The sequence below is a fragment of the Larimichthys crocea genome, chromosome XVIII, assembly GCF_000972845.2.
Source record: "Larimichthys crocea isolate SSNF chromosome XVIII, L_crocea_2.0, whole genome shotgun sequence".
NCBI lineage: Eukaryota > Metazoa > Chordata > Actinopteri > Sciaenidae > Larimichthys > Larimichthys crocea.
In genome coordinates, this window is record NC_040028.1 from 2,401,573 (window position 1) to 2,473,661 (window position 72,089).

Consider the following 72,089-nt stretch of genomic DNA (forward strand, 5'->3'; position numbering starts at 1 on the left):
CCCGACAGAGATGGTCCTGAAGTGAAATAAAGGAGGCTTTCAGAGCCACCATGGAGGATTTTGAAGCCGACTGGGTCTTAAGTCCTTTTTTCACAGTTGCCATGGAAAAAAGGCATATGTGGCATGCTTGTATGTTTTTCTATTGCACCCTCGCAGCAGGAGTAGCCACCATGACCTGAAATATTATGGCCTGCTGTGACCGTCTCTGCCCTCTACTGAGCTCTGCTGCTGAAAACTAATTGACTCAGTATGTGTGGTCATGCAGTCAACACGTTTTTGAAGGGCTCGCCATTTTTAGATTTCAGCACTTCCAGTGTAACACACAGTGTTTCACTACTTTTATGTATGATATATATGCATGTACATATAATATACATTTTGTTGTACTAATTTTTGTTGTGCCACTGAATGAATGCCTTCAAAGATAAACTGTCAAACATTTTTATTATTCAAGACTGGAAAGTCATAAAATCTCTCCCTACCTCAAAACCCACTGGGCACATCTCTGTCATGTTGCGGGTGCAACGCTGTTTTGGTCTGTCCTGCACGTGACTTCAAACCCCACCGGGAGCGATTCAGAAGTGTTATGTCCGCCAGACTTTGTTTACTTGCTCAGATTTAGTCATTTCCTGGTTCTTCTAAACATGCTTCTACATGTGTAAATATGCTACGTAGTTAAATAGTTTTGCTTTTGTCTGTTTCTACAACCTGCAATTTGCACAGGGTATTTTATTTTGAAAATCCACCAGATTCCCTATGCATTTTCTGTCTGGCCTCCTATCAGCTCAACGTGCTCTGTATAAATTGACACGGGCAGCTCAAAAATGTGTCAAAAATAGAACAGCTGCATATTTCACGAGGAGCCGAGCGCAGGCCTGCTTCTGGGATGCTTCTGAACTGGACTATGGCAGAGCTGGTGGGGTTTGAAACACTGACTACAGTGGCTGCGTATCACTGAGGTGACCCCTGCGCCCTGCGGAATTTGGGGGTCAGGGAGCGATCAGGACGGTAATGAGAGGAACCAATTAGGGCGATTGCCACCAACAGTAAAAGGATGTCAACTAGCAGCTAAACCCAGAGGACCACTAAGAGCCACAAGAGTTCGGATTTGTTTTAAACTGCCATAAAGTCCTCATGGCTGATCAATAGTTCAGTCTTTCAGCAAGAGATGCCTGAAATCTCAAACTTCTGTATTAGTTGGTGTCTAAATGTTGCTCATTATGTTGTCTAATGATGTCTCTGCTATGATCAAACATTACAGAGCAAATCAGACCTTTAAATGGTAATATCCTCTGAATGGAGCATTAACTGTTAAGTGAACTTAATAAGTCTACCTAAGGACTGTGCTAATGGACGACTCTTTAAGGACAGAGAGAGTGAGGAGAAGATGGACTGAGAGATCAGAGAAATTAAAGAGAGAGATGAAGAAGGCGGAGCCCGAGAATGGAAAGAGGGTTGACGATAACGATCGTTAAGTTTTTATACCATTAGATGGTGGTGGGCCATTTGGACCATACACAAGCTCTTATTGCAGCCACCCGATTAGCTGCTATAGACACAATTAAGGCCTAAAGTTAAAGAGACTATTAGATGGAGAGGACTGTTTAAGTTAAAGCTGGGAGCATTTAGCTGATAAGAGTTAATGGTGTGTTGAAGTTTAGGACAATGCTGACTGCATCCGCTGGGAAAGGCCTGGACAGTATTAATGAACCTTTTCTCTGTCTGTCACTGGTCGATTGTGTGTGTCTCATGTGAAGGATTTACTGACTTATTAGTTTTACATCAATGAAATGATCTGAATTTATTCTCACTGTTTAAATTTGTTTTTCTTCTTTAAAACATGTAAATATAAACAGTTATACACAATCTGTGCAACCCTAACCCTCATAAATGTGCATAGATAGATAGATAGATAGATAGATAGATAGATAGATAGATAGATAGATAGATAGATAGATAGATAGATAGATAGATAGATAGATAGATAGTCCTCAGTGTCTCATGGAGAGCCGTCTATATCTGTCATTGGTTCTTTTATTCTCTTTATTCTAGTTTGCATGAGCAGTTGAATCAGATCAAATGCTTTCTAGCATAGACGCTAAATGGCTCCCATAAAATGCTTTCAGGTGGGAGTGGTGACAGCAGCGTGAAAGACAAGGGTTTGGAGAAGAAATGTGAATTTAAGAGGGGGATACAGATGAGAGGTTTAAATGGCTCTTCTGCCTGTCTGGAGCCAGACGTAGGGCTGGTAAAACTCTGCCTCTGAAGCTGTCACTTTTAAATGAACAGTCTGATATTTGGGGAAATATGTTTATTCGCTTTCTTTCTCTGAGACTGACACGAGCAGACTGATGTCTGACTGATGTCTGTACAGGGCAGGTGTCAGAGTGTGGTTAACCTAGATTAGCACAAAGACTGTAAGCTGGGTAAACATCTAGCTTAAACAGTAGCCCATAATAAAGTAATTATTAATAAACTATAATCTTATTTAAAGGTAGAATTCTAATCAGTGTCTGTTAGTATGACAGAAATGAGAAACCAACCAGTGCAATATTGAATCATTAACAATAAATGGAATGTTGCCTTTGAGGACTTCAATTCAGAGTTAAATAGAAAATAGAATAGAATAGAAAATTAATATCAGTGTGATGTGTTAGCACAGCCAAAGAGTGGAAGGTCTGCTCTGTTCTTGGTTTCCACAGCTAGCTATTTCTTTGATAGCAGGAGTTAGGTACTGGAACTATTTATTTTTCACAAACAGTTATACTTCTGCCAGTGAGGATTGTTTAGTTCCAGAACCCAAACCTTCCTCAAAATCCACATAATTGGAGTTTGGAATGAAGAAAAGAAAAAGAAAAACACTATTGACACTCCTCATTCACATTCACTGTATATGTCTCTCTATCATCAACCCATCAGACACAGATCAAATGACACTTCTTGTCTCTCTTTCACAGCATAGACTGCGAGCCAGACCCAGATGATATTCTCCCTGTCATGTTCTGGCTGGGTACAGGACATAACAGGTAGAGTATCAGAGTGTAGTCCATGAGTCCACCTGGAGCGTGCAGAGTTTCATATTTCAGACGGTGGAGCATTTTGAACGTTCTTGGATTGTCCTTGTTTTCACCCCTCCATCTCTTCCTTCTTTTGTATTGTTTCTTTTATCTCCCCCTCTCCTCCCTTTTCTCTCTCTCTGTTCTCTCACTCATCTAGTCTTTCCCGTCATCCACTATCTCTCCCACTACACCTCCTTTACCCATCTCTCCATCTCTACTTCTCTCCCCATCTCTTTTCACCACTCCATTTCTTGCCTCCTCATCTTCCATCCTTCCACTCCTCCTTTTACCCTCTTTACCACACAGTTCCTCTCTCCTAACATCTTTTGTAATCCTCCCTTCCTCCCTCCTATCCCACCTCACCTCCTTTCTCCTCTGTCCCTCCTTCCCTCCTTTCCACCCCTCTCAACTTTTCTCTTTTTGACTCCCTCCTCTCACTCCACACCCATTTTTCCATCCCCTCTCCCTCCCTCACTCCATTCCTTACCTCTTTCTTCCCTCACCCTCCATCTTTCCTCCTCTCTCTTCATTCCTCCATCTCTCTGTGTCCCCCATTCTTCCTTTCTTTTTCTCTTTCACACCCTTCTCACCTTCTTTACCCACCACCTCCCTCTCTTTCTCTTTCTCCATCCCCTTGTTCGCCTCTCCCACCTTGACCCGTCTCTTCCTCTCTGCTTTTGTGCATCCCTCCCTCCCACTTTATCCGTCTCTCCCTCCTCTCTCCCCCATCTTCCATACTTCCCCATTCCCTCAGCCCCACATCTCCTCCCATCACCTCTTCACGTCCCTTCCCTCTTACCTCTTTTCTCCCCTCCTTTCCCCACTCACTGTCCCCTCTATCTCTCCCTCCCTCCCTCTCTCCTCCCCCCTCTCCCTCCCTCTGTCCTAATAGCGCGGTGACAGCAGCAGTGTTTCTAATCAGAGGTGAGGAGAGCGAATGAGCAGCCGTCCGATCCTCTCTGCTCTCTCATCAATCGGCTCTAACTGAATGGGAGCAAATCTCAGCCGGGACAAAATTAATATGTAGCAGATCTGCGGCGCGCTCGCCTAGCCTGGAATTGGAAATGGCTTCTGTGCTGCCTGACCCGTATCCGTCCGCATGTGTGCGTGTGTGTGTGTGTGTGAGTGTGTGTGTCAGGGGGTTGTGACGGCAGATTATTGGAGAGACAATTGGCTGTACGGCAGTAATCAGGAGAACACTGAGGTGTGTCTATCTTATGACTGCTTGCTGACAACCCCTTACAGACACACACACACCTATGAACACACACACATGCACCAGGACACTTTTTCCCCCCTATCCAATTCAATCAGACAGTCCATCCGCCCTGCAGAGCAATGTGGCACTGCCCCCGTGCATGACAGTATCAATTCAATTACCCAGGAAATGGATCCATATTCAACCCATATAAACTCATACATAGAGCCAGGAGGGGCTGCTGCTGCCAAGACAAAGAAATGCGCATTTACCCTGTAATAACTTTCATTTGGACTGGCTTTGAAAACCATTCTCAGCCAGGAATTTGTCGCTGTCACATCGCGTTATCCACAAATCAGGTTTACAAAATATCAATTCAATTTCTGGCGTAGCGCGAAACGCTACGAGAGAGGGAGAGAGAGAGAGAGAGAGAGAGAGAGAGAGAGAGAGAGAGGGGCTGCTGAGGGGCCCCTTGTGGCTCGGGCAGATTTCCAGTCAGAACTAATCAAAAGCAGAGCAGACCATGCTAATCTCTTCAATTTCATCCTTTAGACTGCTGTCTTTTCCACGAGTCGTAAGCTTACACACACACACACACACACACACACACACACACACACACACATGTTTGTTTACGCAGGCACACACACAGCAGGTCAGATAAAAACATGGACGCTCAGGCAGAAACATACATAACACAGACATAGCCTCCTCAGGGCAGCAGGGTGGTGTAAAAGAGAGGTAGGAGTCAGCTTCGAAACGCTCCCTCTGCTGAAGTGTCTCTGAGCCAGACACCAACCACAGAGCATGGGTCTGAAATGGATCTGCATTTGCTCATTCCTGAGAATCCTCACGGTCAGCCTGGTGACATCACATCACATCACACACACATGTTCATGTTTCGTAATTTTTCTAATCTTTTAACCATCATCAGTTATTCATTACTGCTGATCAGCATGAGTCCTGCTCAGACATTGAAACCAGCTGTTATTAAGACAGGTCCAACAAGATGATTTCAGAACATCACCTGGGCCTCTCAGCTCGCTCTTGGATCATATGCATGGTTAATTAAACGTCAGTGTTAGGAACAACCATCCTTATCTAAACATATGAAGTGAACCACATGAATGAATGTATGAGTGTATGGATGATTCTGCCCTGATGTAGATGTGTGATGATCAAATCTGTAACAGTGTGTCTCTGGAAAATCTTAGGAAAATCTCTGTAAATTTACAGTTTTTGACATTTATCTGAATTATGATATTTGACTTTAATGTCACGGTTTTTGCTTGGCAGTTGTTTTTCACAGTCACGTCGGCTCTTGAATTGTGGGAAATGTAGGATCCAGTGTTTTTTGAGCATTATACCAGGAAGTAAACGTTAGGATATCTCTGCTTCTGCTACTTTGAGTCTCCATACATTTAGGAAAGTAAAACACTGAAATGCCTTTTTGCACCTGTTTAAAACAAAATGTGTCAAACGCTAGCTTTGCTCCTGTGACTGAACAGCACACAGATCAGTTCAGAGTGTCCCTAAAACACACAAACATGAAACAAAAATGAAACATATGAGCAGAATAAGATGCTGCTATATAAAGAGTGGTGTGATATGAATTTATTCTCTTCTTTGTCAAGATATAGATTCAGCTCAATGCTGATATTTGAACATGCATCACAGTTAAAGTTCTGTTAAAGAAGTCCAAAAGTAACAAGTAAAATAATATAATAAAGTCTTCAATATGCAGACGTGTGTATGAACATCACACTTCAGGAAAATAAATGTAATTAAAAAATACATGGCTGGCATAAATGTAATTTTTTTTGTAGCTGATTTACAACACACTCATCATAAATAGATGTTCACACTGATTGAAGTAATCTGATTTACACTGAACTAATTGTACACAGCTGAGAGGACAACGTGTGAGTGAAGAGATCAGAGAGGAAATGAAGACATGATGAGAAAGTGCAGGAAAAGAGGAGAGTGAGGAGGTGTCATGGATGGATGGACAAAGTCCTTCACACTGATGAAATCCAGCACCGGGCAGAAGAACTGATTACAGCATCCTGCTTTCACTTTCCCCTCCTTTCTCTGCTCCTCCTCCTCCTCCTCCTCCTCCACTCTAACACCTCCTGCTGGCTCCTTTCAAAATCATTTCTGAAAGCTAAGAACACTTCCTGTTTTTGCTCATTTAGTTTTTCTTTTAGATGTGACAATGTAGAAGACATTTGTTCAGGTTTGACAAAAATGGAACAAGTGTACACTTCACTCACCATTTTTTAGGTAAAGTAACACATTTTATTTTCACAGTAAAAAATGATGAAAATCTCACTTTGTTTGGTTTGTGGAGCATGGTGGTCAGTTCAGACAACTTGAGCTGGATCTGAGAGGGATCTCAAACATCGATGCAGCATCTTAAATTCCTAAAGGAAACATATTAAAACATAACTTGAACCAGTTGAGCCCCCTGGATGAGGCAGGCAGGAAACTGGAGGCGTGGCTGGGAGGTAGAGAGGCAGTGACCACACACGACACACAGCTACAAACCATTCCAGAGAGAGAGAGAGAGAGAGACTTATTTTATAATACTTGCAGATGCTTTTATTGACTCTTTATTTCCTTCGTCCATGCTGAGAATAGCATTTGTGTTTGTGTTGCAGGACGGCATGGTGTACTTATTTTTTCCACAGTGAAGGTGGCAACCTTCAGCCATATGATAAAAAGGATTTTTTTAAACTGTGAATCATGCAAAGCTACTCTGAAAGGCTGCAAGCATGTAATATTAGTTATTTCAATGTTGAAATTCAAGTTTAACAACACAAATCACAGCTCCTTGCTGCCTCGCTGCTTTTAATATTGTGTGTTATAGGAAAATAATCCAATTCTCTTTTTATTTGTTTGGTTATTTGAAGTGTTCCTTTAGATAAAGGCTTCATTCATGTGTCTTTTCTCAGCTACAGCCTTCCATGTGACTCATTATTATCTCTTTATCTGCTGTTTTGTTTGATACACACACAGTATGTCTGCCCCCATGCCATCCTGTCATATTGTGGTAATTTAATACAGCTGGATTTCTCCAAGTGGAATATCTTGTCATCAGTAGTCCAGATCTGAGATCAGTTGTGATATCAGTGTGTCTTGTGGTTGATCTGAGAATCATTGTTCTGATTTGTTTCTTTGCGTGAACCCCTCACCTCTGAAAACATCTGTTTCTACTCACTCATCCTGATTTTTGTTTTCGTTTTCATGAATGTGTAGATGAATGAACAATGTGGCAGTGTGGAGTGACAGGAGTATGAGGCCGTTTAAAGGAGGACCTGGAGGTGAGCTGATGAATCTTCCAAAAGCAGACTGATAAAACATCAGAGCAGATTTTCAACAGAACACACACAAAATCAGTTTTTTGCTAAATCTATCCCTGCATGCTCTTTTTTGACTTGCAAATTAAATTTGTTTAGCTCTTGTTCAACAGATTAGTCATGAATAAACCTCCGCTCTCTGCTCGGTCGATCTGAAGAGGAGCGAAGAAGGACGAGGAGACGAGTGGAGAGGAGCAAGGAGGTGCTGCTGGCTGCCGTAATGTGTCTGCTGTTGTGAAGTAAATTCCTAATGAAACGCTCTCTTCTTCAATAATCAGACACATGGAGCTTCCTTCATCTGGAAACTGTTAGCAACACAAACGCACAGCGCTTCATGAAATTATCCACAGACACACTCTGATGCAGACACACACACACACACACACACACACACACACACACACACACACACACACACACGCGCATACACACAGATACAGCGTCAGCTCTCACAGTAATTACACAGTTGCAGAGAGCGCCGGGGCTCAAAACGCTGTTTAACAAATCAATCTGAGAATGCTTACCTTGTAAAGCTGTATCTATTTGTGTGTGTGTGTGTGTGTGTGTGCGGACACTTCCCTGAGCTGATCCATTAAGGCTTTAACAAAGAGCTGTGCTCGGCCGCGCTGCTGGAAATGTGTAATTGGAAGGATAGCTAAGGGCCGACACACACAAATACACTTTATTGATCCACAGCATCTCCCATATAGTGCCTCCGGCTAACACACACACAACTCAGCAAGGGGTTATACTGACTTTACTCCCATTCTGTTGCCATCAGTGGCAGTTTATCAAGCAATCAATAGTCTTTTATTTTCTCATATCTTTAAATGGACGAATATCCTGAATATGATTTTTACAACAGCAGGGAGGAATGTGATGGAAAAGAAGGGAGGGGAGGGGAGGGGAGAGGAGAGGAGGAAGAGGTGGCGGAAAGGGGAAGATGGAGAGGGATGAGGGAGAAAGGAGGCAAGGCGAGGAGGCGGACGGGGCGAGAAGGGAAAGAAAACAGGTAACAAAGGAGAGAGAGGAGGAGAAAGAGGAGGTGAAAAAGAGAGTTATGCTGTAGATGTTGGACCACCGCCAGCGGGCAGGAAGCCGCTGGTTGACCTGAGCACCATTTGCATGTTAAGTGGTGTCAATCTGCATTGATTCCCACCCAAATGAAATGCAGTGGGCTTCAATAGAGCCTGTGCTTTACAAGGGCCTCCTAGCTGCTACATCCAGCCTATTGGATTCAGATTAACAGGCTCAGTACGGCCTTGCACTGAGCAACTTATCTTTAATTAAAATCACTTCCTTCACAGAATCCACTGGACTGGACTGGAATGGGCTGGGTTGGACTGGACAGGATCCCCTGGAACTGGACTGGACTGGAACCCAATTGCGCCCCATTTTGGAGAGACATAATACAATCCCAATAGACTGAATTGCTCTGGAGTGAAGTGGCTGAGTCTAGTCTGGGACTTGAATTGACCTTTTTTCATAGGAGCCACTGTGACATGAAATAGTCAACACAGGTGTTTCCAATGATACTAACAAAGGTTCACCAAAAGAGAGAGTAAGTGGAGCTTTGGTCTTGAAACTTACCTGCAATATACTTCATTAATCCTTATCTAAGGGAAATTCATTGTGTTAGCAGGAGGCAGTCACTGTCCAACACCCAAGTGAAAACCTGTGGCTGTGAAATGAATCCAACATGGAAGTGGCAAAAACTGCAGTTCCTCAACATCTACTTGAGGCTGGCTCCAGAAGTGAGTCAGTCTCCATAAGTCCCCATGTTCAAATGTCCAACTTCACAGCAGAAATAAACATGTTTACAGTCTGGTACTTTTGGTCTCTATAGCTAATTTCCCCGTTCATGACAACTGTACTGAGGGTGTATTTCTATAAACTCACCTGTTCACATTATATTAAAGCTTAAAGTTATGCAGAATTAACAGCTTTAATTGACAGGTGGGTTCTGTCAGAGGAGACTTGTTTGAGCAACCAGGACTGGCAAGACGGCAACAACCCGAGCCACCATTATGAAATTAAAGAACAAAACAAGACATTTTACTAAAGTTGGAGAGGAGGTTGTGACACACAGGACTGTCTGTCTGTGTTATGACTACTTTAACCACATTTCATTTGATTTTTGATGCAAATTTAAACACACAGTAGTTGTGTTGGTTCACCTTATTGTATTTGCCCATTTCAAGCAATGCATGGGCTGGACAGATGTACAAAACTTCAGATAGCATGAGAAGATTTTTAAGGTCCAACGCTCAATTCAGTGCAATGAAGTCAACCACAGTAAATTTAGTTAGGCTAGACTTCTTTGCAAAAACGTGCGTTAGTTTTAGTGGACTACCTAATTTTTTATTAACTGGCTCCCCATCAACACTTAACTTCAGTAGACTGCATTGCAGGTGTCTCATTGTCAAACCATGTCTTGCCACCTTGATAATCCCAGGTTAAGTCCTCCTGTTTGGACATGTCACGTCAGCATCACTGTGACTGACAGTGATCCATCAGATGAGTCAGAGGAAATCTCACAGCTCTGAAGGAACTGAAGCCATGATACTGTAAAAAAAAGAAAAAAGAAGAAGAAGAAGAAGACCTTAAGCCCCTGTTTGAATCAAGTCTGAAGTTTCATTCTTTTAGACTTTGTCAAGATTTTCAACCATTTTTCCCCATCAGGAGGTGAAGTCCCATCCAACTGTATTTTAATGACATTCCAAACTGTCAAGTCCATGAGGTAAACACTTAAATGTATAAAATAAAACACAATCAAATGTGTGAATATTGATAAAATATTATTATTATTAATTAATAACCATAGATTGAAAAGAAACCAGATTTAAGCAGGCATCTGAGGACGGACTTGAGGTAAGACAGGCTTTGATCAGACTGCAAAAGCCTTGTTTCTTCAAGAACTGGGCTGGGATTTAGGAACTGCCACAAGGCCCAGGCTGCCAGAAGGTTAAAGACTGTTCATGCTCATCATTAATGTTTTAATGATGAGGATGTTAAAGTTAATTCTGAACATTATTGGTAACCATGGTAATAAGGCTCAGATTTATGTGATGTTGTTTGAAGTTTTCTTCTCACTGATGCATCTGTAACTCGATGGAAGGAAGGAGGTGGAAGAACAGTTTTCTTTGTTTGTGTCGTTACATTTTATTTGGGGGTGTAGAACTCGGTATCGTCTGCATAACGGTTGAACTTTATTAGTTGTGATTAATACTGTATGACTGGAGAGTGAGTATGTAGGCTATTTGAAAAAAAGAACTGGCCCAGAGGGACCCCAAAGAACAATGCTATAACAGAGAAGTTGAAGTAAAAGACTAAGAAACAACACCACACTCATGTCATCGCATTACGTGTGCCGCTGCAGTCAGGACATTGTTAGCCTAAAATACCATAAAGGCTGGAGAGCAGCTAGCCTGGGTCAGCCCAAAGTATAAAAATACAAACTATTCTTTTAAAGAGTTTAAAGTTTAAGTGCTTCACAAAGACAAAGAAAGTGGCCCACTCACACCGGAGCTGATCGCTGCCAGTCTAGTCAATGAGAGCACTCACACAGGGCGCGCCGTGGAGCGTCTCAGAAGCGTCCTAGCAGCGTCTCTCCGCGCCACGGCGCGAGCATTCCGTAGCATTTCTATTTTTGATGCGAGCCGCTGCTAAACCTCGTAAATTTCAACAGAGCAGATCGCACCAGACAGGAAATCCGACACAGAATCAACGTAATAAACTTCCGCCCCCTTTCAAAATAAAACACAATATGCAGTTCATGTAGTTTATCACAACTTCACATCAACGTTACGTCACGACCGGTGGCACCAGGTGATCAAAGATCGATCAAAGGGTCTCAACATGAACGATGAGAGACTAATCGTTGAAGTGGAACAACACACAATCATTTATGACACAACAGATGTTTTTTATAATCTCCTCCACGTCGGAGAAGCAAAGTCAGCTGTTTGTTGTTGTTGTTTTCTTTATACACACTTTATCGCGGGGTCTCGCGTACGTCCAGGATTCTCACGTGATCCTGTGATCACGCGTGAATACGGCCGGCTCACTACGCTGCCATTACGCTGTGAGTCCCGTGTTAGAGAACCTGCGGTGGTTCAACTCTGTGGAAAAGGACCTGCTCACTCTTAAGACATTTGAGTTCATTCTAAGGTAACAAAATCACAACCATTCTTATTTGAGATGACTATACAGTAATGTAAACATAATGAACATTATATTCTGTAAATACATCCTCTTAAATCGGACACACTTGACTTTTTGTACTCTCCTATTATAGTGTGATACGGAGACGCTTTCTGAAACACTTTCCCATTGGTGGAAGTGGTGTGTGCTGTGTTATGGTGCACACTAATTCCTGTTGATGTGGTTAATGTGTGGTGCATTATGGAGAAGACTAATTCCTGGCAGGTAATTGAAGGAGTCTGTCTAATTAGAGCGTTCCTGTGATCAGGACAAGATAATTAATTATGAGAGATCTGCAGTCTCAATCACAGCATGCTGTGTTTGTGTGTGTGTGTGTGTTGTACACTGTTAGCTGGTGCAGGGGCAAAACTCTGTGATCCTAGCTTACACACGCACACATGCAGAGACATGAACGTACATGAATCTCTAGTGTCCAGTCATGCGTTGAGAGGACGTAATGAGCAGCATCTGATTACTGCCACTAATTAACCATACACACACAGTAATAACACACAGTATCTCTCTCATCATCATTCTGTCATCGTTGTAGCTCTGGCTGCATGATCTGAAAGGTTAATGGTTCCACTAAAAACTAAAGTTCCCTTTAGGGAGCATCTCAGCTTACCCACACACACACACACACACACACATAGCCTTAATTAACCACACACACTCACACCTACACACGCACAGTGTAAATGACTTGGAAAGCAGCAGTCAGTTTATGACAAATAATGGACCTGATCCACGATCAGTGTTCAGTGTTGGGTGTTACAAAGTAACACGTTAGAGTACTCTAATTACTTTTTTTGTGTAACGTGTAACGTAATGCGTTTCGTGCGTTAAGCAATCAGTATCTTTGTTTTTGTTTTTTTCAAGTAATCTGTTACTTTAAAAATTTCTCCGGATAAGGAAAGAAAAATTCCAACTGCTTTTTGTCAGTTGAGTTGCAGCATGTGTGAGGAGCTGCAAATGGCTTTTCATTTTTGCATGACTACTCTAATGCGTTACTTTTATTTATAAGTGACGCTGTAATGTAACAGATTACTTTTAATTGATGGTAAAGTTGTAACCTAACTAACTACTTTCCAAAGTAACTATACCCAACACTGTCCACAATCCTGCATACAGCACACGTCGACCTGCTGAGCAGCGAAGATGTTAGTGTTAAAGGATCAAATAAACAAAACACACTCACTTCCAATACACATTATGCTTCAATGCACACTTTAAGTCAAAATAAGTTAATCACAAGTCCAACAAAATGGATTCTGCCTGCAAGGTTCACTTCAATGAAGTTTCTACTTACGACGTGAACCTGAATGTTTGTAGAAACTGAAATGCCACAGCATTACTTCCTTATATTTTTATATTTTACTTGATATAACACCTAGAAAGAAATACCTACTTGACTTGTTTCTGATCCAGACATCAGTCATCTTCTTTTTCTGAATTTCTAAAGTCACACAGTTCAGACAGCTGCTGTAGAACAGGGTTTTAAACTTGACACTGCGGCCCTCCTCCAGACATCTAAACATGTTTTTGTTGCCATTAAAAGTAAGCCAGTTAGCCATTAGCAGGTCCTGTTTGCAGTGTACCCATGGATGTACTGAGTTACATGCACTTCTTCTCTTCTCTTCTTTTTTTTCTCTGATCTCTGAGTGTATTTATGGACATTTATTTCTTAAGGACGTTTGATGGGCAGACATAATGATATTATTGGGAAGTCACACTAAGTCTAAAATGTTTGCATGTTTAAATTGAACAGTTATACTGACTCTAACATGGAGTATTTTGACTCAGACTGTGAGCAAACCAGTGCACAAACTACAATAACTGGCTTCCTGTTGTTTTGTCTCCTTCACTTCTTTGTCTCCTTCACAGCCCTCACACCTCACTGTTTGGAAACCTCTTCTGTGGTGCTACTGGAAAAATGATTTACACAATTTAATCTGCATCATTCAGTTACATGATATTAAGAGGTAGTGTCTCATTGGTTCTTTTAATTTGAATGTATTAGAGAATTTAATTCTGTGCACAGAAATCCATCAAACAAATGAGACCATATCACATTCAATTCTTTTTTTCATGAGATTGACTGAACTTTATTTTGTTTTTTTAATTAAAATAATCACACAGAACATAACACTTGTCAGGAATTGTACATTTATATTCACATATACTGTACACATATTCATACATGCATATGGGCATATATTCACAAATGATATACACTTAATGGCTTTATCAATACAGCATATCAAAAAACAGATTTCATAAGTACAAAGAGCATCATGGGATATCAATCATTATTTTATATTTTTTTATTACATTATTTTTTTTAATTTTCTGAATTCCTGTAAAGATTTAAATCATCCTTTTTTCATTGTTTAATATTAGTATTGATTTGTCCTGAACTGACATTTATGTTTGAGACATACTGCACATATTGCTTCTATTTCAAGGAAAATTCAGACCTCCATATGAAATCATATTCTTAATTAACAATAGTAATTAATGCCAATATGTAAATATAATCAAATGAATCCACTTTCACTTTTCCTGGATTATATACTTGCTTTAAAAATAAATGTAGTTAATAAAATGATAGAGCATTGTTTGAATAAATTTCTTCCATTACCTGTAGCATTTAAAGGACAGCTTCATTCATTATTTCATCTTTAATGTCATGTTCAGTGACTTCCAGTTATTTTGTGAGTTAGCCCACCTTCAGCTGTGGACAGAAAGAAATAACACAACTGGAAGGCAAGGCAAGTTTATTTGTATAGCACAATTCCTACACAAGGCAATTCATAGTGCTTTACAGAGGCAAGGAAAAACATTGGACATTAAGACAAGCAATAGAATGAAAAAATAAAAAAGAGAAGAAAATCTAAAACAGCAAATTTGAAAACAATTTAAAACATTAAACGAATCACTGGATTATGATTAAAAATTCTTTAAAAGTTCTTTAAAAGAGCTCAGCCATAAGCACGTGAAAATAGAAAAGTTTTTAACCTGGATTTAAAAGTGCTAAGAGTTGGGGCTGATTTCAGTCCTGCTGGTAGTTTGTTCCAGTTGTGAGCAGCATAACTGCTAAATGCTGCTTTACCGTGTCTGGTTTGAACTCTGTGTTCCACTATCTGACCTGAGTCAGTAGATCTCAGAGCCCTACTGGGTCTATATTCTACTAAAGAAAGAAATGTTTCTACAGCAAAGTAAATAAAACTATTGATCACCCTGCTTCTTTTACTTCTATTCAGCTTTGACAAACATGTTTAGAACAAATATAAAACTTAAACTCATAATATCATTAGAATCGATATAAAATCGGTGATCATGATAAACAAACTTGATCAGAATTAGAAAACCACACCAGGATTTATTTTCAGTTTGAGTTACTTTTCAGTTTTTAATATGTGGTCTGTTACCTCCATCAGGACCTCCATCAGCCCTGGTCACACTGCCTAGACAATTATGAGACACCAAAAAGAAAATGTGTCGGCTTGTTGAGAAACATTTCATATTTCATCAGGTCAAACCTTTTCAGGCACATAAACAACTTGTCCTGTGTTTATTTGAACCATCCATCCACCTTCCTCTGTCAGTATCTGCTCTGTGGTGTGTTTACCACGGCCATGCTTGACCTCTGCTCAGCCTGCTTACATCACCCGCTCACCCGGCTCCCATTCACTGTTCTTCCACCACCTCTTCCTGCCGATCCAAAATCCCTGTAGTACTAGTGCAAGTCCAACCTCCTCCACGTGGGACTTTCTGACTGTTACCTGACTTTGCTGGCACATTAAAACATTACAGCAGATGGATAGAGCCAGAACTGACCATCGAGGAGTCACTGACCAAACTGCAGTGTGTGATCTGAGCAGAAGTTCTTCACATTCCCCTGTATGCTCTGCTGCTCATGAAGCAGTTCGAGCTGAAACGAGTAAATCTCAGGCAAAATATATTTTTCCAATAAACAGCGTGACACAAAAACTGGATTTTAAAACATGGAGGTTACTTGTCGTCCTGCTCTGCGGTGAAAACGATCTACTGGCCATCTGTAAAGAACACTGAAGTGTTTGCAGGTTTCTTCTTCAAACATCATCTGTTTATGTGCCTGTGTGTATTTACATGTGCATGTTTCCAACAGTACGCATATGAATGTGTGTATGTGAGCATGCACGTGCCCGTCCTCTATAATAGCCACGCTGCTATCAGCCATAGCCTCTCACAGCTACTGTGGGACAACCAATTCCCTTTATCAGGCTACTGATAACAGGCTTTAGCTCTGCTCTGCCATCCCACATACACACCATCGCACACACACAGGCCACTAAATAACTAATTAGCTTCTCTCTGGGGGTGGGGAATGAGGGGCGAGGGGGTGGTGGGGGGTGACCCACCGCTCTGACAAAGGCATGCAGCGTTTTAATGTAAAAAAATGAAATCAATAAAGGCGTGGGGCGTCGGGCAACTAGCAACCGGCCCCCTCTTAACATTAACAATTATAGTGATTAACAGTGATACGCAGAGCTCATTATTCACAGGCAGCGGCGAGAGAGAGAGGGAGAGAGAGAGGAGAGATAAGCTTGTTTATTGGAGAGGGCCCTTTTCACAAGGTGCAGTCGTTCATCATTTGGGCTGAGGGGGTTGGTGGGATGCGGTGGCGGGGTGTGCGGGGGGTTGAGGGGCACCACAATTAAAAACACACTGTGACCTTGTGGCTGGAAGGACCCACAGAGGTGGAAAATTTAAACAGGGAGAAGAAACATGAGGACGGCGCAGCAGCCGGTATCCTGCCCTTCAACAGCCGCCGTCAAAGTGTCAAAGTTGGTTACTGCTGCAGTTACTAATGCTGACGCTCTCTCAGCTGCAAGTTTAATACAGGGTCTCCTTCTATTATGTAAATGTGCTGGTATTTTACATGTTGTCTCATGTCTAAAACACTCACCTCTTTGCAGCATTAAAAACAAACAGGGGCATATTAAATAAACACCTTGCCTAACACTAGAACAAAATCACTGAGTTATCATGTCTAATGCACAAAGAAAATAATAAATAAACCATAAAACACTGTGAAAGGGTCTATTTGAAGATGTTGAGGCTAGCTACAGATGTTTCCTTATGCATTATGGGAGGAAAAATGAAGTTTCCAACAGCAAAATCATTTCACTCTTTATATCATTATTTTTGAACTCAGCGCTCCCTCTCGTGAACCAGATCCTAAATCTCACACAGGGATCACGCTCTTTGTCTGATTACAGATTACTGTGTGTCTGAATGACAAAACGCCATCACATCACAGCAGAGGAATGAAGCAGCAGTTATGTTTTTCATGACTGAAAATATGACCAGGATCTGACTACAGGCTTCATAAAGTTCCTGACTTACTTCAGTGAGGTTGTGTTGTAGTGATGTGTTTGTAGGAGAGTCATGAACGGGCCTGAGACCTGAACCCAGTCTGTACCCTCATCTTTGAGATCCAGCCTGTTAGACTTCTTGTCTTGTTAATGCAACATGTTCACTGTCTCGACATGTATCACACCACACATGTGAATGCAGATGATCAGCGCATTCAGAGAGTAGAAGAAAGAAACCCAACACTTGTTTAAGACCTGCCAAGCTCTGGTTGGGTGGCAGAACTCTACCCAAACTCGAGTCATGTTTTAATGGGACCACTGCATGTACAGTAGAGAAAGAGTTTCCTCAGCTCATGGATGTGTTACTCACACTAGACTTTGGTTTGAATTTGAAGGTTTCCCGGTTAAGAAGAGCCCTTATGGTATCAGTGTGACATGCCTCACTTTAAACAAGTGTCAGCCCATGCTGTGTGCCATCTGTGTGTGTTTAATTGGTGCTAATTAAACACATCTTTTCATTAGCATAAATACTGTACGTTTTCAGGAGCAGGTTTTCACCTCCGGAGCCTCTTTCAATGTTTCTCCCGTCTTTCATCAATCCTTCCTCCTCCCCTCTGCTTTTGTCTCTGCACTCCAGCACTATAGATGCTTAATGAGCCGTAAAATATAATTCAGAAATGATAGTCGTCTGAAAGAGACGGAGAGTGAGAGAGAGATGGAGAGATGGAGAGATAGGAAGACAAAGACAGTCTATTGTCAACACTGTTTCCGTATCAGCAGAATCTGCTCTTCTCTTTTCACCGTGAACCAGCAGCCTGAGAAATTTCACCCTGCAAAACCAGCCAGCCAACACAGGTTCAAATCTGTTTTTACACCAACAGTTCACATGTTGTGTAGGCAAACAGCTTATTTCTAGTCATGTTTCCTCAGTTTGAACCTCTGCTGGAAGTATGTCAATCTGTTAGCGTGTAGACCAGTTCACAGTTTAACCATTGTCCTTATTTATTGTTTATTGTCTTAATTTTACAGCGTCACATGAACACAAAAACTAATTAAACATTTTTATTGAAGACTCTCTGATGTTGATGTAACATCCACACATCCACACTGCTTGTGACATTTCTCTGTCATTTTAAATAAAGACATGGTGAGGTTGGACATGTTTCTGAGGATGGGTTTGGCAAGAATATCAAATCATTCAACTCATTCAAATGACACTTAAAATCATCTAACAGGGTGAATGCTGTCTCTGTCACTGCCTGTATGTTTCGCACTATGCAGGGCTTCCTGCTCTGCTTCAGCTGACAGAGGTTCCTGATGGACAGTGAAGTAACTGCTGTTAAATGTAGCTGCCGTTAGTTAGTTTACTTAGCTGTGCCCTGTGAGCTCAGAGCATCAGGAGTTTTTACACTGGTGCCACAGGGATTTTGAATTAGCAGGAAGAGGTGGTGGAAGACAAACACTGAATCAGAGCCGGGTGAGTGGGTGATGTAAGCAGACCACAGAGAAGATACTAACAGAGGAAGGTAAAAGAGAAAGAGTGAGCAAGAAGAAGAGTGAATGTGGGACTGACTTTTAGAGCTTGGTGAAATAAAAGGCTGAAAGACAGACACCGAGCTGCTGTTGGACTAGTCAGTAATATTAGTCAGTAATATTAACCTGGTTGATGTTTGGTTGGTAGCAAAGTTGTTGACTAGTTTTTCATCAGAAGTAATGTAATCAGAACAAATACTCGAGTACAGCTGTGGGCACCAAATCATAAAAAATACCAAATCTCACATAATGCTGCTTTCCAAGTCATGAGTCATCGATGCTCAAGAACTTTTCTGAGTTTGTCGTGTAAGATCTGCAGATTCATGACATGAGAAGTCCACACGCCTGCCCTAAGACGCTACATGAACAGTCCACTAGCTGTATACTATATATATATATGCATAAATATATATATATGACAGACCTTGAATGGAGATCATTTGAGAAATTTCATTGACAGGGTTTTCACACAGATATTGTATATTCAAAACAATGTTTTAGTTATGGCTACAACATATGTTGTTTTGAATGTAGAATTTAGTTATATATAATAATATAGTCATTTTAAATGTATTCTTTGAAATTTGATTGAATTCTCACCCCACAGAAGCTCAATGAAGTCCCCCTGAACTCATTTTAACCACAGCATTAATGCAAAGAGTGTTAAGAAATACAGTAATTCCATCTCATTCACTTTGCTCATATCTCATTTACATCGTGCATCCATCCTGCTTTGCGGTGGAGAGATAGTCAGGATCATATTGTTCATACGTACATGCTGAAGACATAAAAAAGGTCAGAACGAAGAGAGAGGAAGAGACAAAGACAGACACGGTTGTTCTAATGTTGTAATGTGTTCACTGGGTTTCAATAGGCCACATTATGCAGCTTAATCCACTGATGTATTCTGCACCTTAACTTGCTGCAGTGTGACAATAGAGAGCTTTTCTCCTCCAGCTCGACTCCACAGCTCACACTGAAGGCTGGCCTTCATGTGCCAGTCAATGATGGGTGAAACAGATCTTATTAGATCCAGTGAGAGTGGAAATCATACTTTAAATGTACCTGCTGCACCGGGCTGCCCATTGTGTTCTTTTACCTATTGTGGAGAAAATCAAGATACATGGACAGCCATCTACATCTACACCCATTCAAAGAAAGAGAAGTTGAAATTAAACATTTCCATTACTTATTAATATACCACAGTGCCTTCATGTTGTGCTGAAAATTCAGCCCAGAAATAAACACACAGATTTAAAGATATAAAGCATACTGATGTTAAAGCTCCATTCAGCAGTTTCTGGGATATTACACTGAATATCATCATTAAATGTGAAGTGTGAGGGGTACACTGATCGTTGTGCCTCAATCTGTTAGAAATGTCTCATCTTGAGCATAAAGTTCATGCTTGTATTTGAGGTGAAGTTCATAGAGGAGAGGGAAAAGAAGATGGAGGAAACAGACAGGAAGAACAGGAGTTTCTTGTTGCAGTCCAAGGTTGAGGTGTTGCTAGCTAGTCTGTCTGTCTTGTCTGCTCAGTCAGTATGTTGGGCAATATGTTGCTTTGTTTCAGACCTAAACTTGTTGAGCTAATTACAGCAAAGAGGCTATAGACAGACATTTCCCTGAGGAGTAGGGGAATGGGATGCTCTGTAACTTTGAGAACACTCTCTGTCTCCAACAGCGACCTCTGTGTCTGTGAAGTGAAACCAATGTGGAAATACCAAAGACTGCAGTTCCTCAAACGTCCACTTGAGGCTGGCTCCAGCAGTGAATCAGTCTCCATAAGTCCCCATGTTCAAATGTCCAACTTCACAGCAGAAATAAACATGTTTACAGCCTGGTAACAAAAACAGTTTTGGTCTCTGTAGCTAATTTCCCCGTTCATGACAACTGTACTGAGGGTGAATTTATATACAACTCACCTGTTCAGATGATAGACTGCATAAAGTGTGTGGCTACTTTGATTGACAGGTGGGTGCCATTACAGGTGGCTTGTTTGACCAACCAGGCTTCATCCAGACCGTCTCAGCTCCACCTCTTTGCCCATCTTTGGATTAACCTGAATCCAAGGCAGGCACACTGAGCTTCCCAACAGCTCTTCAGAAATCTGTGTGACTTCATGAAGACTACGTCCGTGTTTTATACTGTCTATGATCTGTGTTGCTTTCAAATTAAAAACATCATTTCGACCAGAGAGAAATAATAGGAAGAAGTGAAGACAATCTTTTAATCCATTTGTGCTGAGATTTCACTTGTGTCGACCTGAGGTGAGGGGCTGTTAGCTGCTCTTTCTGCTATGCCCTGATGTTTTGAAGACACACACTCTCTCTGAGTGTGTAAAATAAAGTGTTACCACAGTTTTTAGAGTGATGAACCCATACACCTGCCGGATGGTGTTTATTGATCAGTTAATTCTGCAACAGATAAATTCATCATCCTGCTTTGAATTCATTATTCTTTTTATCAAAGGTTGATATAAAACCACCTCTTTCTTTGTACTTGTGCTCCTGGAATGATCAAACGTTCACATGTTTGATCCGTATGCAGAGAAATGAAAGAACCCTCCACAGTCAGCAGAACAGAGTCAATAGAAACAGAGACATGAACCAGTCTATTAATGATAAGAGCTAATTAAACTGAGAATCAAGCCAGATGAAGGAGATAGGCCTGTGTGTGTGTGTGTGTGTGTGTGTGTGTGTGTGTGTGTGTGTGTGTTATATGCACATCGACGTAGCACTTAGCCTGAGGGCTGAGGTGTTTGACCTGTGTTTGACCCAGTTATACCCCCAGCCCCCATCTTCTCCATCTCCTGTCTCTTGTCTTCCTCCTCCATCTGTCACCCTCATCATCAGAGGCTGACAGGGAGCGGGGACAGAGTCAAGGGTACACACCCACCTAAACTCACTTCACCACACTTTTACATAACTTGCAAGACGCAAACGTGACAAAGGTTGAGCAACACTGAGCAACACTGAGCAACACGTCAATCTTTGTACTATTTAGATTACATTGTAATGACTTCACTGAGTGAGTACAGCGGGGTTGTACCATGTCCTCCTCATCACAGATTTCAGGTAGTTTACTGGTGAGTTATCAGCCATGTCACCACATTGACGCAAACAAAGCAGCTTCCACAGCATCATACATGCTGATGATCACATTCAGTGTGTGTGTTTGTGCACTGCAGTGTGAGCCGTGCATATTTTGACTAACCATCATGCAACAGTCAGTTTGTTACATTTTGCACTGAGCGCAGTTATAATACTGTTTGCTGCCATTCCCTACCTGTCCATCAGTTATTCCTCACCACCTGGGGTGACACAGCGGTGCAGTGGTTAGCACTGTTGCCTCACAGCATGAAGGTTCGAACCCCCCAGCTGGCTTAGGCCTTTCTGTGTGGAGTTGCATGTTTACCTGTCACCTGAACCTGAACATACACTCCTCTATATATGCTGAACTACTTATATTTGGTAATGATGTATTTGAGATGAGAACAGGCCAGGTGCTACATTGCTACAATCAAATACTGGACTACTGTATCAGGTCTACAAACAAAATGCAGCTCCTGCAGTCTAAGAAAGTCATGACATGGTTCCCTCCTTCTTGCTCTTGCCTGTTACTGTTAAACACCATAAACTCACAGAAGAGCAGCTGATTGGCAAGAATGTTAGGTGACTGTCAGCTATTAAAATGTCCAACTCCACAGCAGAAATAACCCTGGTGAAGCTCTGTTCACACACACATGCACACACACACACACGCTGAATGTGAATCACAGAACTTTGTTAAGTTTCTGTACATATGAAAGAATAGAACAAAGACAGTCAAAGTGTGTGTGTGTGTGTGTGTGTGTGTGTGTGTGTGTGTGTGCGTCATCATTCACATCATCACACATCAGTTCTTCTTTTCTGCTACCGCAACCAAGTGAAAGACATAGACCTCCTCTCCTTTCCTTTCTTGTCTTCTACTCTCCTCTCCTCACTTCCTTTGCTCCTCCCTCCTCTCTCTCCTATCTATCTGTCTCAGTGAAAGGCCGGTGTGAGCACAAAGGCCTGCTGTGGTAGGTAGTTATAGAGCTCCATTGTCACACAGCCTTTCTCTATCTGCTCCATCTTAATAAGAGCAGTCATCATTTAGAGTCTAAGTCGCTCTCAGCCTCCTCGCTTTAATTATGACGTATCGATTGTCTCGTTAAGTCTAGTTTGGCTTAATGAAATCTATTGTTACCTCTAATTCTGTCTTCCATTGTCCCGCCCTGCAGCGCTCGGTGTGTGATGTGGACCTGGGCTCTCTTTGTGCTGTCTAATCTGACTGTGTGTGTGTTCGTTTGTGTGTGTGTGTGTGTGTGTGTGTGTGTGTGTGTGTGTGTTCGTGTGTGTTTGTGCCTTGGTTTATCTGTGTTTGTGTCTCTAGGTGTGTTCTTTTTTTCACTGTGTGTACTTCTTTGCCTTAAACCTGTGTGTGTGTTTCTTAAAAGTCTGTCTGCATGTGTGTGTATGTGTGTGTGTGTGTGTCGGGCCTCGCGTCGATGGGTCCCCGCTCTAAAAGGCGCTGCTGTCACCGTTTATCTGCTGCTTCCTGATTCCCTTCCATCGACTCTCAGCCAATCAATTCACTAAATGATGCAATTATACGCCCTCCCTCTCCACCCCCCCACATTTAAAGTTGAGAGGTTTATTTTGGATCAATCCAGACCACTTTGTGTGCAAATTACACAATTGCATTGCCTTCAGATTCCTTAGGCAGCCCAATTGGAGCAAGCCCTGGGTGTGAATGCCTAATGAGAGACCCTGTCCTTCAAAAAGGCTCTGTCGAACACAGGCAGAGACAATTAGAGAGGCGGCGGCGAAAAAACAGCCATTCCTTCTTTACAGGGCTCCGCTCCCCGAGCTGCCTTTACACCATATTGGAGTTCCATTCACCGAAATCTATCACTTTAAATGGTGCTTTAACGTTGATACCTTGTGTCATTTTGAGCCTCTTATGTCCACATTAAACAAAAGAGGCCTTTATGTGCTGTAAAGGATCCATTGTAAAGGCTCTCATCATGGATGGAGACGCATACATGAGTCCACTCTCACAGGGCCATACAATGAGTGCTTCAGACCATTAAGATTTCAAAGGCTTCAGCTCATCAGCTCATCAGAACCAGCTCTTCTCATTACAAAGTTTACAACACAACATTGTCATTGTTGTACTGTGTCACTGATCCATTGTATGTTTGAGGGTTGAGCTGTGAAGAAGACGGGAGATGTTGATTTGTGGTGTGTTCAGACCAACTGGAAAGAGTTCATGACTTCATTTATTGTTTTGGACTGTGAAATAATTTGCCATCCAACTGCCAATGCCACGCTGACGGCTGAATGATGCTGTAAGTAGTTGTTGTTGGTGATTTACAATAATCTAAGGCCCCATTTTCACTCTCATGTCAAGTGAGCTTTCTGTCACTCCTGAGGCTTGGACATGCTTTCCGCAGACATTTGCAGACTTCTACCAGTCATACAGGCAGTTCAATTCATACTACACTTGCACAACCTCATGACTTTCTTTCAGACACATGGTGGACACACACCATGGCAAGATGAGGTCTGCTGAACTAAAGAACTGTGTGAAAATACTTCCTTTGTCCAGTGTCCAACATGCACAGTCAGCCCTCGATATGCATACAGTCCATGTGGTCCTACATTTCGCACTGCACGGACATTGCAGAAACAGGCAGATGATTCATTTACCAATGTCGACTTTTGCGGACATGTGGACAAGGAAAGTATGAATTGGCCTTTAGCCTGTCTCGATTTGTCACATAACAATTCTACAACAACTGCCAGTGTCAGTAACAGCTTAGCTAAGTGGCTATCCACAAACCAATACAAACAAAATGATAAACTACAGGTTCAGTGTCTGGACTGTTCAGGGGTCAGATATGGCAGCTTATCAGCCTTGATCGTATGTGTAGAAATGGTTGTTTCCCCTCATTGCTTCATTGAAATGGAGAGTCTCAAATTTAGTGGGTTGTTATAGGAATAAATGGGTCATGGTGGTATGATAATATGATGGTGGCATGATAATGGTTCATTCTTTACCTTTGTAAAAAGACATAATAATAACTCCAGATAACAGTGTTCTTGTTTGCCACAGTTGAAGGAGTTAAAGCCATGTCACACCTAATGCAAAAACATGACAGCAAAAAGTCAACCCAAAACACATGACTACTATAGTATAATGATATTACAAATATAATATTATATAATACATACATAATGTGACCATGCCAGTCCTCCCTGACAGAAAAGTAACTGGCTGCGTTCCATGGTCGTGCTGCAAGCGAACAAGGTTGAATGTAGAGCAGGCGGTGGACGTTGAATATCTATCAGTTTCTAATCAAACAGCAGCAGCAGGTGGGTGTGATGCTGAACCTCATTGTCATTTTACAGATTTTTAAAGTGTTGCCAAAGACACTACAGACTCAGTTCTTTCTAATGCTGCAGGTACATGTTCAATATTTTAGCACAGGTTTTAATTTCAGATTTATCTGAGGTTCATTTTAATGTATGGCTACTGTGTAATAGATTTATTCTAATGTATGTTTAATGTATGTTTACATGATGCTACCGGCTGCTTGAATTTCCCTTGGTATCAATAAAGTATCTATCTATCTGTTTACTTGCACTGTTTCTGAGATGAGTGAAACCTGTTCACATAAAATTTGATTTATTTACTTTTTTTTGGCTTCTCCACTTGACCTGTGGTGCTGCTGTGGGCATGTGCTGTATGTCTCCCATAGTGCATCACGACAAAAAAGGTATCACCTTCCCCTATAACATGTTTCATGATGTTTCCAAGATTCAAACCTGTATCTTCTCCCCTCAGCAGGATCTCTAACCTCTAAACTATTTTCTCCCCTGTGAATGACACACAGACTGACAGCTGAGCTGCAGGACTGGAGCTTTAAAGGAGTCATTCACCCAAATCCCTGTCTGACCCCGGCCTTTTGCTCTCTCTTTGTCTGCGCTTAGTTCAGGTTCTAACACCAGTCAACTAGAAAACACTCTGATCCTCGGCCATGACTAGTCCCTTGTGTATGTGAATGTGTGTGTGCATGTGAATGTGTGTTTGTCTGTGTGTGTGAGAGAGCTGGACAAATCTACCAATCTATTCCCCAGCAGCAGTCCTGAGCAGTCAAACATGGCTGGCAGTGCTGGCTGACTGGAGGGATGATGGATGGAGGCTTGGTTAGCTCTGCATCATGTACTGAACATCAAGAGTACATGGCAGTCTGAAACGGGCCTATAGTTACAGAATCACAGGTTAGAACCCTGAGATCACCGAGACAAGCTGAAGGTGAAGTGAGAACACAGCAGCGACCTTCAGTAACACACAGTGAGCCTGAAGCTAAGAAGGTTGCACTGGTTAGCTCCCATGTGGGTTGAAGTATAGACTTTGCTTATACTGGGCAAATCCCAGTGTGCAGAGGTTTAAGCTGGGGTTGTTCTGGGCAGCTCCCAATAGGCAGTAGTATAGACTCAGGTTATAAGGGGCAGCTCCCAGTACACAGGCTACAGACTGGGCTAATGCTATACAGTGTCTGCATTCACAGGGGATACGATGAAAAATTATAGTACATTAATCTTCTGACAATGTTAGGTGACTTATCAAGTGGCAATCTCTGTGGCTGTGAAGAAACTGCAGTTCCTCAAACGGTCACTTGAGTCAGTCTCCATAAGTCCCCATGTTCAAATGTCCAACTTCACAGCAGAAATAAACATGTTTACAGCCTGGTACAAAAAACAGTTTTGGTCTCTATAGCTAATTTTTATAGAACTCTGTTCAAATGATATTAAGGCTTAAAGTAATTCATAATTAACAGTGTGTCTGCTGGATGAACCTCTCTGAGCTTCACAAATGGCTCTTCAGAAATCCGTGAGTGACGTCACGGAGACTACGTCCAGGATTTATACAGTCTATGGTTGAAACATGAAACTGTCCTGGAGAAATAATCAGTACAAAGTACCGCCTGTGCTACAACAGATATTTTATTTGTGCCTGGGTCCTGCTGATAAAACCTAAAGTGGGTCAAAAACAGAGAAACATTATTCCAACTTTGGAGTCTTCAGATATTATTTCAGAATGTTACAGGTTAGTCCCTCAGCGAGTCTTGTAGTCACATTACTGTTTATCCTAACTGACTAAACTAAACTGTGTATAGCTTCATCTAACTCAACTGAATCAAATGGATTAATATTAGATTTTATTTCAGATGTAAATTATAGATGCATTGTTAATGATTGTGTTTCTATAATTAGGAACAATTAGGATAACATTACAAGAACTTCCAGTGTGCGAACACAGGTCAGCCTCTGCTCCATGGTGTGCCAATAAGCCATGATGTAAGCTAGCATTCATGATACCAGAGCTCTACACTTGCACACCTACAGTAAATGGAATGCAGCCTTTATCAATGTTATTAGTTACACCTGTGATTGACATATATGAACTGACAGGAAGCAGGAAACTCTATGTTTTCTATTTACACAATGTTGAATTGAACAAATTGTAGGAGCTTATGGAGACGTGTTTGAACATGATTGTACCTGAAACATTAAATGTTACATTGAAATTAAATTCAGATGGTCTGTGAAGGTTCTCAGTCATCCAGTTCATCTTTCTTCAAAAATGTTTGGAGCAACTGGGCTGTTTGTAGATCCATGAAGATGTTTCACCTCTCATCCAAGAAGCTTCTTCAGTTCTGACTGACCTGTGAGGAGTCTGAGTATTTATCCTTGGAAAGCTCGTAAATCAGCCCATTGTTGGTTGTGATGACTGTTGTCAGAGTTGTTGATAGTCACATGAGGTTTGGTGTGAACAACAGTCCAACATACCTCAGGTGACTCAGACTCCAAGTCCAGTTCCCCCAGACTTAACCTTTTTGAATAAATTCAGATGTCTGGCAGCCTAAATTCTGCTGCCTGGCTAGGACAAAGTATTGGATTTTTTGTTGGTTTGGTTGTTTTTACGGAGCCCCAGATATGTCATGGGGGGAAAAAATAATAAGTTGTGGCCACGAAATATTAACTCGTTCCCACAAAATAATAAGTTGTGGCCACGAAATAGCAATTCGTTCCCACAAAGTACTAATTTGTGGCCACAAAATATTAACTCGTTCCCACGAAATAGGTAATTCGTTCCCACGAAATAGGTAATTTGTGGCCACAAAATATTAATTCGTTCCCACGAAATAGTAATTTGTGGCCACGAAATAGGTAGGCCTAGCTGTGCACAGCTGGATGAGCAAAATCAAGCGCAACTCCTCAAACAGGAACAGTCACTGTCACACAATGGACAGGGATAGTATGATAGAGCTTTATTTTAGGCTGGGAATGAAGTACAAAGACATTTTGAAAAGCCTGGCATTGGAGGGATTTATTATTAGCGAGAGGCATCTCCACAGACTATTAAGAGCCAGGTCGCTGCACCGGCGTAGGTACGACTTGGACGCCGGGATTGATTTCATTGTTGACCAACTGCAAGGCTCTGGAAAGGATCACGGTTATCGGTGGATGTATACAAAGTGTATACAACACGGAATTCGTATCCGAAAAGAAGACGTCAGGATCCTCCTCTCTCTGCTGGACCCCGTTGCTTCACAACTTCGACGGACCAGACGTCTCTCGAGGAGGCAATATTTTGCTCAGGGACCTAACTTTGTGTGGCACATAGACTCATATGACAAACTAAAGCCATACGGGATATGCCTTAATGGCTGCATTGACGGGTTCTCACGCAAAGTCATGTGGCTGCGGGCCGCTCGCACCAACAGTGACCCGAAAGTCATCGGGGGGTACTTCGTAGAGACACTGGAGCGCTGTGGGGGCTGCCCCAGGCTCGTACGGACTGATATGGGCACTGAGAACGTGGTTGTCAGAGACATTCAACGGTATCTACGGAGAGATGACGTGGACGATAGAGCAGCGGAGAGAAGCTATGTCACAGGGGCAAGTACTGCAAACCAGAGAATTGAGAGCTGGTGGGGAGTGATGAGAAAACAAGGAATCGAACCATGGATCACGGCTGTAGGAGAACTGAAGGATGAGGGATTCTTCTCCGGGGATTTCGTTGACAAAGCTCTGTCACAGTTCTGTTTCATGTCAATTATTCAGGTAAATATATTATGATCACACCAAGAAACACAGAAACTGTATGTTACACACTCTGTAGCCTATTTATTGTTTACAGCAGTCTGAAAACACAAACAGATAGACACATAGCCTACACTCGCAACTACTCTGTTGTGGCTGGACTTCCTCTCAGCGGAGACTTGCCACTTGAAGCGAACCCGGGACTCCCACATCTAAGACCGTGTCGCTAACCATTACACTAACTACTTGTATATCAATGAATGAGTTTGCACTAACTACTTCTATATCAATGAATGAGTTTGCAGGTAAACTTATGGTTGGGGTGTGAATAGCTCGGCTGTGGCCAAGGCTATTTGTACCAGGGGTGCAAATAGACACTCCGAATAAATAAACTGATTAAAATGATCAGGGTGCCACATGTACACTATCTTATATAACGTTAGGCCAAATACATATTTAAGTCACTGAGTTTATCTTATATATTTATGCTTAGGCTATGTAATATACAGTGTGTAGCTATTGATTCTTTAAACTGTTGTGAAAATAAGACACACAACGCAATTTAATCAACTTTTATTGCATTGTTATATGCAAAGGTCACTGTTTAAAAATGCAGTGTTTCAGTTAGGCTATGTCTAAATCATTCTTGTTCCTTCAACAGGAGCTATTAAATGACATCCAGGGTGTTTGGAATGCTCACCGTATAAGGCCCTCCAAGAACCCCAACGTGCCAAGTGGGATACCTGATGTCATGTACATGGCCCCTCACCTTTGGGGTGCAGAAAACTGTCTTGTTCCACTAACTGAAGATCTGACTGCATGTAAACACAGCTGCACATTTTTAAGTTCAGTCCCATGTGATGTGGATTTGTTTGATTTGTGCACAATAATAATGGAAGAATCAAGCTTGGAGTTCCCGTCTACCATGTCTGATGCTGTTGATTTATATATTCAGCTGAGGGACACAGTTCGTCCACAGTTATTTGGGCCAATTTGAGTGGACAAAAGCATACAAAACATGTACAGTACTTTAGTACATGGCATATTGCACATACTTTTCATATTTGTGCAATTATCTTAAGTCTTATTTTGATGGTTGCATCATCAATGCTCTTTATGTTTCCTGCGTGTCTGTTTTAATCACAGTGGAAGAGATTAAATAAATGCAATGTTTGATCAAGTATTATGTCCTCCATAACAAATCACAACACATTAAGAAAGTGATGTGTAATATAACTGTATATGCTATATATATATATATGCAGCATATTACCATATGCGCATATACTGTATGATGCATATGCAGCATATGTGCAAATATCCTCATACAGGTTCTTAAAGATGTATGGAATGGAACAGAGAAGACATCAACATGTAACAAACTTGAGTGGTTTAATGATCTTTTTAAAACGTAATTTGTACGTAATAGGATAAAAACAGTTTTCAAACTACTGGCTACTGATAGTTTCAGAATAATTGTGGTAAATATCTCTAAAGTTTTAACAACTTGTGTAAACAGCTCAATACATTTTAAACACCTTGAGAACACCACTCAAGGATCACATTCTGGGGTTGCTATAAACAACTGCAACTGTAATAATAATATAAATCAATCAATTTCATTATGCAGGATAAGAACAGCTGATAGTTGCATGATAAATGAGGTAAACATCTTTGGAGTTTTAACAATTTGTGTAAACAACTCACTTGCATTTCAAACACCTTGAGAACACCACTCAAGGCTCATATTCTGGGGTTGCTATAAACAACTGTAATCAATCACCTACACCACATCCATTACCCACATTGAGCTTGTGAGAATGTTGTTAAATTCACTGCGAAAATCTGGATAGCTGTAGTAACCAATGGGCAGCTTTAGTACACATCCGCATGTGTGGGACTGTGGTCTGCGGAGGAAATTGGTGGTTTCTATGAACACAATTAGTATGGCCTTATCCAAGACATCAGATCCTGTACAGAACCGCAGGAAAAGCTGAAGGTTCTTGCAATCAATTTCTCCAATGTACCTCTTTAGGTAACGCGAAACTGTTGATTGGGCTGCTGTCATCTCCTCTGGAAACTTTAGAAGCGCCTTCACTGTTTTTGCAGTTGGTTTTTTTTGTGCAATGAAATGATGCAGTCCTTCTGGTGGCAGTAAACTAGCTACAGAAACAAGAACAGGACGCCAGCACTTAATGACATACATTGGGGCCTGAATAATTACTTTGTGTCCTATTTGTGACAAAACAGGAAGCAGAGTGTCCTCGGTAGGGACTTGTTTACATTCATGGGCATCAAGTACATCCAGTAATTCATCTGTGTCCACAGAATTAAAGTCCTCCAAAGCCTTCTCAAGGATAGATCTTTCCTCATGTGATACGTACAGCAAAAGAGAATCCTTGAAACTACTGGTCGTCGAGTCACACAGCACCTCTTCCAGAAATGGTACCGCAAGTTTCACTGGGAAGTAACCAGCTTGTTTCCACCCTACTACAAACACTCTGGCTACAGCCTGCCATTCTTCCTGTTGAAAGTCATGCCTGATGAAGGGGACTTTCACTTCAACTCCCAGTGTGCAGCTATCATAAAAATCCATCCAAAATTCTGTCAGGCAGTCTCGCAAGACACCACTTCCTTCCCCCTGTTCAAGCTCTCCATTTGGTAAACGCATTTTGATGCAGACCTCAGATGCCACAATTTTGGGGTCCTTGAAGGCATTGATCATGTCAGTGAGACAGTGACCTCTTCTTACAATCAGTGTTACAGGAGAAGATTGTGGTTCAGAAAGTGCTTGGGCTGAAACATCTGCCTCCCCTGCAAGCACTGGAGGAGACAGTGACTGATCCACTGTTTCAGAAGGTGCATCATCCTCCTTTTCTGGAATGGCCGTTTCAAGGTTTGGTTCATCTTCAGTTACATCCAGCCTGCCTTCACCGACAAAAATAACTGCATGGGAATCTTCGCCTTCGCCCAGAGTTAGCAGACCATCCCATGGTAATGTCTCGTCCAATTCCAAATTTCCACTCGTGGAAGCTCCATCATTAATAAAATGGTGGTATGTTGATTCTGAATTTCTGTTTTCCACCAACAGATACTCAACAGCTTGATTCTGGTCAGTGAGATCTACTTCTGAGGGCTGGCTTGTTGTGTGATCATCCTCCACTCCTACTGGGGGCTGTTGTCCCGTTTTCATTTTGGTGCACAGATAAAGTCTGAGCATTTTCAACTTGCTTTTGTTATACAGCTCATCTACTGTATTAGACACATTAATATGTATCTGTGAGCTCTCCATGTGAGTTGAATAGTTTGAAAGCCTTTTTTTTTTTTTGGAACAGCCATTGGGGAAAAAGATGTTTTCAGCCATAACTTTGATATCTGCCACTGTTTCGTCTTTTTCAACAGAGAGATGCCTGGTTCCTCCACCATTTGCAGACTTCACCTGTTTGTACCTTTCTTCGTCCTCATCATAATCCATCCAACCAACCTCCAGTCGTCTCACTTTACGTTTGGCATTTGTATTTCCTTCCAACTTAGATGATCTCTTTTTTGGAGGCATCCCCTCACCTCCAGACAATCTTTGTCGTAGTCTTGAAAGTATGGATTCTTTCCTGGATGGTGATTCTTGTGACAGTGCTGCTTGTCTGCAGAACGCCACAGTGGACACTCTGTCTCCAACTTTGGGGATGTACTTTGCCAGGTCACTGTCTGTCATTAATGGAATGACAGTTTCATCAATCTGGAAAAAATGTAAGATACTCCAATCAATAAATAAATGCATCAATACATCCACATGCATAATATAGAATGGATATTTAAAGGAAATTAAGACCTATAAAGGGTGTAGGTATTCACATCGTTTGTTTTACATTTGACGTACTTTTGATAACATTTACATATGATAATGATATGAAATTATATTTTTCCAATTTAAGATGACTGAAAATTATTTTTAATTGCTGTGTATACACACTTGACTTTTTAATGTATTAATGATGTATTGAGTACATTAAAATATAATAGTCATAGTCAATAGTCAATATTAATCTTATAATAAAAATACAGAGAGAGAGAGAGAGAGAGAGAGAGAGAGAGAGAGAGAGAGAGAGAGAGCACAAGCAAAGACAGCAGCTGGTGTGGATTACATTTTCATCTTCAAGTTTCTGAATCACATCTTGCAATTTGCGCGCCTTCAAAAAATCTCGCAGTGGAGTATCCATAGTTGACCTGTAAAACACAGGAAAGTAAAATCAATAGTTAAACAGCCTTAAAAACGAATAGATTTTCCAGATTCTCAATCTATGAATACTGTTGCTGCAAATACTGGCGGTCCTGCTCCATCTTTCTTTCTTTTTTGTCATTGTCGTGTGAGCTACTGGGCTAATTTGAATTTCCATCCTAGGGATGAATAAAGTATACCGTGTAAATGTAATTTACCACTGAACTCACTGCCTCTCATTTATTTTTAAAGACAGCTGCACATTGTTGAGCTCTGAGGTTGATGCAGCAGATTTAAACATCATCCTAGGCTACAGAAGAACAGCATCTGATAAGCTACTGTCCATGGAATTACTTTAATCTTTGATAAATCAAAGTGAAATGGTTTTATTATCAGTAGGCTGTGATAGACTGATCAATTTTCTAATCAGTGTTCTATCCAGGACCAACCATACCAACATAGGAAACAATAGTTTAAAGGAATTGTATCACATTTCACTGCAGAGACCATAAACTGTATACAGTCTATGGCAGAGACTGATTAACAGGCCTAGTGAACTATTCCGGAGAATGACACTGGGTGTCGTCATGACACTGACAAAAGAAATCCAGCGGATATCCTAGTTACAACATGATTGAGCTAACTGGAGTAGGCCCTAGTTTCATGTCGTGTTCGACAATAACGGGAGGGTTTTGACAGACGGCGGTTTGCTGCTGCTGTTAACTTAGCTGTCAGCAGCAGTAGCTAAGAACTACGATAACCATAATTACAAAAAAGTGCACACATGAATAGTAATGTTTGTTCAATAATTAGTTTTATAGACTTAACAGACATCAGATTTAGTCAAAACGGTTTTGATCAGGCTAAAGGTTCCCTTGGCAACGTGAAGTTTGTAAGTCGGTAGCTAACTTTACCGTTGTAATAAAGTATTAAATACAAACCTAATTAGCCTAAATATCAGCAACTTATCAAGGTGACAAGAACAGGACAAGAAAAGACCCTCACCTTGGGCATCACGACACGACAGGCATCTACTGGTGCTCGATTTGCTCATCCAGCTGTGCACAGCTAGGCCTACCTATTTCGTGGCCACAAATTACTATTTCGTGGGAACGAATTAATATTTTGTGGCCACAAATTACCTATTTCGTGGGAACGAATTACCTATTTCGTGGGAACGAGTTAATATTTTGTGGCCACAAATTAGTACTTTGTGGGAACGAATTGCTATTTCGTGGCCACAACTTATTATTTTGTGGGAACGAGTTAATATTTCGTGGCCACAACTTATTATTTTGTGGGAACAAATTGCTATTTCGTGGCCACAACTTATTATTTTTTCCCCCCATGACATATCTGGGGCTCCGTATGTTTTCAAATGTAACATCAATTTATTTCTCCTCTCTGATTGTGCCAATGATCTGTGCACCTGTGTTCATGTGCTCATTTATAATGCTCAGTGGCAAAACAATCAATGTGACCTGGTGAGCTAACAATCAGTAATGGATGAAATAAAGCATAAGTATCACTTTAAGTCTTGGGTCAGGTGTCTAGGTGTCAGTTTTGGATCTATAGATCTATACCACTGGGTTACTTTGGCACAACAGAAAGATTCTCAGGCAGGTTCTGCAGTTTAATCCTTTCACAGTGGATTTATGTATTCATGATTGACATCAGAAATAATGAAGTCCTGAGTATGTGAAAGTCACACTTAATAAAAAAAAATATGTGTATCACGCCTTTGTGTTCCAATTTGACTGTTCAGTTATGACTGTGAGAGGAAGGAGTGGGATGTTGGATGTAGATCGCAGCGATCGGGCAATAAAGGTTTTAAAGTTCTTTAATTGCCTCCATAAACTGTGTGTCAATAAAAATCAAGACATTTCTGTTTTTCTTTTGGCTTCACTTCATTCATAGCTCTCTGCTCTCCATCCCTTCCCTCAGAGCTACAGCAGCCTCCACATACAGCAGAAATGCCCTTGAATGAAGAGAATGACGTGGATGAGGGGGAAAAGTAAAGGTGGGTTCAAAGTAAAGGTGGAGATGAAGGAAGAGGTGGAGGTGGACATAGTGTACAGAGACAAAAAGCACTGGGAGATAAGGGAGGGATAAAGAGGGGAGGAGAAGGAGACAGAGGGGGAAACATGCAAAGCCCAACACCAGCTCTGTGTTGGGAGAGGGGGGGGGGGAGGCCCAGTAAATCAGCCAGCCTCTTGTCAACACCTCCCACCAGCTCCCCCCAAGGGGCTTCTGAAGCCACTGAGCTGAGAATAACAAATGGCCGTCATTGGCCAGGCAAAAAGCTGTGATTATAATTATCACATCCCACACTGACCTTGCATAAACCTTAATCCTTCTCCAATGGAGCATTTAAATAGGCTGCCAACAGCGACAGAGATGAGGAGCGAGGGAAGGAGGGGGAGAGACGAGGAGGGAGGCGAAGTGGGCAGGCAGGAGAAGGAGGAATGTGAGGACGAGCGGAAAGGGAGGCGAGACAAATGTAAAGATGAGGAAGTGGGAAGGAAAAGGAAACGAGATGGAAGGGGAAGAGTGGAGTGAGTCATAGAGAGGAAGAGGAGGGAAAACTGAGAGAGGAGGAGGAGGAGACGGAGGGAGGTGAAGCGGGGAGTGTGTGACGAGTGTAGTGAGTGCAGCGGTTCAGCAGCACACCTGGAGGTTCAGCAGTTCAATACGAGGAGTAATGAGGAGGTGAGACTGTAAGTCAGTGAGCACAGAGAGAGGAAGCACAAGTACAGTCAAAATGTCAACTGGTTCTGTGCAACTTTATTAAGAACAGACAACAATGACAAATGAGAGAAAAGCCTGAAAGAGATGATACAGAAACTCTCTCCAGTTCAGAATCACAATCAGGTTTATTGCCAAGCAGGCCTTGGCGTTTTGGGGCATGACAAACATTAAGCAAAAAAAAAAAAAAAGATCAAAATCAAGTCCTGGAAGATATAAAACATGTACACTGTGGTTTGAAATGAAAAGAGCTGTACAGTTTGTTCAGGAATGTGGAAAATATTCACCAGGTAGTTTGCAAAAGTTCAGAATACTGAATTTATTTATCGATGACATGAAGCACTGAAGCTATACTGAGAGCTCCGGGTGGAGCAACACCTTACTAAAATACTCTATACAATAACTGTGAATCACAATTCCATCGATTTGTCTGTAAAAAAATTAGTTAAACAGTTCGTTTGAAAATGGTCATATTCTTAAAAAATAGCCAACAAATAATCAATATCATTTCTAATATCATTAAAACTGACACATCATGTATGTGGAAAAAAACACAGTACAGAGACAGAAGTCATTTATCTCTGAATTCATCAGTGTAATATTTGTGCTGCATCCACATCACTGGTTATTTAAATGTAGAATTAGACCATCATACGCCAGTATCTGAATAAAACAATAAAACAAGACGATAACTGCTCGTTTATAATAGTTACCCTCCAGATGTGGAAAGTGTTGAACTCCTTCACGGCCTCTAAAGGATGTGATGTTTGGTCGGGGGAACAGATTCCAAAAAAGTTCACTTGTGCTAAATTATTATAAAATGATGTCACACCTGACTTATCCACTGAAATCTGCTGCTGTGAATAACTCTGCAAACACAGTCTGATTTATTTTGTGAATCTATTTATATTCATTTTCACAAAAATCTGCTGAATTCTCTTTGAGGTAGGATCAGAATTACAGTGTGATAAGGCCTCACTACACACTGACTGCAGACATTTAACAGCAAACAACAGAGGTTAGCTGTCGGTTCACACATTTCTGGTATCACTGCAAAGCCTGCTCGCCGCTTCCAAAGGCTCTGCTACAAGTTACTGTTACACAAGCCTTCGCAGGCGTTCTCCACTGATACCAAGTCAGTGTGATTTGGAAGTGAGGTTACACATACTCTGAATGAAGACTGATTGTTGATTAAGTGAAGGTCTTCCTCTGGTCATAAAAGAAAATTAAAAAAAGAATTAGACACGACATCTGGTAAGTGATCACAAACACACATGAAGCCACAATGTCCTGGGGTCAACTCTGGCCTGGATACAAAAGCATGTTGCCAAAAATATATCTATAAAATGTAGACATGTTTTTAAGAAAAGTGAAAAAATCCTTTGTTGGACAACAAATAGTACAGAGGCAGACAGGAAACAAGGTCAGGAAGATGAGTATGACATGATGCAACAAAGGATCAAACCATGAACGTGGCTGTTATGTGGCTGAGCCAATTAGCTTTGCAAAGTAGAGACAAACATGTCCCTGGACTTCTGAAGAACTTTAAAACATCATGGATTTACTCAACCAGCAAAAATAGAAAAATCTGAAACTTCATCCTAAAAAAGCTCAAGTGCTGTGTAGTATAGAAACAAGGAAGAACTCAACTCTTCAGTCCTCCTTCAGTGCAGTGTACTCTGTACAGTGACTCCTACTGTACAGCAGGTGGGTGTTACCTCTCCTCAGCACTAGATGGGGTAAAACTGAAGTACCATCACTGCAGTCATCTTACTGAAACCCACTGCACACAGCACACACACGTTAACATGTGCAATGGAGTTTAAAGAGTTTAAGTTAAATGTAACTGTAAAACAAAACAAAAAAAACAACTAAAAACTGTGATAAAAAAAACCCAACATCATTTATTCAGGATCAGAGAACAAAAACAATAAATCATTCAAACATGAAGAGAAAAGGAGTATAGTCTGTTGGTCTTTTTATGTTTCATGTTGTAATGCACACACATCATATTTATTCTGCTCTCTCTGTATTTATATGTATCCTGTATGTTTTTCCAAACACACACTGGAGTTCTATGAGGCAGTGCTATTATTAAACACGTTATTTTCCATGAACTGATGAATGAAAGATTGAAAGAACATCTACAGTACAGTCACCTCTCTCTCTCTCTCTCTGGGTGGGTGCATGTGAGTGAGGTCGAGCCTCAGGGAGGTCAGAGGTCAAGTGGTTTGACCCTGAGGTCAATTGAGTGGCGCTGCCCTCACTCCTACAACATTTTACACACATGCTCTCTCTCTCTCTCACACACGCACACACACACACACACACACACACACACACACACACGCACACACATACACACACACACACACACACACATCACCGTAATAGGATATGAAGAGCTGAAAATGTGTTGAAAATACTGCTGGGGTCTAATCGTTCTCACCACTCGCTGTGTGTGTGTGTGTGTGTGTGTGTCTATCAGCTGGTGACACCTTTTCTCTACTATAGTTCCCATTTTTAACATTAACAATCAGAATATTGAGTGACATTTTATTTCGACCACAACTGTGGTACACACTTTGACCTGTGTGACACCAAAAATCTGAATGATTCAGCCTCTGCTGCTTTGATTGTGAGCGTTCTTTATAATAGTGTTTCTCATGAGTCTCTGGATAAAATGGAAGTGACACAATAAATCATGGGAATAACTCTAACACACACATTTTTCACCGGAAAAGTTTTATTAGAATTATTATTGACTGAAATTTTGACAAATTCATTGATGAACACTTTTAATGGTCTGCTGATCACTGTGTCTTATATACGTATTCAACAACGAAAGGTCCAGTGTGCAACATTTAAGGAGATGGAATAAATAAGCATAAATATGTTTTAATGTTTGTATATTAACCTGAAAATAAGAACCATTATGTTTTTGTTACCTCACAATGAGACTTTATATCTACAGAGGAAGAGGCTCCACCATGTTGAACCTCCATCTTTCAACAAACCCAGAACGGACAAACCAGTCTTCAACTGCAACTTCACCACTAAATGCCACTAAATCCTACACACTGTACCTTTGAACTTTAATGAGCAGCAGCCAGTTCAATTCTTACTAAATTCACAAATTAAACACGTATACACATTTTACCATATTAGATTTTATTTATTTTATTTTGGCTTTGGGGGTTGGGATGATGACCGGCAGCTGGGACCTTTGTAGCATCTCTCTCCCCATCATCCTGTCATGTCTCTACTGGAGCTATATAATCTTAGACTTTTAAAGATCTAAGATCTAATTTCATTATTATTGTGTTTGTGTGTCTGTACGTTTTATTTCAGGGACTAACTGTGACTTTTCGAGGGTGAACTCCTGAGACAGCAGCCTCATAGCAGTTACCATGAGGGGTCAAGAACAGAGACCCTCATGGAGCTTTCATTTCTGGATGTAAAGTAAGTAATTATTTTAATTGAGATTTTTTTTTATTAAATCCTTATTTCTTTGCAATTATTATTATTATTATTATTATTATTATTATTAATGATAGTAGCAGTAATAAAGGTGTCGACCATAGCAGCGTGTTGTAAAGAGATTAGTCATCTGACCTTCCAATGAATGTGTGTTTATTGAAGTGATTCAGTGGAATAAACTATAAAGTGGATTTATTATTGTGATTCAATGGAAGAGGGGAATTACAATCCCAGTCAGATAGTGTAAGCAGCCCTGGATTGAATTAACTAACTGCTCACACTGCTTTACATTACACTCACACACACGCTCACACACACACACACACACACACACACACACACACACACACACACACACACACACACACACACACACACACAGTCACACATACACACAGATAGGAGAGCTCGTGGACACAGTGCAGGCCACCAGTGCTGTGCTCCCAATCCATAAATCATAATGTTTCAGCAAAAGCAGAATTTCATTTCCCTGCCGACGTCTTATCAGGGTGAGGAGGGATATATAGCCCATCACCATGCTCGTTTATTATCTCTGTGAATAGGCTGTGGCAGGGATAGGGCTATAACCTGGCGAGAGCAGGCGTGGAACTGGATTAGACTATTAACTGGAATAACATATCAGGGCTAAGTCTATTACCTAAAGCACCAGTATCATGCTCCCCTCTAGATATTCACTATCCTGATGCAGCCACGGCCACGCTGGGAAGTCCCTTTCATTTGTCCCATTATTATCTATTCTCTCTCTCTCTATTGATTTGCACAGTTGAGTGAATCGGTGTCCCTGCAAACCCACTCTGGCCCTGACCTGAAGCTTCGCCTTGTTAAAACGCTACAGTATCGGCTTGTCAGGCTTCACCACACTGGCTCCGAGGCTCATTACATACCAGTACCTGCCGCAAACAGCCATGGAACCCTTGTAGGGGGGTTTCCTGTTAACCTGTAGTTTAGAAACAGTGGTGTGTTTGGAAGGGTCCATCAGTCATTGCCTGCATTTTTTATGTAAGTTATGACGATCTTACACTGAACTGAAATGGGCTTTAAAGAGTGAAAAACTTGATTTGACAAAAGCTATGAAATCAGCATGAAAGATCACAGGGCTGGACCAAGCTGGACCAAGATGTCAGGTGACGTGAAGAGTGCAAAATATAATAATTATAGGAGGTTGATGGATCAACCACACCCAAACAATCATGTTCCATGTGAAACCAATCAACATTGACTTATCTTAGCATACTTACCTTATGTAATATTATGTACATTGTGTAACATCTCCTCACAAAGCAAACATTCCCTTTTTTTGCTACTTTTTATTAGAGTTGTCACTATACCAAAATGAGTAACCATGATACTGTACCAGAAAAAGTATCACGGTTCCAGGTATTATCGCGATACTGTGGTCTTTTTTTTTAATTATTATTATTTTTATGAACTGCAATGTATTTCTACAAGTCATAAATACTTATTAATTAACAGCCAGTTAACAGACGGGCGGAAACAGCCTATCATATCCCTGGACGTCACCAGGACGAGACTGGCACCAGTAGTATAGTAATCCACGGTAGTACCGTCGTGTAGAATTTCTAGTATAGTAGGAACCGTTACGATTTGGCACCGCGGGGTACCGTGGGTACTGTGGGTATCGTGGAACTCTACTCTTCATAGACACCAGCACATATTGTATTTCACTTGAGAAGAAAACAAATTGGTATGATGAAAATGATTCATCGTTCTGAACTGAATAAATCATTGTAATTTACCAGAGAACTGCACTGCATTCAAACTCAGCAGCTAAAAGAATCCATAAAGTACACCACCACTCCCTGTAAACAATTGTTAATGTCATCCAATTTGACCACATTCGAGCCAAATCTGTGTCATTATCTGTCTGGCCAACAAAATAAAATGTTGAGCAGACATGTAAAATCTACAAATCAATTCTTTAATGGTTTGGAGATGGGCAGCCCACCAGCAGTACACTCCCTGAGATGATATTATACGCTAAAAATGAATTATCACAACAATTTGTTAATCTTTTCCAGATCTCACCGCCTGCTGAGTTTGACATTAGTTAGACATCGGTGTGCTGAGATGGAAGTCAGCAGGCAGCTAATAGGACATTTTCACAGGGCAGGACACACCTTTTAATTATTCCATTCTCATGATTTTAATCATTTTTATTACAATTAAAGCAGAGAAACAAAGAAAATATCTATCTAGGTAACGTGCACCCATCACCATCTCCGTCTACAACACATGTGTACGGTGCATTTTTAATACTTTTCATTTCATCTCATACTGTCTACCTTATAACCTTCTTTGATGTGAAATCCATATCCTGCTGTAGGAGATTCCGCAGTAAAAAGATACAACTTCAGCTTATTGTTACACCACCTTTTGTCTTGTGGATTTAACACTGAAAAGAAAGAGGATTTTATGTCAAGGTAAATTATTATCTGCCATTTCCTGAAAGTAGTCATATTACACTGGAAAAGATGTTGGCTTTAGAAAGAGTAAAGAGAAGCTCCCAGAAGCTGAGACATTTCAGAAATACAGTTTGGCAGCACTTGGCCATCTTTTTCCACCGCTGAAAACACGTTTCTTTACAAGAATAGTTTGACATTTTAGGTGTTTATTTGCTTTGCCAGAATGCGAGGAGAAGAAGAAACCATTCACACGAGTGTGTTGCAGGAGGTAGAGTGGGTCGTTCACTAATCATGATGATCGGTGGTTCGATCCCCAGCTCCTCCAGTCTGCATGTTGAAGTGTCCTTGGGCAAGATAATGAGTGGTCCTAAGACTAGAAAAGTGGTACACAAGTGTGCTCTTAACATTCATCTCTGTTCATTAAGCACACAGATATTTTTGGTGAAAAATTGTCTTCCAAAGTTAAACCAAAGCTAACAGGAGGCTTCAGCAGTCTTTTTACTCCTAAATACTGACAGTAAACAGGGCCTTTCAAGTGTTACACTAGGAAAGTGAGGTCGATGTGAGGAGATTGCAATGCAGCGATTACACCACTAGATGAAATTCAATTCGACACACTGGACCTTTAAATAGTTTCCCCTTTGTCTGTTTTTGTGTGCACAGGGTGTTTTATTTTGAAAACTGACTGGATTCTTTATTTCATCTGTGTGTCTGACTTCCTGTCAGCTCGATCTGCTCTGTTTGATGTAGCTGGTCGCACCATCTTTCAAAAGTAGAACAGCTCCATATCCTCTGCAGAGCGCAGAGAGATGCTTCAGGACGCCCTCTGAAATGCATCGCGACGCTTCTGGTGGAATCACAATCACTGTCTCGGTCAGCAGCAGGCTGTGTCACAGTTGTGCCCGGTGCAGTTTAGGGAATAGTTAGATGCATTCAGTGAAAGAGTTTCAGCATTTTTTACTGTTAAATTCCCACTCTGTGTTATTTGGTCACTACAGCTCAGCACAGAAAGGATTCATTTTGAAAGATACTTTGATAAACGCAGATAAACTTCAGATAAAGCTTGAAAATACAACAGTGGGCTCTGGGTTTTGTCCCATCTCTTCCACTGGAAGCCTGTAATGAACAGCATGAACAGAAGGAATGACTCCAGTTAGAACATACTGTATGTGAGCATGTGAGTGCTGAAGACAAACTGACTGCCATCATGAAAACTGCACATGAACGCTGAATAGAAATGAGACGTCTTGTTGGCCTGTGTTGAGCTAACCTGTGTTCAGGTTCTGACTGACTGGCTGCTCATCAGCCTAAGAGGAGGAGACATCTGTGGATCTGACAGCTGATTGGCTGTCTGAGGCTCCTCAGGACTCAGCCATGCGTTGGATTGGCTGCACGCCTCTCAGTCAGGCTGACATGCTAATGTCATTGAAGTAGACAGTGATAATGTCATTCCAGGTAGATAATGTGTTTTGACTAGGCTGTGAGTGGGATTATTGCAGTGATAATGAATCAAGACAATGAAAGTGTGGTTAAAGGAGATGATCAACAGTGACAACTCACCGATGAATAACTTTATTATTTTCCACTTTAATTTAACATTTTCCTCTAATTTGTCTCCTTTAATCTAACCTTTATTTAAGCAGGCAGACATTTAAGAATAAATTCTGATTCACAATGACAGCCAGGCTGTTAAATTACAGCTGCAGAACTGGCAGCTAGAATTATATTGTAATGTGTAAAGGAGATGTGGATGGCACTGTTCCTGGACGTAGTGGTTCTTTCATTCTGTGCTTTCAATTATATCTCTCTGTGAGCTGCACTCTGCAGAAAAAAACATTATGAAGGACACGACTCTCTGAACAATGAGATCATTTCATTTGGGACAATCTGTGTCTTTCACAAAAGGAGGTTTGGTACAAATCATTTCATCAGACTGTCACTATTTCACAGCATTCAAACCCATTTCATGTCATGGAGTGCAGCTCTATCATACATGATTTTAATCTCTATATTCAGATTTCTGCATATAAACGCAGAGTCTGGCTTTGGTTGCAGCAGTCCGTGTAGAGAGCAAAAGAGGACAAACACATTGGCCGAAATGCAATCATGTCTGGTGATGATTATGTTTTATAAAATGTTTTTTCAAATGTATCTGCATTAATGTGCTGATGTATGTTTAAAGAGATAAGCAGAAATATGTCTTGTTGTGTCTCAAGTCTTGGCCTGGATAGCCGTTACCCACTAGAAGCCCTGAAACGTTGGTGGTTAAGGTTAGGTTGAGGTTGAATTTCCATCAGATGGGTTTTAGGATTGTTGATGATGCAGCCTGTGAGAAAACAGAGAATAGTGTTCCTCTTCAGCACCTTTCCTTTTTGACTCACTGCTTCTCCCCAGCTGTAACTCTGTTTCCTCTTCCACACTTGGTGCTATACCTTATGCTGAAACCTACACACGCGTAAAAAGTCACAACTGTTAGGTGAAGACAGCAATGTCCAATGTACCAATGGATGAGTTCAACTCCCCTGACCAATCACAGGGCTCCTTGGATACACAATGATCTAAAATACAGTCAATATATTAAAACCATATTCTAGAGCTGGGAGATAAGTCACACTGAAGTAAGTGGATGATTGCTGGCCGCTGTCCTAAGTCATAAAAAATGAAGCCAATGCATAAGTGCCAAAAACTGTAATTCCTTGAGCAGCCACTTGAGTCTGGCTCCAGCAGTGAGTCAGTCTCCATAAGTCCCCATGTTCAAATGTCCAACTTCACAGCAGAAATAAACATGTTTACAGCCTGGTACAAAAAACAGTTTTGGTCTCTATAGCTAATTTCCCCGTTCATGACAACTGTACTGAGGGTGAATTTATATACAACTCACCTGTTCACATTATATTAAGGCTTAAAGTTATGAAGGATTAAGTGTGTGATTGACAGGTAGGTGCCATTACAGATGGCTTGTTTGAGCAACCAGGCATCATTCAGCCTGCCTCAGGTCCACTGATGATCCACGTCTTTACCAATATTTAGATTCGATTTTTAGAAGAGTCAGGACGGCGCTTTGGAAACCTGTGGGTGATGTTCTGTCCATTCTGTACATTGTCACAGGTCACAGTGGGCTTTTGTCATTTTGTAGCACATGTGAAGAAAACAAAATGAAAAACATCTCACTGATATGAGTTATCAGCACAGCCACAAGGTGAGTTTGTTCAAAAACCCCAAATATTCACATTGAACAATGCAAAACATTTTCCCAATCCATTTCTATAACTCAACTGTGTAATTAAACTAATTGTTTTAGCTCTATGTCGTGCAGAGTGCTAAACCACTGTGTGCATCATATCTGATACATCCTGTAACCAGCACAATTTCATTTACAAAAGGGGTACTAACCACTCACACACACTCACACACACACACTGTGCTAAAGCCAAAGCACAGCATGGCTTCAGAGCTGATACGGACAGTGTCTGAGATTAAACTAAAGCTATTTCCGCAGAGTTAGAGGCTGCTTCCATAATAGCTCCTTCTATTACACAGCTGTCCCGTGGAAAGCTCACAGCTTCTCTGACACTTCTCCACTCGTACAAGCGGCTGGCTTTTTCCTCACATCTGTAGCAGTTACAGGGTCGCGATGTGATGCCGGTGTTTGTGACAGGGCCCAGAGAGGCCACGGAGACAGGCCTCGGCGTGCAGCCGCTCCTATTCAGATGCAGATCTGCGCTAATTAATTCTCATGTTTAAGGGAATTAAACATTATTCTGGAGAAAAGAGCACGCCGCTGGGAGCTGCTTTAATATGTAGCCCAGATAAAAGGAGGAGTGTATTTCTCTGTGACGGACATACATTTATTCACATTTCCCCAGCCAATTTCATTTCAGTGTAAAATGAGGAGATGAGGTTAGAGAACACAGAGAGGAGAGTTGGCTAATAGAAAACAATGACCGGTGTTTGATTCTCCAGAGGCTATTCTGCCGGTGTCAGCGCTCCCTCTCTCTCTCCCCCCTCCTCCTCACCCCTCCTCCCCAGCAGGCCGCACAATGCACAGAGACAAAGAGAGAGAGCAGCGAGGCCAAGTGCCTCTTCTAAAACACACAGCAGCTTATTAACCCCAACATGCACACACACACGCACACACACAGAGCGCGGCGGCGGGCTGCAAAGCGATATCAGGCAGTAATATATTGAGGTTATATTCAGGTTGTAATGGTGTTATTAAAGCAACAAGCTCAGGCTGAATAGAGAGAAAATCCTATTAAAATAATTATAGAGGCCTGGGATATCAGAGTGTGCGTGTGTGTGTGTGTGTGTGTGTGTGTGTGTGTGTTAAGAGAAGGAGAGAGAGAGACGGAGTTGCATACGTTGGCATACAATATAAGTGTGTGTGTGTGTGTGTGTGTGTGTGTGTGTGTGTGTGTGTGTGTGTGTGTGTGTGTGTCCTTGGCTTACTAATGTGTAGTAATAGACTCTGCTAATAGTGATTGCCAGCTAATTTTATTGCTGCTTTTCGTCAGCCTCGGCTTAATTAGAATGTATTGCTGCTACATTCGCTCCTACTAGACCTCTTAAAAAATAATTATTCCTACACGTAATTATGCAGTTACATCATTACAAAAAAAAGAAAAAAAAGAAAAAAGAAAGTCCTACTGAAGAGGACCTGATGGAATTATTCAAATCTGCAAATGTCTCAAGATTATGTTATGATTTTCAAATTAGATCAGATATATTATGGTAATAAATGAAAGCTTAGTACAACACATCCTGTGTGGAAAGACACTGAAGAAAGCTGATTTGAATGTTTGATTACAATAACAATTTAATTAGAATTTAAAGGACCAGGCTTACATTATTCTACATTTTTCAAAGCTCAATCATTTCTGCCTTCATTCACCATGTCTGTGAACGGCTCCTACTGAAGATGTAAACCTTCAGCTCACAAACATTGCTTCATTTATTTCTTTAAGGGCTCAGTAATGTCTTAACACAGCAGGTCACTGTAGTTTTTCTCAAACGCTACTCAAACTGCATTTGCTGTGGACTTCTTTCAGCGGCGGATGGATCCACATTTTGTGTTTATGATAGCAGGATGGTGTACTTGAAATTGTGTGTTTATGGCAATGAAGGACAAGAGCTCTATGACGCGGAGGAAGACGATTTATCAGGCTGAGAATAGAGAGACAGTATGGATGACCAGTCAGGACACATGGCCACCGACGGTTTCTGAAGTTTTTCTTTGCCACTGTTGTCAAGTGCTTGCTCATGGTGGGAACTGTTGGGTCTCTGTAAATAATATATAAATAGAACAATGTAGACCTGCTCTGTATGGAAAGTGTTAACTTAACTTCTGCTGATGATGATGTTGACACTATTTAAATAAAACTGAATTGAAGTGGACAGCACTGGAATCAGGTGTTGAATCAGCTGTAAAAATAATAAATAATAAAATAATAATCAGTTCATCTTTGATTTAAATAAACTGAAATATAAACTCTTTGTGAGGCAGAATTTTCTTCAGGAAAGGATTCAATAAAAAGATTTAAATACGGTGTTATCTTAATGTAGTAGCGTGGAGCATATCAGGCATTTATTCAGACAACAACATCACACTGTAATTACTTTAAAACTGCTTTAATGAGCTCCAGAGAAAATGAGATGCTCTGGTAGTTTATGTTAGAGCCGGACTCACAGATCCCACAATCGCCTCCAGTGTTCTCGCCATCCGTCTTGTATTTCATCTACAAACATATCTGCGCCCAGTTAAAGCTGCATTCATTCATGGGCTTTTGTTTTTATTCACACAAAGTCCGTTTGTGATTTTTTTTTTATGAATAAAAAAAGGATTTAATTTCTCTAAAGAGAGCTTATATAAATGGAAACTACACATCAAATTAGTGTATACATTTAATTTAATTACTTGGGCATAATTGAATTTAATTAATGTGGCATAATTGCCTGTAATTAATGTAGTGTGACCTCTTGAATATAGCACAGTTATTCTCTGAGCACTGCCCTTTCTCTGATCTGCTGATGCTACAGCTGAACTGTATCTGAAGCTGAATAATTTTCTTTATCTTTATTTATTTATTTGAGAGGTGGGGGCAGCAGAACAAGCTCTAAATGATACACAGACATATCATTACTTATAAGCTTGACATGACTAATGTGTGTTAGCAAAAAGTTGCCTTTTTATACATCCATTAAGTACGGAGCGAGTTAGCATTTGAGTCGTGTTTGTCTCGCCTGATGATCTTTTTTTTTCTGTTCTCCGCCAACTCCTGAGACAAAAATCTGTTTCTTCAGCCTCTAAATACTCTACGGTGTTCAACAGCTAGTCTCTATGTGTCTGTTTGCTGAGCAGGCGTATTTTGTGGCTTTTTCTCAGAAAACAGCTTCAGTTTTGAAATAGAACCAAAACAGTGACTCCTCCTTCCACATGACACACTCATTAAATTCAAATGAGTGCAGCCTTAAGGTAACATAATGAAAGGATCTCCCGCTGACTGGCAGTTACCTTCAGTGTTCATCAGAGCTGCCGACCACTGAACAAACTATTCTTAAAGTCTGTGTAAAGGCAATACTGAGATTTCCTTCAAAACACAATAAATATGTTGAAAATATTTGCTGGAAACACGTGAAAAGACTTTGAACAATATATTACTGAAATGTGGAGTTTGAGGTTCAAACTGTTTTTCACCAGTTTTCAGTCCAGGATTTTGTGGGCGGTCCTTAAAGGGTGGCTCGATGACACGCTGAGGCCACCCTGAGCATACCCCTGCACCCCTAGCAGAGAGATAGAGATGAATTCATCTCGCTCAGAATGTTTCAAAGTTAGTCATGTCATTTTCTGAACTCATCTGACACGTTTCAGTTACTTCAAACTGGCTGCTTGACTGCTCCCACGAGTGGGTGTGGCTTCAGCTCATTCAGAGGACACGCCCCCACAGTCCTGGATCTGAGAATTCATTTTTACATGATCTTAACACCTAATTTCATAAACTTGTTGATATTTTTAATTATTCAAATTTGTCTGGGTGGTTAATAACACTTTCTTCTTTGGTCTGACAAACTCAGAACACAGATTTATTCTGACTTTAGCTTGTCACCGTTACAAACAAAAAGAGAGAGATGTTGCCATCATCATCATCATCATCATCATCGTCGTCACACAATCAAAAGATGAGGAAAAAAACTCTTCTTCTCTCAGTTCTATTCAGCTAAATGAGCTCATTTTTGTTGCAAACTGTTATACTAAGGACTACCACAGAGTCTCTGCAACAATATATGAACAACCAGTCCTGGAAATGTTGGTATGAGATCACAGATGACATCAAATAAACACAACTGTTTATATATCTGAGCCATATATTCATACAGGGTCTTCTTCAGCCTGCCTGTTCCTGTTGTTAGAGTGTCTCTGCTCTGGTTTGTTGTGTTCAGTCGGCTCAGCTGTAATGAAAAGATTTCACTGGTGCTTTTTGTTGCTTTTCTTCACTTTAGCAGAGCATTCGAAGACTTTCTAATTTACAGGAAATTTGAGAAAATTGTTCCATTACATTCTCCTGGCCTGCTGGCTGTAACACTGTTTGAGTGTGTGTGTGTGTAGATGGTGTAGCAAAGAGGAGACAAATGTGTGTGTTTAAGCAGCTGAAATTCTGTGTATGCATGTGCACATGTAACGATTCGAGACTGTGTGTGTGTTTGTGTGTGTGCATGCACGCTGATAGACATCAGGGAGCCAGATAGCTGAAGGCTGAAGGCATTAAGAGAGGAGGGGAGGACATTAATCTAAAGAAAATTAAAATCTGGAGCGGTGCGTTTAGGATGGAGAGCGACCGCCACTTCTGATAAGAAGTGGTTAAGGAGAGCACAGATTTAGATAAATGGGCAGGAGAGACAGAGGAGAGGAGGAAGAGAGAGGGGAGGAGAGCCAGAGGGAAGGAGAAGAGGAGGAAAGAGTGGTGAGGAAAAGTAGATTACGGGGACGGTGCAGAGATAGATGAAGGGATGGTAGAGAAGAGGAAATAGAGGAGGAGGGACAACCCAGAAATAAAAGGAGGGCAGGGGGAAGGGGGAAATAATAGAAAAACAAGGATAAAAAGGAGGTAAGGGGGGAGAAATAAAGAGGAAAGAAGGCACTGAAAGGGAGAGGAGAGGAGAGGAGAGGAGAGGAGAGGAGAGGAGAGGAGAGGAGCTGTCCGACAAAATCTGTCAGACCTGAGCAGGATACTAACGTGGCCTTTGCACGAGTGTGTGTGTGTGTGTGTGTATCCCTGTGTTATGCAGCACATGTAGATAGCAGTGGCTCTGTGGTCTTGAGCATCAATAACATCAGGTTATCTGGAGTATGGTCTGGTCACACACACACACACACACACACACAGTGAGTGATAGCGGTGCCACAGAGGTGGCTGTCTGAGGTTAGCAAAGCTGTGCTCAACAGAATGTTGTAGATTTAAGACTGTGGCTAGTCGACAAGATGTGGAGCAGATTTAGCCTGCAGCCTCCGCTGCCCACCGACACACAACACCAGCCTTTACACACAGAACACAAGCTGTGGACACACACAGCACTGCTCCGTCCAGCTGCTCTCAGCCGCACTGCTTTGTTTCATTTCATATAAAAATGTAGGTATATTTGTAGAGATTTGTACTTTAGATTTCATCACAAATCTTTTATATGTGCTGTGTTATTGACATGATTGTTTATCATGCGTTAGTCCAATCTGATATTTTGGTAATGGGAACCTCCAAATAATAAAATGAAAGGCAAAATGCCATTAGATTTTAGATTTTGTTAACATCATTTGATATGGTCACACAAAAAAATATGAAGTGTTATTCTGTGTAACGTGCTCAGAATGCAGCAGCCTGAGTACTGACCGAGACCAGACACACAGCACATGTAATGCCTCTTTTAAAGTCACTGCATTGGTTGTTCTTTTAAGATCCTCTTGTTGTTGTTTAAAATGACTAAATGGTAGCAGCTGATCTCTCAGACATGTTTTTCAGATGTGAACCCAGCAGGTCCCTCAGATCCTCTGCAGCTGGACTCCTAGTTGTAGCTATAGAAAAAAAAAAAAAAAAACACCACCGTCTGTGGTTTCTATCACAGTCTGCCTGTGGAACTCCACCTCTGTAGACGTTTGTTAAGAATTTAAAAATTCACTTAATTGTTCTGTTTTTATCTTGCTCTGTGAAGCACTTTGGGCTGGGTTTCCATAAAAGGTGATTTATAATAAATAAATAACAGAGATCATGTTTCTCCAATTTTCTTTGCATTGGCTACCTATTAAATCTAGAATAGAATTTAAAATTCTTCTCCTTACTTACAAAGCTCTTCATGGTCAGGCACCATCGTATCTAAAAGAGCTCATAATACCTTACTACTCCTCTAGAACACTGCACCCTCAGGATGCTGGGTTCCTTGTGGTTCTTTAGTTTCCAAAAGTAGATTGGCCAGAGCTTTCAGCTATCAGGCTCCTCTTCTGTGGAACAAACTACCATTCTGGGTTTGGGAGGCAGACACGGTCAACACTTTTAAGAATAGACTTAAGACTTTCCTTTTTGATAAAGCCTATAGTTAGGGCTGGCTCAGGTCATCCCTTAGTTATGCTGCCATAGGATTAGACTGCCGGGGGACTTCCCATGATGCACTGAGCTCTTCTCTTCTTCTCTCTCTCCATCTGTGCACACTCACTTAGCTTCTTTCCTGGAGTTGTTCTGCCTTCTCGTCTCACAGGTTCTCATGGATCGTGATCAGCGCTTGGCTGAACCCGCTGCTCATCTTGGTTGATGTCCATGACATTGTTATGATTATCATTATTGAAATGAATTGAATTGAATGTGTGTTGCGTGTGTGTGTGAGTGTGTTGAGTTTTGAATGGCCTCCAGCAGAAGACCTGAGCATATACACCCCAGCTGTCTGACACCTATTTAACAGCACAGTCAATGTTCTGACCACTTTATTCAGTAAGAAAACCTCCCATAATGGATTGTGGGATCAGTCAGGTACTCTAAATGTGTGTTTGTCAGGTGGACTGACAACTCTAGACCACACACACACACACACACACACACACACACACACACACACATACGCACATACGCACACTGCCAGGCAGCCAGTGGCCAGTCAATCATTCAGAACAAAGCTTTGAAGCCCAGAGTCAAGCCTGATAGACCATGTGAAAGAGTGATTGTGTGTGAGGTTGTGTGCATGTGTGTGTGTCAGAGTGATGACTGCAGTTGTAGCAAAATAATGATCAGTGGACCTGCTCTGAGCCAACCAGCCACTACTGCCTTTACAATTGTGTTTTATTATGTGGATTATCCACAAGAGGAAAAAGAAACTTCCAGTTGAATTTTATGAAAGAAACTCAGCAGAGCTGGTGAGGATGTACACCGCTAAGGTGGTTTGTTTAATGACAGAATAGTCCATGTGGAAGTGTCATCCAAAACATCTATGAGCCTTTTCTATCTACAGATGCAGTGGTTCCACCATGTTGAACCACCATGTTTCTATAGTAGTGAAGAACAGACAAACTAAACACTGCCTTTATTAGAGTTTATATGTCACACTAGGAAGGAGAGGGTGAGGCAACTGGGTTGCAATCAGCAACTATACCACTAGAGGCCACTAAATCCAATACTCTTCAAAGCAACACTGCATAGAAATTGGTATTTTTGTGATTGCCTCAGTTTGCTCTGCCACTCACAGGTTTTATGTTTCAGTTTATTTGAAGATGAGCTGATTACTGTAACAGCAGATTCAGCACCTGATTCCAGTTCTGTTTGATTCCTGCAGAACCAAATCATAACAGAAGTTATCTCATGACATATAGAGCAGGTCTAGACTGTAGTCTTACCCCCAAATTCCACCAGGTGTAGATGTGCCGTGTTGCGTGTGCACCGTGATTGCGGCTCTAGTCAATGTTTCAAACCCCACCAGCCCCATCTTGGTCCGGATCAGAAGCATCCCTGTGCTCGGCTCCGCAGGGAATATTATCCTTTTTTGATGATTTTACACAGAGCAGCTTGGGCTGGCCGTAAGCCAGACACAGAAACAGCATAGAGAATCTGGTCGATTTTCAAAATAAAACACCCCATGCAAAGGTTGTAAACACAGACAAACGAGAAACAAAGTAGCTATAGCATATTTACACATTTAATTTTATTTACACAGAATCATACTTGGAAGCACCTAAAATGGAAAACGGCCAAATCTAAGCAAGTAAACAAAGTGTGGCGGGCGGGCTAAACTCTGCTCTTCTGAAACACTCCCGGTGGGGTTGAAGTCACGTTGAGGACGGACCAAAACAGCGTCACGGCCACGACGTGTGAGAGGTGTGCCTGGCGGGGTTTTGGGGTTACAGAGACTCAACATTTCCACCATTAGCTAGCACTCAGGAAAACCTTGAACAGAACCCAGCTCAGTTGTGGACTGCCATCTGCTTAGGTCGACTAACAAACAGCGCTAACATGAGCTAACAGCAGCTACAGTTGTCAGCAGTTTACTTCACTGTCCATCTGGAAACTCTGTAAATCACAAAGAGTTGAGGCAGGGCAGCCGGAGGACATCAGAAGGAAAACCAGAAAACATTTTCTCCATAAAACTCACCTGATTACAAGTCAGTGACAGAACAGAATAAACGTTGTCATTTTTAAAAAAAATTTTTTGGTCAAATTTGTCTGACCTAGAAACAATAACTATTGCAGGAAGTAACATGGTAGAAAGAAAAGATGCAAAGGTCAGGGTGGTGGGTAGGTAAGTAGCATGACTTTTATGTGGGAGTTTGGCTCCAATCAGAAACCTCCATTTTATTTATTTTTTTATGTCGCTGGCATTGAATGTTTGACACTTAACATAATCTGGGGTTTTGTCCAACATCGATATTCTTGTCTGCTGATAGGATGGTATGAACCCCAAGAGTTTAACAGCTGTAACAATATGTTGCCCCAGAGAGTTTACCTCAGGTCACTGTGCCGGTATGTTATTAGTTGTCAGTGAGAGTGAATCAACAGGAAGCTAAATGTAGAGATGCTGCAGGACAGGCTGACAGCTGTGCACCGGGGCAGGTCATATGAGATGTGAATTACAGTATGTTGAGGTGTGTATGATGAGGTGTGTTTAGCGGCTATTTTGTGGTGTGCAGGTGATTTTCAGTGATAGGGTTAAGGTTGGCTAGCTTTCCATTAGCCTGGACAGCATTCAGTCACCTTCACTTTCACCCTTCCTCAGGCCATACATTAACATTCACTCCATCTCTGCCGTGTGTGAGTGTGTGTGTGTTTATTGGTGTTTGTCTTTCTGTTGCTTTGCGTGTCTGTGTGTTCCTGTGTTTGTGTGTATGTGAAAGTGTGAGTGAGTGTTAATCTCCTCAATATTGCCTCCATGAAATTGACATTTGACAGTAATTGTGTAGCGACAGCGATCCGGTCCATCCAGTGCTCTGATTGGACGAGGATATTACACACACACACACACACACTATGACCGGTCACACTTCCTGCTGGTTAAATGTAACGTCAAAACAAATCCCCACAGTTTTACCCTGGATGGAGGGATGGAAAGAGGAAGAGATGGATAGAGTTGGATTTTCTGGACACCATAAAGCAGGAAACAGTTTGGAAGAAACAAATAAACGAGGGAAGGATGAACTCGAGGGGTGGAATGAGAGAAAGGAAGAGTAGATTTGAATTGAACTTCCTCTTTTTGGAAGTATGTCTTAAATCTTAGTATGAAAATATTCTCTACTTCTTTCTGTACTTTTAATCTGCTAGTGTCTTTATAAACACAGTATAATGTACCTTTCCACAGTGTTTTGACTGTGAGTACAGCTGTATCATACTCACCTCTCTGCTCAGGTTTTCATCACTCATTGTCTCATTGCAGTTAGAGTACTGTCAATGAAGCCCAACAGTTATTGTATTGATGTTTCACATTTAAAGTCACTCAGCAGCTCCAAGTTGTCACATTAGATGAGAAAATTAACTCCACTCTCATGAATATGATGCTAGAAGTAGCAGGTACTTAGGTTTAAGCATAAAGACTGAAAGCAAGGGAAGCCAAACCCCAAATGTGCATCAAAAGACTTTTTCCCATTTACATTGTGAGAGAATCAGCTGTAAAATGGTGAATGTTTTTTGGACTTTGCAACAACTCAGTATGCTAACCAGCTAGCCAAATCCAACAACGTGGCTTCCAAAACCACAAAGAGTTGCCACTTGAGTCAGTCTCCATAAGTCCCCATGTTCAAATGTCCAACTTCACAGCAGAAATAAACATGTTTACAGCCTGGTACAAAAAACTGTTTTGGTCTCTATAGCTAATTTCCCCGTTCATGATAACTGTACTGAGTGTGAATTTATATAGAACTCACCTGTTCACATTATATTAAAGCTTAAAGTTATGAAGGATTAAAAAAAACATAACCACTTTGATTGACAGGTGGATGCTGACACAGGTGATTTGTCTGAGTGACCAGGTATGAGTAGGCTTGACTCAACTTCACCCACACTTTGACCATTTTTGGATTAGCCAGTAGCATGTGAAGGTAGGACTGATGGACTGATGGACTGATGGAGATGACCACAACAGCTCTTCAGAAACCTGTGTATGGTCATGACTTTAAACATATGTTTATACGATCCTGACTACAAGACTGCTAATCAGAAGAATACAATGTGTAAAGACTGGACTGTCCTGTACTTGTTCATGCTGCGACATTATTTGCACACCAGATTATTTTTGTTTTTTACAGTATTTGTTTCAATTAAATTTGAAATGAGGTTTAAATTGGTTTATAAAAGACTATTAAAATGGACTTAGGAGGTTTTCACCTGACAATTAGTGCCCCTCTCTCTCTCTGTCTCTCTGTGTTTCCTTCCACCTCTAAGCACCTTGGACAGGACCTACGGCCATTCCACCACTGATTAAACCTAATAATTAGCTCTGTGTGTGTGTGTGTGTGTGTGTGTGGAGGTGTGTGTGTGTGATTTTTATCATAGTTTTGAGGACATCCTACTCTTCTCCAATCATCAGCTGGCTCCCTGTGGGCAGGTGCTAATTAAAATCAATAGTCTCCTCAGACTGACACTGAAGGTCCGGCTGCAAAGAAGCAACATGACAGACAGACAATATTCAAGTCTTTAAATTTCACTGCTGCACTGAGAATGTCCCTTTGAAAAGAAACTAAGCCTGGGGAACCCTTGGTTAAATAAATCCAGTTCTGATACGTAAAACCAGTTATTTGAACTCAAACCTGTTAGTGTCAGTATTAATAAAGCCTGCTGTTGACAGCGAAGTCTCTGTTAGCTTGGCGGGGTGAGGGGGGTGAGGGGGGGAGGACAGAGCGAGAGGTAGAAGGTCACAGGGACCTTGTTGACCTGGAGATGTGCTCCGAGATAAACACAGAAACCTTTTGTATATACACAAGAGGCAACAACACTGAGCTCCATCTCTACAGAGCTACAGTACACTGTAGACACTGAATGCAGCTGAGGTCACCATGTTGGGGCACTCAGTTCAAAGGCAACAACAGATATAGTATGTCTAAATATATATGTCACTTACAACAGAGGAACAACCTGAAATGGAGGAACATGATGATGGTGAACGCTTCCACACTATATGCTACTGTTGAGTGCAGTATGGGCTGTTCTTCACTGTTTTCCAACAGAAAATTACAGACATGTGGTCCAAGTCTAAAGCAAGTCATTTGGTCACAGGTTATATCAAATAAAGTAGAATCTTTATGTTTACACAGTGAATAACATTTTTCATCGTCAGGTAGCATCAGGAGTCATGACGATGCCATTCCCAGTGCGCACCCTCATACCAGATAATGTTACACAGACACTTGTAATGTCAAAGTTGACAACACTGAACGTTTTTAATATTTATATTTTTAATATTTAATATTTATTCAAACTAAAGTCAAGTCACAAGTCTTTAACTTCCATATCCAAGTTGAGACTCAAGTCATTTATATTCTGTCAAGTCACTCAAAACTGACTGTCCACATCTCAGTAAAACCAAAGAATAATTAACTGTGCTACCCCAAGTTAACAAAGAAAAAGCTAAATTTGTCCGAATATAATATAATAATATAGATAATCATAATATAAGATAATATAATATAATATAATATAATATAAAAAAAAAAAATAAGATAAGAATTTTCTTTATAAAGCCATGTCCCAGTGCCTCCAGGCTATGCAGCCAAGTTCACAGCACTATCACATCAGACAAACTGATTTTCCAGGTAAATTTAAGTGTCCAGCACATTAGCTCTATGTGCTAATTAAAGTCCCTGATAGAAATGTAAAGATAATGAATGAGCTCAGCAGTGAGCGCCGTCAGTCTACAAACACTGATATCAGCATGCAGGTCTACAGGCAAACAGCAAAGACCTGAAGAGAAGAGCAGGAACAATAATATTGCCTGTTAAGCATAAACAGCTGTGTGTGGTGGCCTCTTGCACTGTGTATGTATAGCTGATGTGTTAATAGTAGGATGGGTGTAGGTGATAGCAGTGTAGCAGTGTTTAGTCCCATCCCACATATTAGCAGCTGCTTTCTTTCCATCCATCACACACAGCCAGTCTGCCTGAAACACACCACCAAATAGACACATTTATCAAAGCCTCTGTAGATGGCAACACACACACACACACACACACACACTGAGAGGCACACACATCACCTCAGCCAGGCCTACAGTAAGTGGGATGGCTGCAATACACAGGCGCAAACACACACCCTCTCTCTAATAGTGTTGTGGTTGACAGAGTGGTATGTGATGAATTGTATGTCTCTTCCAGACTTCTCAAAGTTAATTTTCTAAAGACTGCTGCCCATTGGAGAGGAGAGGAGATGATAGGAGACTGGTCAGTGTGTGTGTGTGTGTGTGTGTGTGTGTGTGTCTGTGAGCGGGATGAGATGTCAGTATCACTCAGCTGGTTTTCTGTGTGAAGGCTTCAGCTAGTGGCTGCTGTTTGGACGGAGGCTTAACTCTCATTGGCACCATTTTGCATCAGCAAACGAACAAAGATGAGTTCTTTTTGTGGAGGTCTGGCTGATGGGAAAAGGCTTTTTGTGAGAGAGGTGGTATGGTGCACAGGAAGAGATGTGCTGTGGGATTATTAGAAGAGGAAAAAACACTAATAACAGCATGTAGTCGGTGGTTTCATGAACGTTCAGAGCAAAACAGAGACTGTAAGGAGAGGACCAGGACTGTCTAAGTATGTCTTTAGAGGATCTGCATAGCTTCACTATGAGCTCTAATCACGTTATGTGTCATACTTAATACTGTGTGAACTGTGAAGTGCAGAGAAAAAAAAAGACATTTTACTCTTTTCTACATCTGCTCTCCATCATGCATCTGTTTGGGTTTGTTGTTCGTGTAACTGCACTCCGGCCTTTTTCAGATCATCTCGCCACTCTCTGTGTGACAGAAGACATTTTTATTCCCATCTTTGAGTGTGGCCATTCACAACAGCTTCTCTGCAGCAGTGGACAGCTGTATTGCTCCCATGCATCTCCATCCTGTGACTAACATCATGTTTGCACTTCTGTTCTTACTGCGGCCTATAAGAGACATAAAAAACAAGGGAAGGGAAGAACTGCATGTAATGTGTTCAAGTTTTACCGAGAGTTTATTTCATTATGTTTTTATATCATGAGGTGATTATGTGCTGATGAATGGAGAGAGAGAAGAGGGGAAGGTAAGGAAGAGAGGAAGACGCAGGAAGCCGTCAGAAAGACGTCAGAAAGACGAGAAACTCTGCTTCTTTACTCTTTCCTCTTAGACAGTCGTCTGCTCAGAGCTACCTGTCAAATCCTCCACGTCCCTCTCTTTCTCACACACACACACTATGACAATTAGCCAGCCAGCTTGCTGTGTGTGTGTGTGAGTGTGTGTGTGTGTGTGTGTGTGTGTGTGTGCGTGTGTGTGTGTCTGTGGTTGTGTGTGTGACAAAGTGCTGCCATTATCCCCCTCTGACAAAAACCTCTCCGAGGGCAATTTCTAGAAATTATTTTAACAATGGAACACGCCAAATGTCAGCATTCACTAATTATGTTTATGCTAATTGTTAATTAGTGTCTTAATGGGATGATCTTAATTAACAAAAGGTTTGTGGCTGCCGCTAGCAACGGGGCTGCCATAAAGGAGATGTAATTGCTGCACTGTGCTTGATGAACATGGATTTATTGGGCATTTTAACTACAGTGCTTGTCGTTTAATTCTATGATGGATAGAATGGACGAATAGAGCAGATAGAATATTGTGTTCGTGTGTGTGTGTGTGTGTGTATGTGTGTGTGTGTGTGTGTGTGTGTGTGTGTGTGTTGGGTTTTGCAGCACTGCGGACAGTGAATGCATCCCCCTTGAACCACCAACAAAGTTCTGTAACACCTGATTAATGGACAAAGTGACAAAGTCTTTGCTCGTGTTCCAGGACTAAATGTTCACGTGTCATGCAACTTAGTTGAAAAATGTCCAGTGACTCAGTACTTATTACTCATTGAAAGTAATTAGATGACTTTACAAAGGTGACCTCCAACATTTCCAAAGCCTCCACACCCACACGGACCAGTACATCTTCACTGCTCTGGGGTCACAGGCAGCCGACCTGTGGTTTGGAGGTATTAGTCCCAGTGACAGCAACACTTCTGTTTATCATTTCATAGCCAGTGTAACTGAGCCAAGTGTCCATCAGCATCTGTGAAGCCACACTGTGTCATTTTTCTATCATAAACTAATGATTGACGCTACACTGACCTGTGATCAGGTGAATGGTGTCTCTGTCATTCGTACGTCTGTTCTCACACTATGTAACTTTGGGCTCCAGGTCGGGAGAAGTACGTAACGCTTTACAGCACTAAGTCACACACCACCAACTATTTGACTGATTGAATGTTTTCTGGCTTTCTCTCTGATGTCCTCCGGCTGCTCCGCCTCAACTCTCTGTGATTTACAGAGTTTCCTGATGGACAGTGAAGTAAACTGCTGACAGCTGTAGCTGATGTTAGCTAATGTTAGCTTAATTTGTTAGCCGGGCTGCCCTGAGAGGAGGTTACAGGCTACAGAACAAGTCAGTCTCCATAAGGCTTGGCGTGCGGGGGAATGCTTACAAAGAGCAGAGCCAGTGTCGTGCCAGAACTGGAGCTGAGCAAGTGGGCAATGTAACCGGGCTCAGCAGCCTCTATGGACATAATGACAGATGAGACTGAAGAGGATGCTGACAGGGGAAGCTAAAAAGAGAAAAGGAGAGAGTGAGTGAGCAAGAAGCCACCAGACAACAGTAACCTTGAATTCACGCCACGGCTCCGACGCCGTTTTGGTCCGTCCCTCAAACCCCAACAGGAGCGTTTCAGAAGCGTTTAGCCTGTCAGACTTTGTTTACTTGCTCAGATTTGGTCATTTCCTGGTTTATGTGCTTCTAAACATGCTTCTACATGTGTAAATAAGCTACGTAGTTCATTAGTTTCTTTTTTGTCTGTTTTTACGACCGGCAGTTTGCACGAGTCTGTGCCCGGTGGAATTTGGGGGTAAATCTGGGACTGACTTTCAGAGCTTGGTGAAATAAAAGGCTGAAAGACAGACGCCGAGCTGGACTGACTGCTGTTGGACTAGTCAGTGATATTAGCTGCTGCTGTGTCTGCTGTTGGTGATGTTTGATGTTCTTTTAACAAAACTAGCTTATCCAGCCTCATTCTGGAGGGTTTTCACTGTACTGTTGGGTCAGCTATCGCGTTTGGACTATCCATCTATTTTCCATAACCGCTTATCCTTATCAGGGTCACGGGGGGCTAGAGATGATCCCAGCTGACACTGGAAGTACACAACAGATCAGCATTAGAGACTGAGCTGAATTGAAATTTTCAACTTTGGCGACTCCTAGTGGTGGAATAAAAGTAGGATTACAGCTCAGGGCCTTAAACGACCTATGTCTTGTTATTGTGTTCTTTTGACTGTTTTCATATGTGTGTGTGTGTGGTCAGTGTGTCTCTGCGTGTGTGTGTTGCGAGACGCAGAGCTTGTGTTTACTATGTGTGTGTGTGTGGTGTTGGTTGGGGGGGGTGGTCATAAACAGCAGAGTGGATACATTGTGTTGTGGAGATAAAAGATTCCAGTGGACAGATCAATAGGCCATATCAGCCTGCTGTTAAATTACTGATAACACTATTTGCTTTATTTGCTTTTTTTCTGCTGCTGCACACATGCCACATTTCTCTGCCTGGAGCTCTGATGTTATACTTGACAGCTGTGCATGTGTGTGTGTGTGTGAGAGAGAGTGTGTGAGTGTGTGCACCTATAATGTCCTCTCAATGATAATAAAAGGAGGAAGGCCAGCAAAGTTAAGGCATTTTCTCCTGAAGAGCAAGTCAATAGCATTTTATTGTATGTACATATTATTATGGAATGCATAATTATTTTATCATTTCTTTCTAAAGGCCCAGTGTGTCAGATTTAAGGCATTCTATTTACAGAATATAATATTCATAACTGTGTTTTCATTAGTTTATAATCACCTGAAAATAAGAATCTTTATGTTTTTTCACCCCTCTGTGTCCTAGTGCATATAATTAAGTGAGAAAAGCAGTGGTCAAACCACAAAGTCCCCCTGAAGTTCTTTCACCTGGAGTAGGTGTCTCACAGGGCTAGCTGCTGACCTGCTGTATCTGCTGAACTGCCGTTAACATGCTATTTAGCCAGGAACATGCTAGCACAAGTCATTGGAAACCACTGATAGTATAAAGAATGGACAGCATAAGCGTGACGTCACCCACAGGCTTCTGACGAGCCGTTGTGAAGCTTAGAACATGTGGCTCTGTCCGCTGACATCTCTGCAGTCCTTCCACCCTGCAGCTAATCTAAAAAAGTGGCAAAGACATTGCTCATCGGTGGGCACCTAGGTGCTTAAGTAAGCCATTTGTAACCCACCTACCTGTCAGCTGTGTTAATCCTGCGTAACTTTAAGCCTTAATATCATCTGAACAGATCAAATCAAATCAAATCAATTTTATTTGTATAGCCCAAAGTCACAAAGTACATTTGCCTCAGAGGGCTTTACAATCTGTACAGGGAGTGACACCCTCTGTCCTTAGACCCTCGGTTCGAGTGAGGAAAAACTTGCCCACAAAAAACCTTTAACAGGGAAAAAAGGTGAAAGAAACCTCAGGAAGAGCCACAGAGGAGGGATCCCTTTCCCAGGACGGACAGACGTGCAATAGATGTCACGTGTACAGGACAAATCAACACAAACATATTGTACAATGACTGATAAAATGACAATGAATTACAATGAATGATAAAAATGATTACAGTAACAGATATGGTAGTAATAATGACAGTAATAATATATGCAGTGGGCGTCGTGCAGGATCACAGCAGCAGCCACGATCCACGAGAACCTGCTGGACGACAGAGCAGCAGGTGAGTTGTATATAAATTCACCCTCAGTACAGTTGTCATGAACGGGGAAATTAGCTATAGAGACCAAAACTGTTTTTTGTACCAGGCTGTAAACATGTATTTCTGCTGTGAAGTTTTAACATGGGGACTTATGGAGACTGACTCACTTCTGGAGCCAACCTCAAGTGGACGAGAAGAGGAACTGCACTTTTTGCTTCTTCAGCATAGACTTCACTTCACAGCCACAGTGGTTGCTGTTTGGTCACAGCAGATCTCCAAACTAGCTGTCTCACAGTCAGGTAGCAAGCTGGGTCAGTTACAATAAAACAAGTTAACACAGTTTCAGTTTCCTGTTCTTGTTTTCATGCTGTAATGTTGTCTGTTATATTTCTTGTTTTGCATATTTCTTGTTTTGTATTTCTTTTTTGGTAATATCTTTACGTCATCTGTGATCGTGCATTACATTGTCCCAGATAGTGCTTCTATCATGTCTTTTTCAAGACGACAAGACGACAACATAAAGGTCCACAGCTAAACAAAGGCAAAAAAAACAAAACACAAAATAACCACACTACAGTAAATGGTCTGAACCTGTGTCTCAAATTTGTAGCATCAATGTGGTGTGATAAAATGTAGCGTATCACCTTTGTGACACTGTACAAGGCATTTGAGCCAGATACTAAGTGTAACATAAATTTAAAACTGTTTGATTATGATGGATGTATAATTCTGTTTACTGCAGCTGAATAGAGATGCAGAATGTAGGTTTGGGCTGACGGTGGGTGTGTGTGTGTGTGTGTGTGTGTGTGTGTGTGTGTGTGTGCACTGGGTAGTTATTTAGATCCTTGTTCAGTCTATAACAGCAGCGATGGTTATCAGTTTAATTCAGTGGCTTAAGAGAAGGTGATACGCCTGGTTTTCATCTGTTCTTAAACAGAATTCTCTGTTTTATTTGGTTTGTGCAGGTTTATTCTCTCATTCAGTGGCAGCCAGGAGCACAACTGATTCCTACTTTAATCTGTGCAACAGTCTGTGTTTGTCTCAGACTTGCTCCAAGTTAACTTTGTGTGTGAAAGTGCCTCATTTTCCCATGAATCCTGCTCATTACACATTTATTGAAAGGTTAGGTCTCACATGTAGAAGTAGAAGTTTCTAAACAATTTCCTTTTTTCCTCAATTATTTCTAGATTTGTGTCAAATTTTATAGATGAGATGATTCATAAACTGAATAGTTTATAAGAAATATAAAAATGTCCAGTCATTGGTAAAAGACAGAAGCTTAGCATCAAATTCTGTGCGGGTCTCAACAGGAACAGGTTCTTGCATATGAGTGCAGAAAGGTTTCAGCACTGCTACAATGGACAGGCTGCTGTCCATTCACACATATACAATAGTGATATATGTATTAGACCATTAATTAGTTTGTTATTGCACAGCACAGTGTTAGCTGCAGCAGATCTGAAGTTCAGCAGCATGGACAGCAGCCTGTGTGCACTGCACAAACCCTCCTGCTGTCTATGCTGACCATTACTGATCCAGGTGAAATTAGAATGATGTGTATGAAATGATTCTTTATGCAGGACTTGTGCTTCACCTTGTGCAGCTGAAGTTACTATACTGTACACTTCAACTGTTTCACTATATACAAAAAAGAAGTGCCAACAATGCTGTTTAGCACTCAGTGAAGTCACATATTTCTATTTAAAGTAAATTATTTAATTTGGCTTGTTGGCATGTTCTCTCCGGGTTCCAGTTAGGGGTGACTCTAAATTGTCCATAGGTATCAATGTGTGGTTGTTTGTCTCGATGTGTCAGCCCTGTGATGAGCTGGCGACTTGTCCAGGCTGTACCCCAAAGTCATCTGGGATAGGCTCCAGCCTCACCATGACGATTAAATGATGGATGGATGATAATTTGACATCATTGGAGTCAACCTAATATTACTAGTTTATATGAATTTTGAGTGGTGAAACCTCCCAGCATGCACTATGGCAACAAACTACACTGTATGTTTGTTTGTATCCATTGTTACTGCTGTTTTTGATGTTAAATTCAGACAAAACTGAAGTTCTTGTAATTGGACCCAAACACCTCAGAAACTCTCTTTCTAGAGACTTAGTTACTTTAGATGGGATCACCCTGGCCTCCAGCTCCACTGTAAAGAATCTTGGAGTTGTTTTTGATCAGGATTTGTCCTTTAACGTCCACATAAAACAAATTTCGAGGACTGCATTCTTCCACTTACGTAACATCGCTAAAATCAGACGCATTGTCTCTCAGGCGGATGCAGAAAAACTAGTCCACGCATTTGTTACTTCAAGGCTGGACTATTGTAACTCTTTGTTATCAGGCTGCTCCAATAAGTCTCTTAGAACTTTGCAGTTAATTCAGAATGCTGCTGCACGTGTTCTGACAGGAACCAAGATCAGAGATCACATCTCTCCCATTTTGGCTTCCTTGCATTGGCTACCTATTAAATCTAGAATAGAATTTAAAATTCTTCTCCTTACTTACAAAGCTCTTCATGGTCAGGCACCATCTTATCTAAAAGAGCTCATAATACCTTATTACCCCTCTAGAACACTGCGCTCTCAGGACGCTGGGTTCCTTGTGGTTCCTATAGTTTCCAAAAGTAGATTGGGAGCCAGAGCTTTCAGCTATCAGGCTCCTCTTCTGTGGAACAAACTACCTTTCTGGGTTCGGGAGGCAGACACGGTCAACACCTTTAAGAATAGACTTAAGACTTTCCTTTTTGATAAAGCCTATAGTTAGGGCTGGCTCAGGTCATCCCTTAGTTATGCTGCCATAGGATTACACTGCCGGGGGACCCCACCGAGGGTTATGCCTAGCCAGGCACGGTATTGGTTGAAGATGCACACATCTCCCTTACCGAAAACTCTCTCTCTCTCTCTCTCTCTCTCTCTCTCTCTCTCTCTCTCTCTCTCTCTCTCTCTATCTCTCTCTCTCTCTCTCTATATATATATATATATATCCATCTCTCTCTATATATATCTCTCTATATTTCTCTATATCTCACTCTCTCTATATATATATATCTATATCTCTATATCTCTCCATATCTCTCCATATCTCTCCATCTGTGGACATGTCTCATTAATGCATGTTACTAACCAAACTTCCCCGGAGTTTCTGTGCTCTGTCGTCCAGCAGGTTCTCGTGGATCGTGGCTGCTGCTGTGATCCTGCATGACGCCCACTACATATATTATTACTGTCATTATTACTACCATATCTATTACTGTAATCATTTTTATCATTCATTATAATTCATTGTCATTTTATCAGTCATTGTACAATATGTTTGTGTTGATTTGTCCTGTACACGTGACATCCATTGCACGTCTGTCCGTCCTGGGAGAGGGATCCCTCCTCTGTGGCTCTTCCTGAGGTTTCTTCCACATTTTTTTCCCTGTTAAAAGGGTTTTTGTGGGCAAGTTTTTCCTCACTCGAACCGAGGGTCTAAGGACAGAGGGTGTCACTCCCTGTACAGATTGTAAAGCCCTCTGAGGCAAATGTACTTTGTGACTTTGGGCTATACAAATAAAATTGATTTGATTTGAAATTGATTTGTCATGAAAGTGTTTCCAAAAGTTTAAAAGTGTTTCAAAAGCTAGAATATCTCATCATGGCACCTGTCAGTGGGATATATTAGCCATGAGTGAAGATTTTGTGTTTAAAGTTGATGTGTAAGAACACAGCACCAAGATGCACTATGGGAAGAAGGCAAGCCAGTGGAGGCAGTGTGATGCTTTGGTCAAAGTTCTGCTGGGAAAAGTGTCATTCTCATGGATGTTTGACACGTACCACCTACCTGAGCACTGATTACTGAGGCCTCACCTCCCAACTTACAGGACTTAAAGGACCTGATGGTAACATGCTGGTGCCAGATACCACAGCACACCTTCAGGGACCTACTCAATATCCATTTCATGAATGTCATATTTGACATTTTTATGGATCACGTAGACTTCAAAGTTCTGATGATTGAAAGCTCTGGAACACAGAAGGAAGTGGATCTTGAAGGTTTGTCGAGCTCAACTTTTAGACCAACAACAAGTCTTAAAAGTAATGATGAAACATTCAAACATCTACAGTCCTTTGATTCTAGTTTCACTTTTGATAGTCCAATACCCATTAACCATTAACTAACCATTAACTAACCAGTTAAAAAGAAAAAATGTGAAATTAAATAGAACAAGTGAAGTAAAGAAATACAAGAGACGCTGTCTGACTCTGCAGTGACTTAACTGTTAACTGTGCCAGACAGTGAGGCCTTGAATGAGTGTATTTCCAACTGACACGTAGTTGTGGTAAATCGCCCACAGCGTGTCCACAGTACATAGTGCTAATAACATGAGTAGCAGCAAACAGTTGACTTTGTGGACTTTCTGGACTGTTGGCTGGTGACGCTGTAGCTCTATAATCAAAAATATTGTCAGTGGTTAACTGTTGACATAAAATCAAATCCCGATGATTCTACCCCAAATGTTAAGTGGGTTAAGGGTTTAGGTTGGTTGGTCTCAGAGCTGATTACTTTCATTATTATTATCTTCATACAAGGTTTCATTTCCAACTTTGGTCCCATGAGTTGTTTGCTTATAATAAAGTCATTATTCCGTGAGATGAGGCAATGATAGCGCTTTTCTAACCGTGAATGGAGCCGCTGTCACTCGGTGTTATAATTGTCAGAGCATCTGACTTAATTATCCGAGCTTGAGCTCTTCAGATTGGAACATCTTGTCCTAATTATGAGGAGTGGAAGTCTTTCTTCCACTGTGATTGGATGTGACAGGAACAAGATAGCTGGTGACAATAGGGACATGAAATGAGCAAGACAGGAAATGGAAGTTAGTGATGTTTTCTGCGATGACTGTATTTGGTCACATGTTCCAAAATACTAATTACTGTTTTATTTAAAGAACATGTAAGCTGCTCAGAGATGCCCTATTTAGATGAGTGTGGGGAATATTAGTCTTTAAAGGAACATGTTTTGTGTTTTCATGAGTCCCTGAAATCAAAGATCAATCAAAACTTCAGCTTTTTATGTTTTTGTGCCTACACAACATGAATGTTGTCCTTCTTTGGCTGAATGCTGGCTCCTCAGACACATGTATGACACCTTTGGGGTTTTTTGAATGAAATGACTGATCATACAAATAGCTCAGGAAAATGTAGTCATGGTTTTACAGCCATTTAGCCATTCTATAATCACTGTATGAGAAAAACTCTTCTTAGGTCAATTTGTATAGAATTATGGTATCTGTGTTATAACAATGTTATGACCAGTAACCACAGGTGTTGCTGAATCAAACAAGAATGAAGGAAATATAACTTCTGTGGTTATTATCATCGCTGCATGAGACAATGAAGTTATATAAGAGTCACATAATGCATAAAACTGAATGAGAAACATACACATACATCCTGAAAAGGTGGCAGACTCTCAAAGGGTGTGTAAAGTGTGTGTGCTTATCTTCCCCGGTGCTCCTGTCTATAACGTTCAGCTACAGGACGACAGCTCACTTTCATTAGTTGAAGGAATGTGAGTGGACGGGTGGAAGGGAAGGTTTCCCTCTGTGTCCTTATAAATGTTGTCAAGTGGCCAGCTATGACCTGATAGCTGTGTGCGTGTGTGTGTGTATGTGTGTGTGTGTGTGTGTGTGTGTGTGTGTGTGTGTGTCCTCCCAGCAGTAAAGTGTGTTTTATTGGAGTTAACACTAAGGTCAAATAAAGCAGATTTATTTCTACGGATTACTAGCACTCTGCTAGCCAGTCCATAAAACAGAAACCAATCACTGACACACACACACACACACACACACACACACACACATTCACATTGAAGAACTGTGCAGCGGAGATATCATTGCTACTGTGTGAAAGAGCCACTCTGAGAATAAGGTGTTATGTTTAACCATTTTAGCCCTGAAGAGCCACAAAGACCTGAAAGTGATTTCAGGTTTTAAAGCTGCATCATGGGGAGGGGGGGTGGAGGTCTCCTGTTCTGGTGCACAGTATTAACATTTGTGCCAAAATCTATTTTCCACTCATTTTCATGGTCTTTTTATGTTGCATTTCATTGCAATAGTACTGTGTATACAGCAGAGTTTACAGTTTACTCTGATGCTCGGTGCAGATGCAGACAGCCAATAAACACTTTGTTGCTACCTGCCCCAGTTTATGACTAAACACTCTTCTGTTTGCAAGTGTTTGAAGGAGATGAGCACAAATGACTTCAAATCAAATGCAAATTTATGTTTGTTTGTTTTTACAGGCAGAACATTTTCACTATGTTTGTCGTTGCTTGTTTCCTCCAGCAGGTGGATCATTGACAGCTGAAATGAGCTCACATATTAACTATATCTTAAAAAAAACACACAAAAAAACAAAAAGCAGTTGTAATCAGTCGATCACAAATATATGAATATACACAAACCTACACTTTGTATACTTAATGTAATTAACACATAAATACCCATCAGAGCAAATCAGCATGATGTCAAGAGTAAGTAGTCCAGACCTGAAACAATATTATATATGGATTATTATTGGATTGTTCCAGACATTTATATATAAAATTGGTATATTCACACATATTTAACTATCAGCATTCAATTTTACTATGGAGGAGGCAGATTATGACTATGTAGTTCAGTGAAAAATAGTGTTTTAATAAGCCTTTATTTAAAGGTCCAGTGTGTAAGATTTCCATCCATCTATCATCTGTAACCTGTTAATCTGCATGTTTTTGAACCCACACAGAGAGAACATGCAAACCACACAGAAAGGCCCCAGCCGAGGTTCCAACCAGGAACCTTTTTGCGAGGTGACAGTGCTAACCACTGCACCACCATGCTGCCCTTTGTGTCAGATTTATAATATTTTCAGAATATGGCAGAAATGGAACATAGTGTGCATAACTCTTAACTTTTCATTAGTGTATAATCACGTGAAAATAACAATCATTATGTTATTGATACCTTAGAACAAGAACTTTTATGTCTACAGGCCTACCATCATGTCCACTATGTTGAAGCACCATGTTTCTACAAAAACACTGGAAACAGGTTTTGAGGTTTTTCAGGTGTTTCACAGCCACCATACTTTATCCTACACACTAGGAAGGGGAGGGTGAAAAGAGGAGGTTGCAATCAGCAGCTGCACCTCTAGATGCCACTAATTATTTGTTACGTCTTAAAAAGATATTTTGCACATTTACATATATTCTGCATCTTGTGAACTTTTGCAGACATTGCACAGTCATGCTCAAACTGTACAGTGCTTTTCATTTTAAAACATACTGAGCATATATTTATGTCTAGTCCTTTAATATTTGTGCCTAATGTTTGTTTTGCATCAAAGAACTGACTGACTGTACACTACATGATCAAATCAAATCAATTCAAATCAATTTTATTTGTATAGCCCAAAGTCACAAAGTACATTTGCCTCAGAGGGCTTTACAATCTGTACAGGGAGTGACACCCTCTGTCCTTAGACCCTCGGTTCGAGTGAGGAAAAACTTGCCCACAAAAACCCTTTTAACAGGGAAAAAATGTGGAAGAAACCTCAGGAAGAGCCACAGAGGAGGGATCCCTCTCCCAGGACGGACAGACGTGCAATGGATGTCACGTGTACAGGACAAATCAACACAAACATATTGTACAATGACTGATAAAATGACAATGAATTATAATGAATGATAAAAATGATTACAGTAATAGATATGGTAGTAATAATGACAGTAATAATATATGTAGTGGGCGTCATGCAGGATCACAGCAGCAGCCACGATCCACGAGAACCTGCTGGACGACAGAGCACAGAAACTCCGGGGAAGTTTGGTTAGTAACATGCATTAATGAGACATGTCCACAGATGGAGAGATATGGAGAGATATGGAGAGATATAGAGATATAGATATATATATATAGAGAGAGTGAGATATAGAGAAATATAGAGAGATATATATAGAGAGAGATGGATATATATATATATATATAGAGAGAGAGATAGATATAGAGAGAGAGAGAGAGAGAGAGAGAGAGAGAGAGAGAGAGAGAGAGAGAGAGAGTTTTCGGTAAGGGAGATGTGTGCATCTTCAACCAATACCGTGCCTGGCTAGGCATAACCCTCGGTGGGGTCCCCCGGCAGTGTAATCCTATGGCAGCATAACTAAGGGATGACCTGAGCCAGCCCTAACTATAGGCTTTATCAAAAAGGAAAGTCTTAAGTCTATTCTTAAAGGTGTTGACCGTGTCTGCCTCCCGAACCCAGAAAGGTAGTTTGTTCCACAGAAGAGGAGCCTGATAGCTGAAAGCTCTGGCTCCCAATCTACTTTTGGAAACTATAGGAACCACAAGGAACCCAGCGTCCTGAGAGCGCAGTGTTCTAGAGGGGTAATAAGGTATTATGAGCTCTTTTAGATAAGATGGTGCCTGACCATGAAGAGCTTTGTAAGTAAGGAGAAGAATTTTAAATTCTATTCTAGATTTAATAGGTAGCCAATGCAAGGAAGCCAAAATGGGAGAGATGTGATCTCTGATCTTGGTTCCTGTCAGAACACGTGCAGCAGCATTCTGAATTAACTGCAAAGTCCTAAGAGACTTATTAGAGCAGCCTGATAACAAAGAGTTACAATAGTCCAGCCTTGAAGTAACAAATGCGTGGACTAGTTTTTCTGCATCCGCCTGAGAGACAATGCGTCTGATTTTAGCGATGTTACGTAAGTGGAAGAATGCAGTCCTCGAAATTTGTTTTATGTGGACGTTAAAGGACAAATCCTGATCAAAAACAACTCCAAGATTCTTTACAGTGGAGCTGGAGGCCAGGGTGATCCCATCTAAAGTAACTAAGTCTCTAGAAAGAGAGTTTCTGAGGTGTTTGGGTCCAATTACAAGAACTTCAGTTTTGTCTGAATTTAACATCAAAAAATTGTAGGTCATCCAACTTTTTATATCCTTAAGGCATGCTTGGAGTTTAGTTAACTGATTGGTTGCATCAGGCTTGATCGATAAATATAATTGGGTGTCGTCAGCATAACAATGAAAATTGATAGAGTGATTCCTAATGATGTTCCCTAAAGGAAGCATATATAAACTGAATAGAAGTGGTCCAAGTACAGAACCTTGTGGGACTCCATGACAAACTTTGGTCTGCATGGAGGATTCATCATTGACGTGAACAAACTGAGATCGATCTAAAAAGTACGATTTAAACCAGCTTAGGGCGGTTCCTTTGATGCCAATTCGATGTTCCAGTCTCTGTAAAAGAATTTGATGGTCAAATGATGATCTGATATATGTGTCAGGAATCAACAAGCTGCAGCTCCTCTGCGATTCATTCAGAAGTGAATGCAGCTTTGTCCGTCTGTCTCTACAAGTTAGTAGGAATCAATACTAACATACATCTGAGAAACAAAGGCTGTCCACAGAGTCTGTCCACAGAGTCATCTGAACCTCTGTCATACTGCAAGACAGAGCCCTGTCCATGCCACCGGTTGGACCATGTTTTACTTCATGCAGCTAGTATTATTTTCTGAAAGCAGTATAGCAACACTGGAGGAGCTGATGAATGATTAATTGATTAATCAATTATCAGACAATAAAATGGCATTTCTAAGCTTTAGACTGCACTGATTGGCTGCCATAATTTCCTGCTTTGTCAGGAGCATGATAGCTCATAAATATTGATCTGTTGGTCATCTGTGTGTGTGTGTGTGTGTGTATGTGTGTGTGTGTGTGTCTGTGTGTGTGTGTGTGTGTGTGTGTGTGTGTGTGTGTGTGTGTGTGTGTGTGTGAGAACAGTGCCTGGTCAGCAGTCTGACTGTCATTGTTTGTTAGATCAAGCAGAACCACACAGAGGGCTTGTACTGAGATATTACAAACATTAATGTTGCCAACCTGATGTGACTGTG

The 72,089-nt window shown here is 41.2% G+C and overlaps 2 protein-coding genes across 3 annotated transcripts; one reads left to right on the plus strand and one right to left on the minus strand.

The window, feature by feature from the left end:
- Nucleotides 1-27,982: 27,982 nt before the first annotated feature.
- Nucleotides 27,983-30,112, plus strand: LOC109138370 (uncharacterized). Of its 2 annotated transcripts, XM_027290728.1 has the most exons (3): nt 27,983-28,872; nt 29,513-29,861; nt 30,045-30,112. In XM_027290728.1, the coding sequence occupies exons 1-2, from the start codon at nt 28,000-28,002 to the stop codon at nt 29,846-29,848; spliced, it is 1,209 nt and encodes a 402-aa protein (XP_027146529.1). In that variant the 5' UTR covers nt 27,983-27,999; the 3' UTR covers nt 29,849-29,861; nt 30,045-30,112. The 2 variants fall into 2 exon arrangements, with proteins under 2 accessions (XP_027146529.1, XP_019113883.1); XM_019258338.2 differs by lacking the exon at nt 30,045-30,112 and having other exon boundaries at nt 29,513-29,879.
- Nucleotides 30,113-30,611: 499 nt separating this feature from the next.
- On the minus strand, nt 30,612-33,088 carry LOC109138619 (uncharacterized). The gene is made up of 2 exons (XM_027290727.1): nt 32,994-33,088; nt 30,612-32,587 (listed from the first exon to the last, which is right to left on the minus strand). The coding sequence occupies exons 1-2, from the start codon at nt 33,066-33,068 to the stop codon at nt 30,635-30,637; spliced, it is 2,028 nt and encodes a 675-aa protein (XP_027146528.1). The 5' UTR covers nt 33,069-33,088; the 3' UTR covers nt 30,612-30,634.
- Between the last annotated feature and the right edge of the window lie 39,001 nt (nt 33,089-72,089).

Bases quoted from the DNA above. Each gene is read 5' to 3' on its own strand.
- LOC109138619 (XM_027290727.1), bottom strand. From the start codon at position 33,068: ATGGATACTCCACTGCGAGATTTTTTGAAGGCGCGCAAATTGCAAGAT. The intron at 32,588-32,993 runs GTAATCCACACC...CATTTTTTCCAG, and splicing joins AGAAACTTGAAGATGAAAAT to ATTGATGAAACTGTCATTCC.
- LOC109138370 (XM_027290728.1), top strand. From the start codon at position 28,000: ATGAGCAAAATCAAGCGCAACTCCTCAAACAGGAACAGTCACTGTCAC. The intron at 28,873-29,512 runs GTAAATATATTA...TTCCTTCAACAG, and splicing joins GTTTCATGTCAATTATTCAG to GAGCTATTAAATGACATCCA.